This window comes from Phoenix dactylifera, chromosome 2 (assembly GCF_009389715.1).
Source record: "Phoenix dactylifera cultivar Barhee BC4 chromosome 2, palm_55x_up_171113_PBpolish2nd_filt_p, whole genome shotgun sequence".
Taxonomy (NCBI): Eukaryota; Viridiplantae; Streptophyta; class Magnoliopsida; order Arecales; family Arecaceae; genus Phoenix; species Phoenix dactylifera.
In genome coordinates, this window is record NC_052393.1 from 15,473,111 (window position 1) to 15,526,237 (window position 53,127).

The following is a 53,127-nucleotide window of genomic DNA, read 5'->3' on the forward strand; positions in this document are numbered from 1 at the left end:
TAATTGTATAGCATAATTAATACAATTCGTCATAAAATAATAATTTTTAGATTACTTCCGCTTGGGACTCATTTGGTTCGCAGAAAAGAAGAAAAATTGTGGTCAACAGAAAAACAAAAAAAATATTTTATTTGGTTAGAGTTTTCAAAAAAAAATAGATGAAAAAGTAGTATTTCTATATGAATAAGATTTTCATATTTTATAAAAAAAATTATGAGAGACATGAGATCTTTTTTTTTCAAAACTACTTTTAAGCCATCAAAATTCATGAATGAAGTCTTTTCTTTTATTAATGGTATAATAGATATTTTACACAACTTTTTTAGAAAAATAAATTTTCGGCCAAACATAAGCTACTCCAAAATGTACCACTTTTTCATGGTTAACCAAACATATCAAAACCATTTTTTCAGGAACCATATTTCTAGAAATTAGCTTCTTAGAAAAAAAAATTCGATGAGTGAAAATTCTTCCCGCGAACCAACAAATCTTTAGTAATCTAACGTAGAAAAATAAATACCATCTCTACTAGTATTTGCTTTACCTTCACTCTCAGAAAAATAGATATAGGATCTATCATTTATATTATCATCTCTCTCGTCCACCTTTTGTACTACGTATGGTAATCTTATAGCGTAATTTTTTTTCTATACCAATACCCCCAATCAAAAGGGCCTTAAGAGTAAATTACAATAACATTCTAAAATTAAAAGTAAATTATATTTACACCTAATAATTTGAAAAACCTATATTTACTATTTTGAGATTTATTTTTATTCAATACTTTAACCCAGAACTTGACAGAATGTTAGTCAAACCATTAATCTTAAATAGGACCTAAGTAGTATGTCAAAAAAAAAATTTAAAAATAACCAAAATAACCATAAATGACATAACAACCATCCAAGAATATAAAAAGATATGTGCATAAGTGTAATAAACGTAAACCTCAAAGAATTTTTGTAATTTACTTTGATCGAAACGAGATTTGTGTAATTTTGAGCATAACTTGGGGCTGAATTTTTTTTCTATTACATAACTTTTTAATTATGATAGATGCGCACGCGTACAAGCACTCTTTCGACCTAATGAAACATCAATTAACTTTACCTTCCATAGTATATACTATCAATGTTATCTTCTAAAATATTAAAAAAGAACTAGATAGTTAAATTAATTCAAAATTATTGATTGCTAATGAATATCAATCTTTTGCGGCACATTTAGAAAGTAGAAATAAATGGCACTATATATTGCAAGAGTTAACACTTTCAATCAAAACAACATTATTGTAACTTAGAGGCTTGATACCATATCGCAGTTAATAATACCAAAAAGCATCTCAAACTACATATTAGGAATTTGAATAATACTAATGAGAATTTGAATTTCATATTTGTAAATATTAGGATACTAGGTGTTAAATAATTTAAAGAAGACTTGATGGGCAGGTATTAAGAAGATGGGTTCATTAGTAAAACAAAGAAGAAAAGATTACATAATTGACAACCACGCAATATTTGGGATTTAGGAGTTGGGGGCGCAGAGGAAGGTGCCAATTCGGAGATTGAATGTGTAAGCTAATAAAATTTAAGATCGGCATGATATGAAGGTTGAGAAAAATATTTTCACATTACGAATAAGGGTGGCAATCGGGTCGGGTCGGATCATAAATGGGTCGGGTCACATGCAGGTCGGGTCAGAAAATCATAAACCTGAACCTGACCTGTTTATTAAACAGGTCAGAAATTACAACCTGAACCTGACCTGTTTATTAAACAGGTAATCCGACCCGACCCGTTTAACCTGTTTAATAAACAGGTAACTTGTTTACCCAACCCGATCCGATCTGTTTAACCTATTTAACCTGCCCAACCCAACCTGTTTAAACTTGTTTAGACCCGTTTAACCTGTCCAACAGTTAAACGAGTTAAACGGTTTAAACGGGTCCGACATCTAAAACTCGTATCCGACCCAATTAATAAACAGGTTAAACGGGTCGACCTGTTTAGGCTAAACCCAAACCTGTTTATGGCGGGTCGAACACGGGTCGGGTTGGCGGGTCGAATCATATTTTGCCATCCCTAATTACGATATGTACTTTGGCATCTGCCCATAAGATGGTATTCGTGTATGCCTTGTTTAGGAAAGGATGTTGCTTAATAGAGGAATAAAATAGGCTCCTAAGCATGGATGGAGAATGAATGGTTAAAGAATAGTAAGTGTCCATTGATGTAAAGATAGCATCTTATTCTTTCCTAGATTTATAAGAGAAAAGATAGAAATCTAAGTAATCAAGGATCTGAAAAAATGAAACTTCAAAGGAAACTTATTGTCATAAACTAAAAGCCTTTTATTTCATGGGCGGCCAATTTCCTCCATTAGTGACCTTGGAGTTGGAGCCTTGGCAGTCAAACTGAATATCTCGGGTTCCTTATAAATATTCCACCAAATGGATGCAGCAAGGATGTCTGAAAACCATGCCAAACTCTCCAAAAAGAGATGAATATCTTGAAGAATTTCTAGATCTGCAAAGAATATGGACAAGATAAGAACAATTTAAAGCAATTTACTTCCTACCTGGCATGGCAAAGAGCATAATTAAGTTGGTAGACATGGCCAATATCTCATCTTCCAATAATTGACGGTTAAGAATCTTCCTTGGATGCCCACAAATATGAGTGAAGTCCAATAAACCACCAAAATTGATGAATTTATATTTAATAAGAGTTTATAGTGAAGATATTACTAGAAGTGTTCGATCCATATGAGATGAGTAGCCGCTTTAATCAAAAAAAATATATATGCCATTAGAAGCCGATGTCCATAATAACTTGTCCTTGTTGATGGAGGTCTCATCAGATTCAAGACATCCAATAGTTTTATAAATTCATCGAGGGAAATACCAACAATGGAAATGTTAATGCACCTTTTTATATCTTTTTCAACAAAAGAAGCAAAGAAGGACCTATACGTTGGTAGTGCATCATCTACCGATCATTGGATGAAAGGATGAGGATGTAGATCGGTCTTATCAAATTATTTTAAAATTATTTCATATAATTATTTTATTTTATTTTATCTAGTGTTGACAATAATCAATGGTTTGGGAAGAGAGTAAGGCTCACCTTGGTTATCAATAAAAGATGTATCTAAGGGCTCGTTTGGTTCGCGGGAAACATTGCCCTTCCTGGGAATATAATTCTTGAGAAACATATTCTTAGGAAGAGGATGCCTAGGAAAGTATTTTTGGCATGTTTGGTTGACCATGAAAAAGTGACAAATTTTCAAAATGCTTATATTTGGTTGGCCATCCACTTTGTTGGGAAAGTTATGTATAATTTCTATTATGCCCTTAATAAAAATTAGGTCTTTAATGTCTTTTTAATGCTTCTTTAATGCTGAAGGGCCTTTTTGGAAAAAAATAAAAATGGAGTGATTTCCGCCTCACTTTTCCATGTGAAACATGAGAAAGTAATTTTTCATGAAATGTGGGAATCATATTTTCATGGGAATACAACTTTTCTGTCTCTCTCCTTTGAAAACTCCAACCAAACAAGAGGTATCTCATTACTTTTCCGTTGACCATACTTTCCCCCCTTCTTTTTCCGCGAACCAAACGAGCCTTAAGTGGATGATGACGGTTGTGGAGTCCATAAAAACTAATAAAATTGAAGGGCGGGCCTTCCTTTCTTTGTTACTATTTAAAAAAAGTCTTTAAATATTTTGCTTATGACTAGCTCATGGGCTACAATATTTTTTTTACGTATTTTTATTTATCTACATAATTCTACTAGATTGAGCGTTTAAAGTGGATGTAGGGTCGGGAGATCGTGGAAGAGCCACACAGCTGCTCGTATTATCGCCGGTGCTATTGAAGATGGCAAAATTATTTCTAGCATTCGAAAAAAATCTGAAATCTTGTTTTTATAAAAAATAAAATTAAAATTTGATAAATTGATGATAATTTGCCTAGTGTTCTCCAAGATGTATTATTTTTTAATTTTTTTTTGGCTGTATCCGTGTATGCTTGATATGATATTTCCGTTTCAGCAAAAAAATAATAAATAATAATAATAATAATAATAAAATGCATTAATGTGCATTTTTTTAATGATAACTTTAGGTGTCGATTATTTTATTCGTTACAAAAGATCCAAAACATATAGACCACGACATCAAGCAAGCTTCATACATAAGGAATTACGCAAGGACTATCACGGCGGCACACATTGACGTAACTCAAAATCACTGGAAGGTAAAAAACCGATCGACCCCAACGGCTAGACCTTGGACTTCGGAGAAAAGATCACAGTGCAGTCTCACTTAGGAGAAACGAAGTCCTCCTGAGTCTTCTTGAAGAGCTTGTACTGGAGGTGCTGAGCGAAGGTGCGAGGGGGGAACTTGGGGGGCGTCTTGTCGGTGACGAGCTCCGGAAGTGGCTTGAGAACGATCTTCTCCTTGGGAGGCTCGCAGAAGACCGCCCAAGAGATCCGGACCTTCTCCTTGTTGACGAGGCCCCGGTGGAGGATGCTCTTGTAGGTGCCATTGCTGAGGATCTCGAGGGTGTCGCCGATGTGGACGATCATGGAGTCGGGGACGCACTTGGCGGTGACCCACTTGCTGTCTTTGTAGACCTGCAGACCGGGCACCATGTTGTGGAGGATGAAGGAGAGGGAGCTCACATCGGTGTGGGCCTCCACACCCAGGGCGAGGTCAGGCTGAGGGCACTTGGGGTAGTAGTTGATCTTCATCTGGAGCAGGAGGTCCTCCATGCCTCCCAGTTCCTTCTCTAGCTTCCCCTCTTCCAGTCCCAGACCCAGGGAGAGCATTACCAGCATCTTGGACACAACCCCCCTAAGCCGTTCGGCGAACTCCTTCATTACCTCACTGCACCAGCAGTGATATTCCTCAAAGATATGTTTGACAAACAGTGAGAACAACCACGTACGCAAACAAAAAAAGAAAAGAAAAAAGAAGGAAGCATGAATATAATGCACGCAAATTAGTACAACTGAAGGTGGCAGGCAGCTTAGCCTGCTGGTGAAGTCATTTGATGCTTAATTATATCAGAGTCAGAGAGCTAGATAGATTTGAATCTTAATGTTTCACCCATGGCAGTTAAGGCTAGCTAGGGTTCATGCGACCCACTAAGGTGTGTGCTTTAGAAAATGATCCGAATCTCATTTAAAACCTTCCACCTGATTGAGACTTCGAATCCTCCGATTTAGCTGAGGCGTGGTAATCTTTAAAGACGAACAAGAGAGAAAAAATACTTCCTAGAATTCATAGGAAACTCCTCAGAATTTTAAAGAGAGGCTTACACGTAGTCGGCAGGGTGCTTGGGCCAAACGGACTTATCGGCCTTGTCATGCGGAAAGATAAGGTGAAAGAAGTAGTCCTCCCACTCCAGCCTCCCGCTCTCATTATTCGCCAGCTTGCTCCCGTAGCCGGCGATCTTCCCCGTCGACTGGTCATTCGCATACTTCTCCTTCTCCTCGATGGGCAGATCAAAGAACTCCTTCCCCACCCTCCTCACCTTCTCGATGAGCTCCAGAGGGATGCCATGGTTGACGATGTGCATCACCCCCCAGTCCGACGCCACCCTCTGCACCTCCTCCACGCAAGCCCGCCGCACCGCCTCGTCCTCTGAGTCGAACCCCTTGAGGTCCACCACGGGGATCTGGGCCCCCTCCTCGGCCTTCTTCTCCTCCTCGAACGCGTCCCCGAGGTCGAGCCGCTCAGACTCCGGGCGGACATACTCGGTCGGGATGGCCTCCAGCCCGCTCTTTGCCAGGCTCTCCACTCTCGGCGCCGCCGACGCCACCTTGGTTGCCATCACTCTCTCTCCCTCCCTCTCTGTGTTTTTCACACGCACAAACGCACCCTCTTCTTGATCTCTGTTTGGAAGTGTTTGAAGGCTGGAATGCTGTGGCCCAAAGGGGTCGCACTAAGGTGTATATATAGAGAGATCGGAACAAGGAAAACAGATGGGGAGAGGGGAATGGCTGTAGCATTAGCGCATGGTTCTGCCAACTACTCCACCAAACAGGTTTCATGAGTACGTTGTTTGATTTTGGATTTTTTTTTAGAGAAGTGGTTCCAATAGAGAAAAGGGAGAAGGATCAAAGAACAGTGTTGGGCCAGCGGATGCCGGGAGGCACGTAGGGTCTAGATCCCGGCGAAAGAGTGGTGGGTTTGACTGGGCGATAGGTTTCGGGCGCCCTTTTGGGACGCCACCTACCCAAGAGAGTGGGAGCACGTGACCACCAACCGCGCGCTTTCCCCAACGTACAGTCTGCGGCCGTGCTTCATGCATTCGTTACATTTTGCGAAAAGGATTCCTCTCTCCTTCGTGCATTGCTTTTTGATTTTTTTATATTATATTCGTATATATTATGTATGATACTTTTATTTTTAGAAAAAAAAATCTCTCTCTTTTGATATTCAGAATTATATATATATATATATATATATATATGCTTTTTTTTTCAGAGATAATTTTGTCCTTGCTGCTGTCAACTTGGACAGAACCAGGAATAACAGGGGAGAGGGGCAAATGTCCCCTTTGCCCTGGTGAAAGCATACATTGGCCACTGGATTTTTGAGCTTATACAGGACTAGAATCCATTGGTAAACCCACTACAGGACTTCAGAACATAAACATTGCCTCTTCTTCGATCCTTCCATGTTTAACATTCCAACTGCTACCAAAATCCAACCTCCTTTCCTAATCATCTACAGTCATGCCTCTAATTAACCACTTGCAAGGAGCAGCCATCTTCTGTGCGTATGCAGGCAAACTCATCTAGCAAGTGTCCACCATCCTCTATCGCTTCTCACATTGCGAGATACGAGTGTGTTAAGAAACAAAGTCTGACTTTCAGCTAGCATTTTATCATAGAAATTCAATGCACATTTAAAGGACGCATGGGACTATCTTGAAATAGTTAACCGCATTATTGGGGTTATTGGATCATCCCCATTATTTCAAAGGATATTAGTGCATCGAAAAATGTAACTTATTAGTTGGCGTTTCTCTTGGATAAATGTTGGTTGATTTCCTTTCAATTTTGTCCATAGTAATTTCTAGTTCATAGAGTAAATTCTAATGACTAGTAATCATCAATCATGAGATAGGCTTTTAACCAAGTTTATCTCGTTTTAACTGGTGATGTATTGCAATATCTTAGCAAGTATCAACATGTATTTAATCAGTACGTAGATATTCTGACACCATCTTATCCCCTTTTTCTGCAAGACTCTTGACAGGGATATATTGAGACTTTCTAGAAATCATATTATACATATACATATTGAAAAGAGTAATACACAATACTATAAATGTTATCTTACTAGTTAATGTTGGAATATTTCAAAATTCCAATTCTGCCCTTCTTGTCTTTTGCCTTTTGTCTAGTGTACTTCTTTAGTCCCACATTGGAAAGAGAAAACTCTAAAGGTATTTATATAGTATTCAACATTTTAACTTGGTGAAGCAAAGAAAGCAAGTTGTCTGCGCGCGCACGAGCCCAATGGAGGTCCAAGCCAAAATTGACGAATCCGATTCGCAAACGTTTAACCGGGTGCGTCACGCTCAATCATCGAATTTAAATTTTAAAACTGTTTTGTTTTGTCTTTTGGTAAAACGCCGTGTCTTTTAAAAAACGCCTCTTCCTTTCTTTTTTAAACTCTATCAGATCTGAGGATTAAGATAAGAAAAATCTTATCCTCTCTATGATTTCTCGAGGCCTCTGTTCTGTCTTCCCGAGAGCGCGGTTCTAGGCTGTTCGACAGAATCACTGCATCTGCGAGTGTACGCTTGGAGTGATCCAGTTGTTGTATCCTGAAGGATAGGCCGCCATTACCTGCTATATTGAGATTCATTCTCCGAGGGGCGCGATCTATTCTTAAGGACAGTGAAATCACGCCTCAACTGATAAGTTCTTCCTTCTTTCTATCTATTATTTTTACAACAATCTTAAGAATAGATCAACATGGATTCTGCTATGATTACTGCTAGATCAATTCCTAATACTTCTAAGATTGAGAGTTTCAATGGTATGTATTTTAAGAGATGGCAAGAACGTGTTTATTCTGCATTGGATATGCTTAATTTTGCTCGGTATTTAAATCAGTCAAAACCGATAGAAGGGTCTGAAGATTTTGACACTAAATTCAAAGAGTGGGAACATGGAAATAAGATCTGTTGTGGAGTGATTGGTTATACCCCTATTTGATTTTGATGAGCTCAAAGCATTTGAGTATATTTCATGTCATACTAATGAATTCAATCTAGTGTCTCAGGCAAATATATGTGATTTATATTTAAGAGCATCGAGCTTTTGTTCAAGGTCATTTGGCTAAGTACTGAGCTCAATTAAGCCAAAGTCTGAAGCTCGAGTCGACTCCGGAAGATTACGAGTCGACTTCAAGTGTTTCAGAGGTTCTGGCACAAGCCCGAGTCGACTCCGGTACACTACGAGTCGACTCCGACCGAGAACAGACAGAAAGACAGAAAGATGAATTTTAGACCCTGTCGCCGAGTCGACTTCGACGATTACGAGTCGACTCCGATGCTTACCGAGTCGACTTCCGACGGTTCCGAGTCGACTCCAAGGAGTAACAGACAGAAAGACAGAAAAGTGTTTTATGGATCTTGTTACCGAGTCGACTCCAGAAGAATTCAAGTCGACTCCAACGTTTGGCGAGTCGACTCTTAAACAAGCAAGAGTCGACTCTCAGAGGAAAGCAGACTGAAAGGCAGAAAATCAAACAAAGTGACTCTGTGAACGAGTTGACTCTGAGAATACGAGAGTCGACCCCAAGTCAGCCGAGTCGACTCCAAGATGATCCGAGTCGACTCCAAGGCAGTTCAACTCCAAAGGCTCTGAGAGCCGAGTCGACTCCAAGATGATCCGAGTCGACTCCAAGGTAGTTCAACTCCAAAGACAGAGGATCAGTTTTCGGGCTCTGAGAGCCGAGTCGACTCCAAAATGATCCGAGTCGACACGAGAAAGAAATGCAGAAATATAGATCTCTGGAATCCTGAGAACGAGCCGTCTCCAAAAGTGCCGAGTCATCTCCAGATATTGGCGAGTCGACTCCAGGTTTGGCCGAGTCGACTTCAGAACGGGACAGCACTTTAATTCAAATCCTGTACAGTGGGCAAGTCGTCTTCAGTAAAGCAAGAGTCGACTCCAGCAACAGCCGAGTCGACTCCAGATCGAGCGAGTCGACTCCGACCCCAACGGATACATTGTCAGGAGGTGCAGACTGTGCAGAACGGCCACAAATCAGTGTCTAACGGCTAGTTTTCAAATGTGACTGCTTAAATAGCCTGAGAAAACAGTAGTAGACACTAAGAGAGTTACTCCATTTGTGCATTAAGTGTTTTCCATCTACCAAGAGTCTATTGAGAGAAAAGACAAGCAAAAGAAGGAAGAAACGCATTCAATACATTCCTAGAAGTCTTTCTTTCGCATTCAAGGCTCTTTCTCTGACATCAGATTTTCAGTGCACTCAAAGAAGAGACTCAGAGTTCGAGAAGCCCCTTCTTCCTCTTCCAAAATCTGTTTGAGGGCTTCTAACTCTACTCTATTCATATTGGTTAATATTTGCTTATTAAGAAGCTTTCCTTGTAACTTTTTCCAAACTATTATTTACTTGATTCAATCAGGGGATTGAATCAAGGGTTGTAAGGTTTGTTGGTGAGCCAAGGTTAAAACTTTCGATTTTGATCCCGGAAAAATAATCGGATGGTTCTAGTCGGTGAGCCTGTGAAAACCGACCGAGTTCGTTGTGATCTCGCGAAAACAACAAGTTGGGTTGTGAACTTGTAAAACAACCGGCTGTAATCCAAGGGATTATAGTGAATCCCAAGTGAAGCTTGGGAAGTGGACGTAGGAGCAAGGGTTGGCTCCGAACTACTATAAATTGATTTGTATTTGTATTGGCTGCTGTCCTCTCTCTCTCTCTTCATTCACTTCATCTAGTAACTTAACTAGTTTGCTTGCAATAGATTTAGTTAATTACTAATCATAGTTTTTAATTGGTCGAGATTTAATCCAAACCCAATTCACCCCCCCTCTTGGGTTGTCTTCTTGGGCAACAAGTGGTATCAGAGCTGGAGCTCTTATATTAAAAGAGTAAAAGATCAAAATGACAACCCCTTTTGGATCTTCTCTTAGTGAGGGGCAATCCACCAATAGGCCTCCATTCTTCAATGAAACTAACTACACCTATTGGAAGGCTAAAATGAGGATATTTATCCAAGCCCAAGACTATGATGTTTGGAGTATCATAGTTAATGGACCATATATTCTTTCTAACTGTGTAGATAACATTTATATACCCAAGCTTGAAAAAAATTGGGATGATAGTGATAAAAGGAAGGCACAACTAAATGCCAAAGCAATGAATGTGTTATTTTGTGCCTTAGACCCTAATGAATTCAATAGAATCTCTACTTGCAATTCTGCAAAAGAGATATGGGATAGACTTGAAGTAACCCACGAGGGCACGAATCAAGTCAAGGAATCCAAAATAAACATGCTAGTTCATAAGTATGAACTATTCAAAATGGAATCTAATGAAACTATCACTTACATGTTTACTAGATTTACTGATATTGGCAATGGCCTAAAAAACCTTGGCAAAAGTTATACTAACAGTGACCTTGTCAGAAAAGTTCTTCGATCTTTACCAAGGTCATGGAAAGCCAAGGTAACGGCGATCCAAGAAGCTAAAGACTTGAACAAGCTGGCACTCGAAGAGCTCCTTGGATCTTTGATGACACATGAGCTCACAATGAAGCAACACAGTGAAGAAGAGTCCTCCCACAAGAAAAAGGTAATTGTCCTTAAGTCTACTTCTTCTAACAAGAATCCCTCTTGCAGTAGCAGCAGTGAAGAAGAAGACAATGAGGGAGATGAAGATGAGGCTCTTCTTGTACGAAAGTTCAGAAGATTCATCAATCAAAAGAAGTCCTTTCATCAGAAGAGAGGTTCCTCAAGTTCCTACAACAATGACAAAGGTAAGAAAAAGAAAAGTGAGGGAATCGGTTGCTATGAATGCAAGAAGCCGGGACATTTCAGAATCGACTGTCCCTTGCTGAAGAAGGGCAGCAAATACAAGAAGAAGAAAGCTCTTGTCTCTACCTTGACAGACTCCGATCAATCTTCATCATCATCAGATGAGGAACAAGAGGAAAAACAAATTTTTGCTTCATGGCAAATGATAATGAGGTAATATCTGAAACACATTTAGATTTTACCTTTGATGAATTGTATGATACTTTTAATGAACTAATGGATGAATATAAGACAATAAACCTTAAAAATAAAGAATTAAAACTAACTAATCAATCTCACACTCATAAGTACGATAAATTAATTAAGAACAAGAATTCTATCATCAAAGAAAATTTAGAACTTAAAATAAGCAACCCAATGCTAACTCAAAAAACTAATACCTTAATTAAAGATAACGAAAGACTAACTAAGGAAGTTTCAGAACTTAAAAACAGTAACCGAACTCTAAAAGATAACTTTACAAAAGATCTAAATTTACTAAAAACATAAAAACTAAACTTAACAAAAGAACTTGAAAAGTATAAACCTATAGTTGAGAAGTTTACCTTTAGTTCTGAAAAACTAGACATGATACTTAATAGTCAAAGAGCTGTATTTAGTAAAGCTGGCTTAGGGTATAAGCCTAACAACAAACAAAAATTTCTTAAAAACTTCTTTGTAAAAGCTGGAGAAAGTAAAACCAGAAATGCAACTTATTTCCGTTGTGGTAAAGTAGGACATATAGCCAATATGTGTAACCACAAAAATCCTGAAATTAAAAGAAAGATTAAAAAGATTTGGGTTCCAAAAGGAACCAACATTACTAACCTTAAAGGACCCAAGAAAGCTTAGGTACCTAAAATTGTATGATTTCCTTGTGTAGGAGTGTCTTGCAGCCAAGGTCGATAAAAACTGTTGGTACTTGAATAGTGGCTGCTCAAGATACATGACGACAAGGAGCAATTCTTCACCCTAGAGCCTAAAAAGAAAGGTGCTGTGACTTTTGGAGACAATAACCAAGGTCACATCATTGGTATAGATAAAGTACAAATCATCGCTTCAACCTTCGTTGATAATGTACGATTTGTAGATGGTCTTAAGCATAGTTTACTTAGCGTTAGTCAATTATGTGATAGAGATTTTGATGTTTTGTTTAAGCCATCTTTATGCATCATAACCAACTCAATTGACAATGGCTTAGTATTTAAAGGAATTAGACGTGGTAACGTCTATGTAGTAGATCTTAAAGATCTTGCTAAAAATAGTCCTTGCTTAGTAGCTAATGACACTAAGGTTAGTGATGCAAGTTGGTTATGGCACCGTAAATTAGGTTATGCAAGTATGGATACAATATCTAAATTAGTTAAAAGAGATTCCGTGATTGGTTTGTCAAAGCTAAAATTTGAGAAAAATAAAATTTGTGAAGCATGTCAATATGACAAACAATCTAAAAGTTCCTTTAAATCCATAATTTGTGTCTCTACTGCTAGACCCCTTGAACTACTTCACATGGATCTTTTTGAACCAACTAGAACCACAAGCCTTGGTGGAAACAAGTATGGTCTTGTCATTATAGATGATTTTTCTAGATACACATGGGTCATGTTTTTAGCTCATAAAGATGAAGCATTTTCTGTATTTAAGAAATTTCATAAGGAAGTAACCAACTCAAGAAATACTTCAGTTATAGCTATTAGGAGTGATCATGGAACAGAATTTGAAAATCATCTATTTGATGAATTCTGTAGTAAAAAGGGAATAACTCATAATTTCTCTGCACCTAGGACACCACAACAAAATGGAATTGTGGAAAGAAAGAATAAAACCCTAGAGGAAATGGCTAGAACCATGTTGTGTGAAAGTAACCTTCCTAAATATTTTTGGGGAGAAGCCATTAACACATCATGTCATATATTAAATAGAGTTTTATTGAGACCAATTATAAAGAAAACACCTTATGAACTTTGGAGAGATAGAAAGCCCAAAGTAAACTATTTTCATGTTTTTGGGTGTAGGTGTTTCATTCGTAATAATGGCAAAGATAACTTAGGCAAATTTGATTCCAAATCTGATGAAGGTATCTTTTTGGGATATTCTACATCAAGTAAAGCTTATAGAGTCTTTAACAAAAGAATCCTTGTTATTGAAGAGTCTATACATGTTGTTTTTGATGATACTAATGATGTCTCTTCTAGCAAGAGAGTAGCTTTTGATGATGATGCAGGGATACTTGAGGAAAAGATGAATGACATGACATTACAAGAAAATGAACCGAAACATATTGGAGATACATCAACAAACCAAGAGGCAATTGTTGATCATGGGCTTACTAAGGCTTAGAGGTATGCTCATGGTCACCCTAAAGAATTAATCTTAGATGATCCATCTCAACCTGTTAGAACTATAGCCTCTTTTAGGAACTTAAATAATCATCTTGCATTTGTTTCATATTTAGAACCTAAAAACATAGAAGAAGCTGAGAGTGATGTAAATTGGATAAATGCTATGCAAGAGGAACTTAACTAATTTACAAGAAATAAAGTATGAAACTTAGTTGAAAGACCCACTGAATACTCAATAATAGGAACTAAATGGATATACAAAAATAAACTTGATGAAAATAGAATTATGATTAGGAACAAGGCTAGACTAGTAACAAAGGGCTATAATCAAGAAGAATGTATAGATTTTGATGAGACTTTTGCTTCTGTAGCTAGATTTGAGGCAATTAGATTGTTACTAGCATTTGCATGCAATAAAGATTTCAAATTATTCCAAATGAATGTAAAAAGTGCCTTCTTGAATAGGTATATTAATGAGAAAGTTTATGTAGAACAATCTTCTGGTTTTGAGAATCATCAATACCCCAATCATGTTTATAAACTAAACAAAGCACTTTATGGTCTAAAACAAGCCCCTAGAGCATGGTATGAAAGACTTAGCAAATTTCTATTAGACCATGAATTTTCTAGAGAAAATGTTGATACAACTCTATTTTTGAAAAAGGAAAACAAAAATATGTTGGTAGTGCAGATTTATGTAGATGATATTATTTTCGGTGCTACTAACAATCGTCTTTGCGAAGAGTTTGCTGAGTTAATGCAGAGTGAATTTGAGATGAGCATGATGGAAGAATTGAACTACTTTCTCGGACTTCAAATCAAACAATCCAAGGAAGAGATTTTCATCAATCAAGCTAAATACATCAAGAAAATGCTAAAGAAGTTTGATATGGATGGAAATAAGTCAATTGGCACCCCCATGAGCTCATCATGCAAACTAGACAAAGATGTATCAGGTAAATCAGTTGATCAAAAGCTGTACAGAGGTATGATAGGATCTTTACTGTATCTTACAGCAAGTAGACCTGATATTATATTTAGTGTATGCATGTATGCCAGGTATCAATCTAATGCTAAAGAATCACACCTAATTGCAGTTAAGAAAATTTTTAAATATCTCATAGGAACAAAAAACATAGGTCTATGGTACTCTAAAGAATCAAGCATAAATTTAATAGGGTACACTGATTCATACTTCGCTGGTTGTAAACTTGATAGAAAAAGCACCAGCGGGTCTTGTCAATTTTTAGGAGAAAACTTAATTTTATGGTTTAGCAAGAAACAAAACTCGGTTGCACTATCTACGGTTGAAGCCGAATATGTTGCTGCCGGGAGTTGTTGTGCTCAAATTTTATGGATCAAGCAACAACTTGAAGATTATGGCATTAAACAAGATAAGATTCCCATAAATTGTGATAATACAAGTACCATAAATCTAACTAAAAATCCAATTCAACACTCAAGAAAACATATTGAGATAAGACATTACTTCATAAGAGATCATGTGTTAAATGGTGATGTAATGCTTGAATTTGTTTGCACTGATGATCAACTTGCTGATATCTTCACAAAATCCTTGAGTGGAGATCAATTTTGTATTCTTAGAAGAGGGTTAGGAGTGATTGATCCATTCTTGTGATACTCTCCTCTAATTGATTGATTTTGATGATTAGCTTATGTTAGATATAGGATTTCTTATCTATGGTCATCAAATCAGATCTTAAATCTTAGATATTTCTATAACTATCTCCTTTGGCATGGTAATAACAAGTTTTTTGGTTATGTGCCAGAGTTCGAGTTGACTCAAATAGATTTTAGAGTCGGCTCGTGGAGGAGTCGACTCGCACATATTTAGGAGTCGACTCGAGGTCGAGTCGACTCGCGACATACCATAGTCGACTCGAGGTCGGAAATCCGATTTTTAACCCTAATCGAAATGTTTATTCCTCACTTCTATTTTCGGCCGCCACTGTTCCAAAACCCTAGAGTCGTCTCCGACCCGTTCTAGGTCATCTCCCTCGAGTTTTCTTCCATTTCTCTTGTCCATCCCTCGATTTTTAGGTCAAAATGCCTAGGAAAACCGTTGTCCCGAGCCGGAAGAGACCTCTCTCCGTGAGCGGCGCCGAGGTGACGGTCCAAGGCACGGAACGAACCCGTGAGGCCACCACCTCCGGTTTCTTCCCCGCCTAGGCCGATTCCCTCACGTCCGTGCGCCGGAAGGGCAGTCTCTACCGGAAGAAAAGTCAACTTTGACTTCCTCTCCCGGAAAGGGTTCACCCTAGGGCATCATCTTAGGGCTCAAGGGTTAGAGTTGTTTTATTCGTTAGACCTCCCTACTTACCCAGGATTAGTTAGGAAATCTTATGGGACTGTAGCCCGAGGTAGTGGTGGTATCCTGAGAACCGTAGCGGGTGTCCCTGTTTTTATCTCGGAGGACTTCATTGCTCGAATCCTCCATCTCTTCCGAGAAAGGATCTTTCCCACTCATCCCCATGATAGGACTGAAGTCCTTACGGCCGTCTTAGGGAGCCCACCTCAATCCCCAATAGAGAAGGTGTTTGCAAATCAGCTTTCAGCTGAAATGCGGCTTCTCCTAAGTATCATTTCTAGGACTCTCTTTTCCAAAACAGGTAGGTTTGACTTCATCTCCGAGAGAGACCTAGCATTGATGTTCCACATTCTCCAAGACACTCCCATCAACTTCCCCAAACTTATCTACAAATATATCTGTGAACCCCTAGATAAACCTAGATTGATCTCCCTTATGGCATGCTATTCACACTCTTCTTTAGGGAGTTAGAGGTCCCTATTCCTGAGGGGGAACCCTCTCGTTCACTTCGTAACACTGATCACATGGGTGAGGGGACTCTCCACAGAATGGGGTTCCATAAAGTCGACAATATCTAGGTTAGAAAAACTTCTTCATCCACACCATCCGACCCTACCACTCATCACTCACCTAGTCCTGATCATGACCAGGACCACTACATAGCTCCTCCCACTTTTTCTTCTACATCTGGTCCATCATTCCCATCCACTTCAGCTGGACCCTCTACTGCACCACCACCTCAGCAGCCCCTGGAAGTTCGGATCAGCTCTGAGCAACTCCGGGAGATGAGACAGGAGATTGTGAGGGAGCTGAGAGATGACTTGTTGAGAGAGCTCTGAGGTCCACTCAGTACTCCCTCCTCTGAAGTTGTTCCCTCCTTAGCAACCGTGTCCAAGATGGTTGCAGACCTGAAGGAGGAAATCTACAACATCAGGAGCCTTGTCCAAGCTCAATATTGGAATATGAGTGACGTAAAGGATGACGCGAGGAAGATGCGAGATAGCATCAGAAATGAACTTGGTAGCCAAAGTCAGGGTGCAGAAAGGCTAGCACATGCCTTGATCTCCAAACTTGACACCCTCCAGGAAAGTCTGATCCAGTTCACTTCGATACAGTCTAGGGCCACCTCGAAAATTATCGAACAACTAGGGAACGTCTCTGAGGGGCTAAGCATGGTCATGAAACACACTAGACTGAGTACGGGAGCCACATCCTCCACTACAAAGAAAACCTAGTGTATTTTTATCTGATTTTATGATGTACAGTCCCTTGAGAACTTTTTCTGTTATGTAATCACACTTGTACTCTAATCTAACTTTAATACAATGAGTAGAAATTTTCTTTCAAAACTGTGCAATTTGAGTTCTTATACTTTTCTGTGTTTTGTGCCTTTTTGCTATGATGACAAAAAGGGGGAGAAAATATGATGAATTGAAATGTAAAGGGAATCACTAAAAAGAAAATCCTTAAAGCAAAAAGTAATTTGTTCTTAGTGGATTCGATACCTCGAGGCTCATTATCTCTCTGTTGGGGCTCCTCAAGGAGTAATCTGCAGAATCCATTCAAGGAATATTCGGAGATTAGTTGAATCATACTCAAGAACAAATTGTCAGATTTTTTCTCTGAAAGTAAGAATTTAAGCTCAAAAGCTTCAAGACATTAAAAAAAAATTCAGAGAACCTAAACAAAATTGAATGCATATGTTGAGGGGGAGAATCTGAAATCTTAAGAAAGCAAATTCATTAAACATATATAAGCCAAACAATTGATTGCATGATATGAAGGCTTATATAATTTCAAATGAAATGGAAAGCTTTAATTTCAGGATTTACTGATTCATACCTTTCAATTTTGGATAAATTAAATGACTAGACATATGAATTCATTTCAAAACTTTACTATAAATCGCCTTTTGGTCGAGTAATTCACTTTACAAATACTCAATGTTTTGTCATCATCAAAAAGGGGAAGATTGTGGAGTGATTGGTTATACCCCTATTTGATTTTGATGAGCTCAAAGCATTTGAGTATATTTCATGTCATACTAATGAATTCAATCTAGTGTCTCAGGCAAATATATATGAATTTATATTTAAGAGCATCGAACTTTTGTTCAAGGTCATTTGGCTAAGTACTGAACTCAATTAAGCCAAAGTCTGAAGCTCGAGTCGACTCCAAGTGTTTCAGAGGTTCTAGCACAAGTCCGAGTCGACTCCGGTACACTACAAGTCGACTCCAACTGAGAACAGACAGAAAGATAGAAAGATGAATTTCAGACCCTGTCACCGAGTCGACTCCGATGCTTACCGAGTCGACTCCCGACGGTTCCGAGTCGACTCCAAGGAGTAACAGACAGAAAGACAGAAAAGTGTTTTATGGATCCTGTTACCGAGTCGACTCCAGAAGAATTCAAGTCGACTCCAACGTTTGGCAAGTCGACTCTTAAACAAGCAAGAGTCGACTCTCAGAGGAAAGCAGACTGAAAGGCAGAAAATCAAACAAAGTGACTCTGTGAACGAGTTGACTCTGAGAATACGAGAGTCGACCCCAAGTCAGCCGAGTCGACTCCAAGATGATCCGAGTCGACTCCAAGGCAGTTCAACTCCAAAGACAGAGGATCAGTTTTCAGGCTCTGAGAGCCGAGTCGACTCCAAGATGATCCGAGTCGACTTCAAGGCAGTTCAACTCCAAAGACAGAGGATCAGTTTTCGGGCTCTGAGAGCCGAGTCGACTCCAAAATGATCCGAGTCGACACGAGAAAGAAATGCAGAAATATAGATCTCTGGAATCCTGAGAACGAGCCGTCTCCAAAAGTGCCGAGTCATCTCCGGATATTGGCGAGTCGACTCCAGGTTTGGCCGAGTCGACTCCAGAATGGGACAGCACTTTAATTCAAATCCTGTACAGTGGGCGAGTCGTCTCCAGTAAAGCAAGAGTCGACTCCAGCAACAGCCGAGTCGATTCCAGATCGAGCGAGTCGACTCCGACCCCAACGGATACATTGTCAGGAGGTGCAGACTGTGCAGAACGGCCACAAATCAGTGTCTAACGGCTAGTTTTCAAATGTGACTGCTTAAATAGCCTGAGAAAATAGTAGTAGACACTAAGAGAGTTACTCCATTTGTGCATTAAGTGTTTTCCATCTACCAAGAGTCTATTGAGAGAAAAGATAAGCAAAAGAAGGAAGAAACACATTCAATACATTCCTAGAAGTCTTCCCTTCGCATTCAAGGCTCTTCCTCTAACATCAGATCTTCAGTCACTCAAAGAGGAGACTCAGAGTTCGAGAAGCCCCTTCTTCCTCTTCCAAAATCTGTTTGAGGGCTTCTAACTCTACTCTATTCATATTGATTAATATTTGCTTATTAAGAAGCTTTTCTTGTAACTTTTTCCAAACTATTTTCTTACTTGATTCAATCCTCTGATTGAATCAAGGGTTGTAAGGTTTGTTGGTGAGCCAAGGTTAAAACCAACGATGTAAGGGTTCGATTGTGATTCCGGAAAAACAATCGGGTGGTTCTAGTCGGTGAGCCTGTGAAAACCGACCGAGTTCATTGTGGTCTCGCGAAAACAACAAGTTGGGTTGTGAACTTGTAAAACAACCGGCTGTCATCCAAGGGATTATAGTGAACTCCCATGTGAAGCTTGGGGAGTGGACATAGGAGCACGGGTTAGCTCCGAACCACTATAAATTGGTTTGTGTTTGTATTGGCTGCTGTCCTCTCTCTCTCTCTTCATTCACTTCATCTAGTAACTTAACTAGTTTGCTTGCAATAGATTTAGTTAATTACTAATCATAGTTTTTAATTGGTCGAGATTTAATCCAAACCCAATTCACCCCCCCTCTTGGGTTGTCTTCTTGGGCAACATCTGTAGGCACACAATTCTGAGTACACTGTCCAATGAACTTTTTGATGTCTACTGTTCATACAAAGAAGCTGCAAAAATTTGGAAAAATCTGAATAAAAAATATGTGTTAGAAGATGCTGGAGTACAGAAATATGCTATAGGAAATTTTCTGCACTTTTAAATGTCTGAGAATAGGGATGTGTCATTCCAAATCCATGATTTTCATAGGCTGGTCACTGATCTTAAAAATGAAGACTTAATACTTTAAGAAGTTTTCCTAGCCGGCTGTCTGATTGAAAAATTACCGGTGTCTTGGAAAAATTATAAAAACAGCATGAAACACAAAAGAAAACATATGAGTCTTGAAGATGTTATTGTTCATATTAGAATTGAAGAACAAAATCGAGTCAGAGACCGAGAACAATTGGCCAAGGAGATGACTTCCAAAGCCAATGTAATAGTCAGCAAACCAGGTGGGTCTCGTTCAAAGTCCAAGAAGCCTTATCTCAAAAATGATAAGAAACCTAAGTTCCAAGGTCCTGGTTTTAAAAGAAAAGGAACTTGTTTTGTTTGTGGAAAATCTGGATATTATGCTAATCAATGCAGGTTTAGAAAAAGGAATGATATATCTGCTAAACCAAATGCTAACTTGGTGGAGACAGATATTATTGCTGCAGTTGTGTCTGAAACCAACATGGTTATGGGAGCAAAGGACTGGGTGGTAGACTCTGGGGCTACCAGACATATTGGTGGCAACAGGAGTGCGTTTACTTCCTACACTCCATTGAATGAAGGCGAAGAACAAGTGTTCATGGGTGATTCGAGACCCTCGCCAGTGGTTGGCAAAGAAAAAGTACTTCTCAAGCTAACAACAAAAAAAGTCCTTTCCCTGAATGATGTGCTGCATGTTCCTAATATCCGTTGGAACTTAGTACCTGTTTCTTTATTAGAAAAGGCTAGAGTTAAAGTATATTTTGAGTCTGATAAAATTGCAATGACTAAGAACAATGTTTTCATTGGGAAGGGTTATTGTAACCAGGGTTTATTTGTCTTGAATGTAACCGAAACTATGAATGAAAATGCATCATCTTTTGCTTATTTGATTGATTCTGTTGATGTATGGCATGGTAGATTTGGACATGTTAATTTTTCTTATATCAAGAAAATGAAAGACCTAGGCTTGTTAAATAACATTACCTTTGGAAATGTGAATGATAAATATGAAGTGTGTGTAGAGTCTAAATCTACTAAAAAGAGTCATAAGTCAATAGAAAGAGAAACTGAATTGCTTGGATTAATACATTCTGATTTAGGAGATTTGAAACACACTCCAACTAGAGGAGGAAAAAGATTTTACATAACCTTTATTGATGATTATTCTAAATATACTAAGGTATATCTACTTAGGACAAAATATGAAACTTTTGAAAAATTTCAGCAATATGTTACTGAAGTAGAAAATAAATTTAATAAGAAAATTAAAAGGACTGATAGAGGAGGAGAATATGAGTATAATCTCTTCAATAAATTTTGTAAAGATAAAGGTATAATTCATGAGATTACCCCACCATATTCTCCTGAATCTAATGGAGTTGTTGAACATAAAAATAGAACGCTAAAAGAAATGATGAATGCTATGTTAATAAGCTCAGGAGTATCTCTTTATTTGTGAGGAGAAGCTATTCTCTCTGCTTGTCATATTCAAATAGAATACCTTATACGAAATCTGGTAAGACACCCTATGAGTTATGGGAAGGTCATGTACCTAACCTTATATATCTTAAAGTGTGGGGGTGTTTGGCTAAAGTTCTATTACCTGAACCAAAGAAAAGAAAGTTGGGACCTAAAACTTTTGATTGCTTATTTATTAGTTATGCATTAAATAGTGCTGCTTATAGATTCTTGGTATTAAAATGTGAATCCAATATTATGGAACCCAACACTATAGTAGAATCTAAAAATGCTGATTTCTTTGAACATATCTTTCCTATGAAACTAGGTAAAGAAAAAGTTGACTCTCTGCCTCATAATAAACAAGAAAAGGAGGCACATGAAAATTATGAAGTTGATTTAAGAAGAAGTAAAAAAACTAGAAAAGAGAAAAATTTTGGAAATGACTTTTATACTTTTCTTGTTGATAATGAACCTCAAACTTATAAAGAAGCAATAACTTCAGCTGATGCACCTTTTTGGAAGGAGGCTATTAATAATGAAATAGAGTCTATTATGTCTAATCATACATGGACCTTAGTTGATTTACCTCCAGGTGCTAAATCAATTGGTTGTAAGTGGATTTTTAAAAGAAAATTAAAACCTGATAATTCAATTAATAAGTTTAAAGCAAGATTAGTGGCGAAAGGATACTCACAAAGAAAAGATATTGATTATTTTGACACCTTTGCACCAGTTTCTAGAATTTCATCTATTAGAGTACTTATTGCATTAATTAGCATCCATTCATAATTTAGTAATTCACCAAATGGATGTAAAAACTACATTCTTGAATAGAGAATTAGATGAAGAAATTTACATGGAACAACCAGAAGGTTATGTTGTTCCTGGTAATGAGCACAAAGTTTGTAAATTAATAAAATCCTTATATGGATTAAAACAAGCACCTAAACAATGGCATGAAAAATTTGATAAAGTACTGATATCTAATGGCTTTCTAATTAATGAGGCTGATAAGTACGTTTATAGTAAGGTTGTTAATAATGTTGTTGTGATCATATGTTTGTATGTTGATGATATGCTTATAATGGAAACTGATCTGAATATAGTTATAGATACTAAGAAATTTTTGGCTTCTAATTTTGATATGAAAGATATGGGTGAAGCTAATGTAATTCTTGAAATTAAGATAACAAGAAGTTCTAATGGACTTATGTTATCACAAGAACACTATATTGAGAAAATTTTAAGAAAATTTGAACATTATGATAGTAAAGCCGTATCTACTCCATATGATGCTAGTATACATTTAAAGAAAAATAAAGAAAATGGTATCTTACAAATAGAATATGCTCGCATCATTGGTAGTTTAATGTTTTTAGTTAACTGCACTCGTCCTGATATTGCTTATGCAGCAGGAAGATTGAGTAGGTATACTCATAATTCTAGTAAGGATCATTGGAGTGCAGTTCATAGAGTACTAAGGTACTTAAAAGGAACTATTAATTATGATTTGTTATATCGTTGATTTCTAGCTGTACTAGAAGGGTATAGTGATGCAAATTGGATCTCTGATTCAGATGAGATGAAATCCACGAGTGGATATATCTTTACTCTTGGTGGGGGTACAGTATCTTAAAAATCATCCAAGCAAACATGCATTGTTCGGTCTACGATGGAGTCCGAGTTTATTGCGCAAGTTCTGAAGCTGAATGGCTTAGAAATCTTGTGGGGGATATTCCATTATGGAATAAACCAACACCTTCTGTGTCTATTCTTTGTGATAACCAAGCTGCTATATATCGAGCTAAGAATAAAGTTTATAATGGAAAGAGTAGACACATAAGGTTGAGACATAATATTGTAAGGCAGCTTCTTGATGATGGGATTATATCCCTTGATTTTGTAAAGTCGGAGTTGAATTTGGCCGATCCTCTGACAAAACCACTAGGTAGAAAACTAGTGAGTGAAACATCGAGGGGGATGAGACTAATGCCTATATCGAAGTCAATAACGACTGTCACGCCCCGAACCCAGCACCCGGGTCCGGTACGCGACCGGCCGCATGAGCCCTAGAGCAGTGCCCTAAAGATCATGCAAGGCCTATGATTAACAAAAATTCTAATAAATCCACAATTAATCTAGTAATTCAAATAGAGCAGTCCGACATGTCCAAAATAAACAAATTAGTTCATTTACAAGCTCTTCAAATGTTCATCGACATCAAAGAAGGATAAACAACTAACTAACTAATGACTCTGGTGCTCGCACTCTGCGCCCATCCCATCCAAAACTATGCATCCTGCAACTCTGGTAAAGAAAAAGAAGAAAAGGGGGTGAGCTTTACAGCCCAGTAAGAATCCCTACACATCCATACCAACACAATAATAATATGAATTTGAAAGCCACGACAAATCGATGCACATTTCATGAAATCATAAACCGGCTATCAAAAGGCTCGAATAATCAATATAAGTATGTACGTCAAATATCAATGAAAGTCCAACTACGCAAGAATGATATAGCATACGATAGCTCATAAATCTTCATTAATGTTTTCAATGCTTTTTCTTTCCATTCTATATTAACTTGATCCGGATCAATTATCTTTCCGACTTTGGGCCAAATCCCGGTCACGTTTCCAGCCCGTGACAGGGCAAACCAATAGTATCACACTTAGAGCCTGTGACGGGCAAACCAACATTGTCACACTTAGAGCCTGTGACGGGCAAACCAACATTGTCACACTTAGAGCCTGTGACGGGCAAACCAATAGTGTCACACTTAGAGCCTGTGACGGGCAAACCCATAATAACGAGACGGCCCAAAGTCAATGTTCATTTAATCAATTTCACATCCACACATCAATCCCTTTTATTTACTTTATTTCCGGCCTAGACTAACCATGGTCACGTTTCCGGCCCGTGACAGGGCAATCACTATAACATGGTTAGTCCATACCACCACATCCATAAATTCAATTATGTAAGTATAAGTTATACACATACAAGCATCCATCACACTACCAACCACAAGCCAACACGATCAAAATATAATTAAATATAAAACTATTTTGCTTTGTCTGGATCATAGCATATCAAACATATATAGTGCAAAAATATGTATATCATGTAGGATTGGCGTACAAGGATTCTTACAGAGATTGTAGATTGACACAAACACAGATCCGGATCACAACCTACAAGCTGGGGTGCTGAGTCCCCTGGTCAAAATCTCCTGGCACCGCTGACTCCTCCCCTACAACATCAATTACAATTTACAAACTAAATCATTTAATATTTAAATATTCTAAACCATAATTGACATTTACTATGGGGTCCATCTCCAGATCCCCAAACATCTCAATTCCTCCAATTCTAGGGCAGTCGGGGTGGCCCGACTCCCACTCTTGTACCACCAGCCTATGTCGTCGTCCGCCATAGCCGCAACCACGCCGCGACGATAATCGGTCCCGGTGAAGAGACCAAAAGAAAGGATGGACGAGAGAGAAGGGTTCTTCCTCCGCCTCTTTGGTCCAAGGGCAACAGCCAGGGTGGCTATGCCCTCACCTTCCCCACCCTCGGCCACCATTGGCCGAACCAGCGCCGGCCACCCCTGCTGCAGTCGCCGGCGATGGTGGCCGGCCAAGACAAAGAGAGGAGAAGGGGTCTCCTCTTCCTCTTCTTCTTCTTTTTCTTCTTCTTCTTCTTCTTCTTCTTCTTCTTCTTCTTTCCAACCGACACTGACCCCTCCCCCTTCCTCCATTTCTTCCACGGAAAGGCCACCGTGATGGTGGCTCGGCCTTTCCCACCCCACCCGACGGCAACCCAACAGTCCCCCGACCGCCATTGCCGCCGGCGATGGTCATCCGACGCGAGGAAGAGGAGGAAGGGGCGGGATCACGAGGAAGAAAGCCTCGGATCCGCCATCCCCCATCTCCATCCAAGCCTTCAGTCCCTCACCAAACTCCATACAAACTTGATCAACGCCCAAGTACCATGGATCCCGGCCAATCCCGACGGCCGGCGGTGGCAAAATCCGGAGGAGAGAGGCCGAAACAGGGTACCCCTGTTTCGGGCTCTTCTCCGACGATTCTCCGACCAAAACCCCCACAACACCACCCGAAAAAACCTAGCAAATGAAACGCAAGGGAAAGATCCACGCTTACCTCAGTCCGATGGGTGTTCCGGCGGCCTTTCCGGCGAGGAATCGGAGGAATCGAGCTCGGCTTCTTTCTTCTCCCGGTTTGTGGATGGTCTTCACCGAAGGAAAGGAAGCTGTGGAGCTTCCCCCACGGCCGGCCGGATCCTCTCCGGCGCTCGTCTCCTCCGGCGATCAGCTCACGCCGCCGCCGCCGCTCTCCCCTCCCCTTTCTCCTCTCTTCATCCACGATCGTGCCTAGGGCACGATCGTATAAAGAGGGATGGGCCCGGTCTTTTCGGGCCGGCCCATCTCTCTTTCCTTTTTTTTTTTTTCTCTTTTTTTTTTCATGGGGTATTACATACTCTCCCCCTTAAAAAAAATTTCGTCCTCGAAATTGACTTACTTGAAGCCTCAAACTTTAAAAAATTGCATCCGTTATATCATCCCTGAGATCTCAAGTAGTCTCCCTCTTGGAGTACCACTCTTAAGATTTTGACATACAAAAATCACAGCATCTCAAAACTTGATCCTTTTTTTTTCTTTTCTTTCTCCCACATCATTCCAACAAATAAGAGATCCATAGAATCAACAACATTCTCCTGAAACTAACTCAAGTATTTCATCATAATGCCTTTTAGATCAAATATTAATGATCTTAACCAGTTTTAAAATAAGTCAAACCACCATACTTCCGCTGCACACTCTGATTTAATTCATTAAATACTCTAAAGCCTTTAAATGATTTATGACCGATATACCGCTTTGCACTAGGAGTAAGAAAATCCAAATTTCAAAACTTTAGTTGAGTAGAACCTCCAGATCTCTCTGTCCTCAATTTATGTAGAGTATACTAACCATAACTAGCACTCAAGCCATTAATCATGTTTAAGGTCACTACATGATCTTCACAACCATTTTAGAATCCAAAATATCTAGGTTTAATTTAAAATAAATTAACCTTGGATTTCCTCCGCAATTCGATTAGACAATCTACGTTGATCCTTTTTTTTTCCAAAAAGATTTTCTTCAAATTCAATGGATTAGAGGCCATTGAGCCAATACACTATGATTAGAAATTAACTCTATCGATCTCCTGATCTTCCTTCACCAAGATTCTTAACATCCATCAACAATGCCATATATGATAATTCATGTAAGCATCTTATGACCGAAGTCTCTACTCAATATGACATTTATTAGTGGCTTCATCAACAACGACAAAAGATCCCTGCTCAAATCTTAAACCTAGGCTTGAGTTTTTTTTTAAATTAACACATCAAATAGTCTTCCACAATTATAAGTAAAATCCAGTAGCCCAATCCAAACATGAGAATTCAATAATTAGAATTCTCCCATCAATATGCATACTCTATGGCCTCAAAATAATCAAATACATCCATAGGAAATAGACCTATTTGCAATATCCAACATGCCAACACCAGATATAATCCACGTACATTTTCAACTTCGAAGAACGTTCCTTTCAATATTATGAAATCTCCTTAGCTTACTCCAATACTAAATCAACGTACAAATCCCACTCTAATAATTAGCAGCAAAACCAAATGTATGATCACATCAAAACCCACATCAAATTTGAACTTTCAAATCATTTAAATAATATCTGAATATGGTATACTTGATATGCCATTGTTGATCTACACTTATCTTAGGTCAAACCTCTCTTATCATAATCAAAGACAATTTATACTTCCTTCCGTATGCATCGAAAACCAAACCGATGCATACATTTTATCACAATGCCAAGTGATCTTACAGCTTAAGCACTGAATTTAATTGTCATGTCCAAAGTGATCATAACATTAAGCTATGATATATTTCTGTCACGATCCCTAGTGATCTTAAACATATGCTCAAATTCCAATTTTGTCACTATCCCCAATGGTCTTAAACGTCAAACTCTAATGCCATTAAGGCCACAGTCCCTAGTGGTCTTAAATCTTAGATTACAATATCATTTCTGTTACAATCTCATATGATTATAAACCAAGACTCTGATAGTTTTTCTATCATAATTCTCCACTGATACTCACCTAAACTTAAATCCTAGGATACCTCAACCTTAAGCTCTGATACCACTCTGTCACGCCCCGAACCCAGCACCCGGGTCCGGTACGCGACCGGCCGCATGAGCCCTAGAGCAGTGCCCTAAAGATCATGCAAGGCCTATGATTAACAAAAATTCTAATAAATCCACAATTAATCTAGTAATTCAAATAGAGCAGTCCGACATATCCAAAATAAACAAATTAGTTCATTTACAAGCTCTTCAAATGTTCATCGACATCAAAGAAGGATAAACAACTAACTAACTAATGACTCTGGTGCTCGCACTCTGCGCCCATCCCATCCAAAACTATGCATCCTGCAACTCTGGTAAAGAAAAAGAAGAAAAGGGGGTGAGCTTTACAGCCCAGTAAGAATCCCTACACATCCATACCAACACAATAATAATATGAATTTGAAAGCCACGACAAATCGATGCACATTTCATGAAATCATAAACCGGCTATCAAAAGGCTCGAATAATCAATATAAGTATGTACGTCAAATATCAATGAAAGTCCAACTACGCAAGAATGATATAGCATACGATAGCTCATAAATCTTCATTAATGTTTTCAATGCTTTTTCTTTCCATTCTATATTAACTTGATCCGGATCAATTATCTTTCCGACTTTGGGCCAAATCCCGGTCACGTTTCCAGCCCGTGACAGGGCAAACCAATAGTGTCACACTTAGAGCCTGTGACGGGCAAACCAACATTGTCACACTTAGAGCCTGTGACGGGCAAACCAACATTGTCACACTTAGAGCCTGTGACGGGCAAACCAATAGTGTCACACTTAGAGCCTGTGACGGGCAAACCCATAATAACGAGACGGCCCAAAGTCAATGTTCATTTAATCAATTTCACATCCACACATCAATCCCTTTTATTTACTTTATTTCCGGCCTAGACTAACCATGGTCACGTTTCCGGCCCGTGACAGGGCAATCACTATAACATGGTTAGTCCATACCACCACATCCATAAATTCAATTATGCAGGTATAAGTTATACACATACAAGCATCCATCACACTACCAACCACAAGCCAACACGATCAAAATATAATTAAATATAAAACTATTTTGCTTTGTCTGGATCATAGCATATCAAACATATATAGTGCAAAAATATGTATATCATGTAGGATTGGCGTACAAGGATTCTTACAGAGATTGTAGATTGACACAAACACAGATCCGGATCACAACCTACAAGCTAGGGTGCTGAGTCCCCTGGTCAAAATCTCCTGGCACCGCTGACTCCTCCCCTACAACATCAATTACAATTTACAAACTAAATCATTTAATATTTAAATATTCTAAACCATAATTGACATTTACTATGGGGTCCATCTCCAGATCCCCAAACATCTCAATTCCTCCAATTCTAGGGCAGTCGGGGTGGCCCGACTCCCACTCTTGTACCACCAGCCTATGTCGTCGTCCGCCACAGCCGCAACCACGCCGCGACGATAATCGGTCCCGGTGAAGAGACCAAAAGAAAGGATGGACGAGAGAGAAGGGTTCTTCCTCCGCCTCTTTGGTCCAAGGGCAACAGCCAGGGTGGCTATGCCCTCACCTTCCCCACCCTCGGCCACCATTGGCCGAACCAGCGCCGGCCACCCCTGCTGCAGTCGCCGGCGATGGTGGCCGGCCAAGACAAAGAGAGGAGAAGGGGTCTCCTCTTCCTCTTCTTCTTCTTCTTCTTCTTCTTCTTCTTCTTCTTCTTCTTCTTTCCAACCGACACTGACCCCTCCCCCTTCCTCCATTTCTTCCACGGAAAGGCCACCGTGATGGTGGCTCGGCCTTTCCCACCCCACCCGACGGCAACCCAACAGTCCCCCGACCGCCATTGCCGCCGGCGATGGTCATCCGACGCGAGGAAGAGGAGGAAGGGGCGGGATCACGAGGAAGAAAGCCTCGGATCCGCCATCCCCCATCTCCATCCAAGCCTTCAGTCCCTCACCAAACTCCATACAAACTTGATCAACGCCCAAGTACCATGGATCCCGGCCAATCCCGACGGCCGGCGGTGGCAAAATCCGGAGGAGAGAGGCCGAAACAGGGTACCCCTGTTTCGGGCTCTTCTCCGACGATTCTCCGACCAAAACCCCCACAACACCACCCGAAAAAACCTAGCAAATGAAACGCAAGGGAAAGATCCACGCTTACCTCAGTCCGATGGGTGTTCCGGCGGCCTTTCCGGCGAGGAATCGGAGGAATCGAGCTCGGCTTCTTTCTTCTCCCGGTTTGTGGATTGTCTTCACCGAAGGAAAGGAAGCTGTGGAGCTTCCCCCACGGCCGGCCGGATCCTCTCCGGCGCTCGTCTCCTCCGGCGATCAGCTCACGCCGCCGCCGCCGCTCTCCCCTCCCCTTTCTCCTCTCTTCATCCACGATCGTGCCTAGGGCACGATCGTATAAAGAGGGATGGGCCCGGTCTTTTCGGGCCGGCCCATCTCTCTTTCCTTTTTTTTTTTTTTCTCTTTTTTTTTTTTTCATGGGGTATTACAACGACAGAAACCCAACATGTGTGATTGGAGATCCCATGAAGCATGTTCATATGGGTAATAACAAGTTACTAGTTGATTGTGAGTACACTATCATATTTAATTTTGAGAATCCCTCCCTATGGTGTAGATAGTGCAAACTGCAGTATATGAAGATGAGGTAAAACTCTTAATGGATACCATAGTCCTTTAGGATGGTGTGTCTATCTGCAGTACACACTTGATGGATCCACCTATATGGGTGTGGGAGTGGGGCCTCTTCCTATGAGAATTAGGCAGTTCTCTAAAGCACTCATGAATATCCAGGTAAGGTGTATGGCCTATTTGCACCAACCCGTTTAGAACAAGCCCAGAACTTGAGAGGTCAATGTGGTCTATGGGTCGCTGATTTACATGAAGGACTTTTGGTTTATAGAAATTTCATATTTCACCAAAGTTTTGTAAGTTATACTTACTAGTCATAAAAATGGTTCATAGTCTCAAAGACACTATTTTGATGCATTGAACTCTCGCACTCGTTAACTTATTATTGAATTTTAAAATATGTGGGGGATTATTGGAATATTTAAAAATTCCAATTCTGCCCTTCTTGTCTTTTGCCTTTTGTCTAGTGTACTTTCTTTAGTCCCACATTGGAAAGAGATAAAACTCTAAAGATCTTTATGTAGTATTAAACCTTTTAACTTGGGGAATCAAAGAAAGTAAGTAGCCTATGCGCGCACGAGCCCAATGGAGGTCCAAGCCAAAATTGGCGAATCCGATCTGAAAACATTTAACCAGGCGCGTCGCGCTCGATCATCGCTCGCAGGGGGGACCCCTCCTTCTGGTTTCTTTTTGCTGTTTAATTTTTTGAATTTAAATTTTAAAACTGTTTTGTTTTGTCTTTTGGTAAAACGCCGTATCCTTTAAAAAACGCCTCTTCCTTTCTTTTTTAAGCTCTATCAGTTCCGAAGATTAAGATGAGAAAAATCTTATCCTCTCTCTGATTTCCCGAGGCCTCTATTCTGTCTTCCCGAGAGCGCGGTTCTGGGCTGTTCGACAGAATCACTGCATCTGTGAAATTATTCTTTTTAAAGAAATTTCAGACATTACAAACTCTTGAATGTATTAGATCTGACTGTGATATATCTTAGCTAAAATTTAACGATCTCGATGTTAATCTCTCTAAGTTATATTATAATGGACATACTTCAGTAAGCAAAAGGTGTATATATAGAGTTGATCGGCACCGAATCATGAAGGTTTGCATGATGCCATGCACGTAACCTCCTACCTTTTTGAAGGAGGGTTGCATGATGGAGTGCAACTGCCAACCTCAAAATTATTAGTAAAGCTGTGAATCTCCATATTTTTCAAAGATCAGCTGCTAATAATCATTTTATAATCTAATTTTACCGGACAGGGCTTGAGGCCTTGAGCAGGTGCCTGCATCTTCTAAGCAAAAGTAACCAAGTATAGGGAATTCTGCCCTCAGTTAGGGCATCAAAGTTGCTGATTTAATGATTTCTAAATTCTGAGGTGCCACAGACGCTGTTACGTCTTGTTTTATAAGAAAAGCCATATGCTGTCGCTAAGATGCTGCAAATAACAATCCAACTAGCAAAGAAAATGACCACCGCAAAGGGCATTAAGATACGGTAGTCTATAGTCATGGACTCAAGGCAATTTAATTACAGAATATCTCACTAGATTGTACAGTGTAGAGTCATGTTAATATTCTATCGCAATGTGATGTTAACGTCCTGTGGTCGCATAGTTGCAATGCTTCTACTTTAGCAAACTTCAACATTAGAATTGATACTTCTATAGTCACATATGAATTTTTTATGCCATAATTTTCTCCCGTATCTTGTGATGAGTTAGAACCAAACTTTGCCAAGCTTATAAGTTTATTCAACATAGGCTTTTTAATGTCATTCATATGATAGAGCCTCTCTCTCTCTCTCTCTCTCTCTCTCTCTCTCTCTCTCTCTCTCTCTCTTTTGGATAAGGTAGAGACTCTCTTTCTAAATATAGCAACTGGCCAATTGCATGATGCTAACGTCACAGAGAGGAGATGGCAGATGCTACCTAATGAGTGTTTCAACCAGTTTTCGTCATCTCTTTTCTGCAGGGAAAAAAAAACTGGTCGTTAAATGAAATGAATCAGGAGGAGGAAAAGGAAAATAAGATATTTGAGGAGAAAACATATCTGACTGTAAAATCTTCATGAGCATGAGCTACCCTACTCTCCTTCATTGCCTCAGCTGAGTTCATAGTTATTCATGCATTTATTAGAAGGGTTTCCAGCTCTATGGTCTCTATTAAGTCAGAATTCCTGCAACCATACCAATAAAAAGCAGAAGCCTAAATAATTCAAAACAATAAGCGACAACATTGATTGAATGAGTTAAAATAAACTACCATATGAGCCTTCGGTCACGAATTTTGACATCATGAAAACTCTCCCATGCCTTGTCAATCAACTGACAACCTAAAACCAAATTCAAGGAACAGTAAGCAGCCCACCAAACTCACCACAAGAAAATGCCAGTCATTCCCTCTACTAACTGTTGTCATTTAAGTGATTATAAACACATTCTTTCTATAGTGACAGAGTGCATAAACAATTAGGTGGATGTTACACCAAAAACCAAAAGGAAAAGAAGAATTTTATTCCCCAACCTAACAAAGTAACCTTTTTCTAGTGTTCCTTGAGTTCAAAACACAGCAGCATTATTTTGCATCACCCGTTGCATGTCGAGACAAATTTTTGAAGTTGGCAGCGAACCATTTGAGTTTCTTGCTTTATCGAGCCAGGCAATGGTCCTCTCTCCGGCATCCTTTTCAAGAGGCTTCTGCTTCTCTCCTATAGTGTTCCATAAATGATATTGGCATTTACGATAGTCATTCCACATTGTCTTGCATATTATATAAAAAATAAGGCTTCTTTGAAAGAGAGAGAAAAAAAAAAAAAAAAAAGCCTGGCTTGCAAATTTCTGCAACCCTGTTTGCACAAGCTCGCCAAAAACTACTATGTCAAGAACAGATGCACAAGCCGCCTCCCCCAGGAGCCATCAGACCAGGAACTACTGCATCTGGATCATCACCCTGGAAATGAACTACCTGAAAATCAAAATATTTGGTGGAAAAGAGTAAATGCCATTATGTACTAAAAACATTTACAAGAAATTCTTCAGGTCAGTTCCATGAGAACTACCTGAAAAACAAAATATTTGGTGGAAAAGAGTAAATGCCCTTATGTACTAAAAGCATTTAGAAGAAATGCCCTTATGTACATAAAAGCATGTTCAATGCAATCACCCCCTGGCAAGCCCCTGAAACATAGCTCATGAAGGACAATCATTTTTATTAACAAAACAAGTATGCAAGATTTTTCTTGATAGTTCTGTCAAGCAGAAAGAAGAAGGTTGAGGCCATAAAACATCGGAAGCAGCCACACTAGTTGCAAGAATAGCAATCATGTATTGTGTGTGTGGATAATTTTACGGAAAGTAATAAACCATTTCACTGCAATCAAACAGCTCTGTGGTCGAACAGCCATATTAACCCTAACAGCAGTTTGTTCATCCCATAAGGGTTCAAGGTACCAAACCATCAGAAATGCAAATTAACAAGTCATATAGCAAGCTAAGATGCAGAGAATCAAGAGGCTACAGAGTGGTTGTAAGACCCCATTTCAGTGGGCTTGGGCCGGCCGTTTGGGCCATACGCCCAACACTTGAGTCAGGGGAGGAAGACTCCCGATGGGAGTCGTCTTCCTCCCTGAGTCCGGTGCGGAGGAGTCCTAGGGCTCACCGGACTCTGGTGAAAGCCCTAGGACTCGGTCTATAAAGGCATCTCCCCTCTTCCCTTGAAACGTTGCTCACAAATTTTGAACAAACCTCGTCGGATTTCCTTCCTTTTCGAGTTCCAATCCCGAACCACTTTTCTTGATTTCTCACCGAAAACCTCGCCAGATCATCGTCGAACTGAGGTAAGACCCAAGCTACTCTTCTCTTTTCTTCTTATCATCCACCCGCATTTTTCTTTGAATTAAGCCGGCAAGTCGCCGAGATCCACCCAAAACAGAGGTGCCCTGTTTCGGCGCCCTTTTCTTTCTTGTTCATTGCCGCCGGCCGCCAGAAAAAGGCTGAGTTACGCTGACCCTGGGATCCTGAGATCATGTTGTGGTGGGTTAGGGAGATAGCCATGTTTCAAACAAATTTTGCTTGGGTCTCTAATGATCTCCTTCTTTCTTTATTCGTGTCGGCCGACCATCGTCGCTGGTGGTGCCGCGGCCGAAGGACTGCCTAAGGCCGTCGTCGCCGGGGGTTGGGCCACCTTGGCTAGCCCCCCTTTTGATCTGAGAAGAGGAAGGGAGAGAACGACTCTCCCCTGTCTTGAGAAGAGCGCCCTCTCTTCTTTCTCTCCTCTCTCCTCTCCTTTTCTCTCCCTCTCTCTTGAGTTTCTCTCTTGTTTCTCAATTTCTCTCTAATGGAACTTTCTCTCTCTAAGCTTTCTCTCTACTTGGATTGTTTCTCTCTCTAGTTTCTCTCTCTAGTTGGAGTTTTCTCTCTCTAGCTTGATCTAGGGAGATCATGGTTTGAGGACTGTTGGATAGTTTTGGGGTGCTAGATGCTGGTGGACCCTTTAGATGATCAATAGAGGGTTCTGGGTTGTTAGAAACCTCGGATATATTTTTGATGTTGATTTGATTCTATAGGAGAATAATCTATTGGACAAAGAGAGGTTGAGCAGGGTTCTGCGCACCCCAATTCGTAGATCACGGTAGTCTGTCTGGGTTGTCAGTAGAGAGGTAAGAATCCTTATACACCGATTTGCATGATATAAATATTTTTCTACCTATAAATGTATGATATGCTAAGATAAGTAAGAAGCAAAAATAGTTTTATGATAGTTTTGGTATTAAATCATATTTTGATCATGTTTGCTTGCGTATGATGGGTACATATATGAGCATAACTTACACTTGCAAAATCGGACTAATGGATGTAGTGCTCTGGACTAACCATGTTATTATTGGTTGCCCCGTCATGGGCTGGAAACTTGATTGTGGTTAGTCTAAAGTCGGAAATGAATAAAAAGGAATTGATGTGTGGATATGAACTGGATTGAATAAACAATAACTTTTGGCTCATCTCGTTATTATGGCAGGCCCCGTCATAGGCTGGAAATGTGGTATTTTGGTAGGCCCCATCACAGGCTAGATATATGAAACTATAATTGGTAGGCCTTACCACAGGCTGAAAATATGATACTTTGGCAGGCCCCATCATAGGCTAGAAATGTGGAATTGTAATTGGCAGGCCCCACCACAGGCTGAAAATATGATACTTTGGCAGGCCTCATCATAGGCTAGAAATGTGAAACTATAATTGGTAGGCCCCGTCACAGACTGGAAATGTGATACTTTGGCAGCCCCACCACAGGCTGAGAAATGTGACTGAGATTTGGCCCAATATCGATAAGATAATTGATTCGGATCAAATTTAAAAAAATGAAAAGAAAAGCATTAAAAATACTAATGAAGATTTATGAGATATCATATGATATCACAACAAGAACAAAAATACAAACTTCTTTGCGAAGCACTTAATTCATCAAAAAACGAGGGAAAGGGTAAGATGACAGATCATAGAAGTAAAATACATGGACTCTCAAGATGGAGAAATCTTGACTAAATGACTTACTGACACGATATCCAAATTCCCTTATGAACCCAAAACTCTATTTTTGATGCGTTTTCAATCTTAAACTACATAACAAGAAAACTACCATACTCCAACTTATTCAGATTTCTCCTAAATGTTGGAGTTCAAACAACTTTGACTATAAACCAGTGAAAACTTCATTCATGAAACAAGCACAATTCCTAGGGATTAACAAACTAAGTAGATCATCAGTGCACAAAAGACGTATCTAGATAGTCAGACAAGATTTAAAAGATACTATTATCAACTTATGATTTTTGAATTTTATTTTGACTTCTCATTCTGAGTTTTGATAAGTTATATATATGAAAATAAGTATGGAGTCCTTCAAGTAGGATCATTCATAAGTCTTAACTTCATTTTATATGGACGGGTGAGCTCTAATTCAAATAGGATTATGCTAAAATGTTCCCATATCATATACACATAGTGGGCATGATGAATTTAACCAAGATTTGCAGAACAATTTTGAGGTTTTCCTCTCTTCCTTATGTGATTTCATGATGAAGCTACCGGCTCCTTCAACCCTCAGTCCTCTAGTTGTTGAAGACTCCATCATAGTCATACTTGTGCATTCCTAAACTATCAGTTTATTAATTTAAAACAACAATTACTAACATTATTTGAATAATTTCTCCTATTTCTCCCTAAAGCCCCATGTGGAACTAATATTTTGTTAGAATTCTAACACATACTATCATAAATCAAAATCTCTCAAGCAAACTAAAGACCTAGTGATTCAGCTTTAGCTCCCTGAAGAAATCTAAAGTGTGTTACCCCTCCATCGTAGTTCAAAAAAATTGTTAAGCCTAAACAAAAAACAAATCCCTTTTTACAATACCACAAATACCTAGTTTTTGGTCCTTGCATCCAATTAATTTATATTTGTAGGACATCATCATACTATATCAATCTCCAGCCTGATTGGTACTAAGATTGATGCACTACCAAAAAAAACATCAAATCCAATGGACAAATTGTAGCCAAATTGAGACAGACAATCAAGTTACCAAATGAACCACTTCTAGGACAAGTCAACACTCAACTTACCATTGCTATCCATGAGAAGATCCAATGCAAAATATTCCACAAAAAACTGGGTATCATGCTTCATTGCTTGACCATAAAGTGTGTGCAACAATGCATGTGCAGTTCGATCAGCAGCACATGCGCAGCGATATAGGCCTGGCCACATGTAGATGCCAAGCATGTTGAAAAAAAAAAAAAAAAAAAAACTGAAGTGAAAAATGGAGTCTTTCCAATAACATGTGAATGAGAAAAAAAGCAAAGAGCAATGCATGAACCTCAACCTTTTCCAAAGTTCAAACTTTGACCTCCAAAAGCGTGTTGATAAATGTTCCCATCTTCGGTTCATGAGAAATGGTGATGCAAAATTTTCTAGCTCAATAACTACTTTTGGTGCTCCTCTGCTCATATATTGAATGGCATCCTGATCACTTGAAGAATTTAGCAACACATAAGAGACACGAGATGTGTAATGAAACAAATGTTGTGAAAAAGATCAGATCAAGGTTCGCCGTCTCAGTACCGGACCCTGTATCGGTGGCATACTAGTATAGTGTCGGTTCAGTATCGTACGAAATTTTTTTTGCGCACCTAGTGTCGATACACCACCCATTCCGGTATCAAAACGGTATGGTACGGGACGCTTTGTATCATCCAGTTCGGGCTAGTACAACATACCCTGGATCAAATTATTAAAAGTTCAGAATATTTGCTAGAACGAAAAACAGATCATAAAGATAGTAAGTTAGAGTCCCAGCTATATTATGAAAGAGCAGTAGTGCTAATGCTTCAGGTTCCTACTTAAACCAAATATACCAGAAAGAGTCCTCCATTGTGTGCTAAAACATACAATAATCAGATCACAAAGAAAATTAGATTTCCAGCCATATTATGAAAGAGTAACTGTGCTAATGCTTCAGGTTCCTAAATAAATTAAACATACCAGGAAGAACTCCTTCACTCTGTGCCAAAACATTGAACTATGAAATGTAACATGCCCTGAGCAAGTTACCTAACCAATCACTTCCTTTGACCGTATCATACATATGCCACCTCCAGTCATCTTCAGTCATATTTCCAAGTGCTGCACTTATACCATCCTGTATGGTCTCTACAAGCATGGTTAATAGCATATACAAGTACATATAAAATAGTGATCAGACAGTCAATTGAATCATTGATACTGTTTTATGAACAATCTTAAAAAACATTCATAATGAATCTGCATGCCATGGAAAATAATAGTTAGCTATTACAACACATCTTTCGTTTGGACTTTCTTCTCAAAGCATGATATGGCAATTTTTAAACAAGACACAAGTTCAAGCAGAACTTAATTTCTGCTGGTTAAGATTAACAATCCTATGGATTTTTGTCTGAAACATAATACTGTAATTTGTGAGCATATGATGCATTAATGCATCACCCTACGCGACAGAAAAACTCCTTTGAAAACAGATCATCCCACTCATCAATCTTTGTCCTTTGCCAAGATTAAAAAGGACCACTCAAGATATCAGCAAATGCAAATATTAGCCAACATGTGAGACATGACACAGCAGATCCACTGCAGGTAAACATGCCCTCTAAGACAGCAGGGAGAGCATGAAGTTCGACTCATCAGTCTGGCATAGTATAATCACGTGCTTACCATAATCATGGACAGTTATTAATGCACAAGTGTATAGCTCTCAGCAGTCAAAAATGGAGATATATAATATCAAGAAGTGTTACGGGCATTTCAAATAATCCTGCTAGATCCCAAGGAATGGAAACAGGATTTCCAATATTACAGAATATAGGGTCTGGCTCGGCCCACGTCAATTGGACCTCTCCCAGCCCATTCAAGCAGGGAGAAAAAAGACCTGCTGAGGTCTTTTTCCTCCCTGCGATATCCAAGCCTCTCCCCCTGGCAACCCCTCACCCTCTCCCTCTCCATCTCTCCCTTCTCCTCCACCCTCTCGTTCTCTTTTGTCTAAATTTAGGTTGCCAATCTCATGAATCCTGCTGGATTGCACAGGATTACCCAAACAGACCCTAAAAGCGACATGAAATTGGTCATATCTTTGATTCCATTATATATCCTTTGCAATATTTATTTGGTACAAATTGTTACTTTCGCCATAGCTATGACACAATCAACAAGGTATGCATGGTGACAAAGAGCAAGTATCGGAAAAAGCAAAAAATTCCAACTTTAGGTCATGGGCACATATGGCCTTCATATCAACACTCAAAAGTTAAGAGACTTACTATTCTTAGATCACCCTATTTCAAGACAAAAGGCCATAAAAAGTTGTTCAGTCACACTTAGTATGGCATTTCTCATAGAGAAACAAGTACAATTATTGGTTGGTTAATTGAATTCAGCTTGTGATGTATTTTATCTATTCTACTCTAAATTTCTTAAACAAGTAGGTGTCAACCGGATATTCTCAAGTCATGCAAGTGAAGCCATATTTTATAAAATATGGTATTTAGTTATCTATCTTTTTCCTATATTTGTCTTTTGGCTGTTTGATAAAGGTCCCACATGTTCTTTTGCTTGTAAAAAGTCAAGAAACCACAATTGCAGAAAGAAAGGGCATCCCATACTCTGAACTTCATGGAACAACAGATATCTCATAAATTTCACTTATCACTTGTTGACACTAATACTTATCATTGCATTTAAGAATGTAAAATGCAAACAATTTCATACCATATTAAAAATAAGAGCAGTAATTGTCAAAATTGGAAGGTTCTTTTCACATGCAACAAAAGCCTAGAAGAGAACATGTTATAAAAATTCTTGGTCCTAGCATTACTGCATCAGATCATTCCATGATAGGCCAATTTTAAAGCATTATAAGCTTTCCTTTGTCCAAGAGTTCTGCCTTTCCCAGCTACCCAAATCAAAACTCTATTGTTTGACATTTGTGAATTGCATGCCTTCCTTTACTTTGTCTGAATAGCACCTTGCTCCCATAATCCATAGGTAAATGTAAGTATAACCTTAACTCCAACAAAATACAGGCCCCACAGACAAATCCATTACACCATCACAGCTACTTGATAAAAACCTTTATTAACAAGAGAAAGATAGTACAGATGTAATGAACATTTAGTTATCTAAGGTTGAACCACATCTTTAAAAACTAGTCAAATTTTTTAAAAAAAATCAGTACCTGTACAGCAACTGTATGGGAGCGAGTAGGAAAGAGCTTGGTAATGCACGCTGTGTTAAAGCCATGCTCTGCAAGTCTGATGGCCGCTCTGAGCCCAGCACCTATTGCATTGTAGGTGTGATCCACAACAGTGTACTGCCCAACCTTCATCACAAACCCAAAAGGCAAAAACTCAATTTCTTTCTTTCCATAGAGAAAATCAATGAAATTACCATAATTTACGGACTCAAGAAAGGTAAATTAAACAAGAGTTACCGAAAATAAATATTCAAGATAATCTTTGATCTTATCTAAAATATTATAACAAAAGATAAAGGACAGAGAAAACAAGCAGAGTGACCAAAAGCATGCATGCTAAAATGAAAAACCCTAGCTATAAAATCCTATGTCATCAGTCTTCAACTCTTCATTCGCAGATATGCAATATTCTACAAACATAAAACCTGATTAGGGATAAAGAGCAGGAAACGAAAAGACAAAAACAATCCTTATATCATGAACAAATTTGAAATATCTAAAGTAAAATATGCTAAAAAGGAAAATTCTAGCTTTTCCGACGGCATTAACAACCACATCCTCGGAAGAACTGAAAAGCATGAATAAATAAGAAATAAAATAGACCAGCATTATCAGGAATTAAACAGATGTTTATCGCGCCCATAGCATGCTGAACCGTTAAAATATTCCCAGAACTGCATCCAAGACTAGAGCTTCAGTTCAGCACACGGACAAAGGGAACCAGAATGAAAGAAAGAAACGCTAGCTATCAGGAAAACTTTAATCATTAAAATTCTAATCAACATTAAAACCACTCGACAACAAAGAAACGTCAACTCCTCACAGAAAACAGTTCAAGAATCATGCAAACAAAGAATCCGGAACATCCTAAAAAAGGAAAAAGAGGAGACTGGACTAATGTGGTGGATTTGTGTTCTCTGATCCATCGGAAGTGAAACAAGAACGGAAAGATCGGTTTCAAGAAGATCGAAGAAAATCAAGTAGATTGAAGGGTTGAACTAATACCGAGTTGGTGGATGGAGGTAGAAGGCGAGGAGCGGATTCATTGGCTTCCGACCGACGCCGACGCCGCCTTCTTGGAGCAGAGGCGAAGGCCTCGGGATGCGCAGCTCCGCCACATCTCTCTCGCTCTCAGTATCGCCGCGTCCGGGGAGAGAGCGTCGGGGGAGTTGTTGGGGCTGGGGGGTAGGCGGTGAGAGGGGCAGAGGGCGGCGAGTGGGGCCGGAGATGGGGAGGTCGTTGTCGACGATGACAGCAGCCCCTAAAGTCGGCATCAAAAAGGCCGACTTAGCTTTCCTTTACGTCTAGGGAAACTTAGCTCGAACTTCTATCTTGAATCTTACCAAAGTCGGCACGCTTCACCGACTTTATTTTATACAAAATATGTGGAAAAAAAATTATAAACAGACTACTGATTTAAGAATAAATTACATATAATTTCCTAATTTACCAACGAAATGTGTTTAGTCATATAAAATGTAGAATATAATCCTGTTCTGATCATGATAAATATACCCATCTATGTCAGCTCTGTTTATTAATCAACAACAAAATGTTGCTTAATCCAAAGAATGAAACCCATGAAGAGGAAATCCAATGAACATTTGTGACCTTCTTAAGTAATTATATAGAAAGAGATGCATGTGTTGACTGAGAGAATGATAGGACTGTGCTATTTGATCCGATTACACGTCATTGATGAGTTGTGTGGATAAAAGTTTTAGGGGAAAAGATCTGAAAGACCATGCACTGGATAAGGTTGCAGCTCTTACTGCTAAGCTGAAGTTACCATACTATCGCTACAGTGAAAGATCTCCTAAGCTTATATAAATATTGATAGAATTTTAGTATATCCATCAAGTTAGACAAGTTGAACATGGATGAACGAGAATAGTAGCAAGATGTCCAGAGTTGTTTCGATGCAAGTGATTACGCAAGCAGCTGAGGTGTGGAAACAGATAACTATCGGAGGGCGGAAAAATTTGGGGCTCCTATAATGCAGATTGTGCGACTTCTCAGAAAGTATTTTATCACCGGAGAACCACCGCCCTCTAGTTACCTTAAGATTAATTTTGATGATAATGTAAATGGAGGAGCAAGAGGAGGAGCTACCTGTGTCATCAGAGGCTCGAACTCTGACTTTGTTGTTGCATGAGACTGTCATGATTCTAGATGCAAAGTTGAGAAGATCCCTGCTCCGAGCAAATTGCATCATTCTTGAAGGAGATTTGGTTATAGTCATTGGGTGGGTGCCAAGGCTAGCAGTCCCCCGAGTCCATCCACTTCTTAAGGACATTTGGAGTATGATTAGAAGACTTGATGACTTCCAAGCGGTCCATGTCTACTATGAGGTGAATAGTATGGCCGACTAAGTTGCTTTCTATGTAGCTGAGCATATTAGAGATATTAGATGGGAGAATCATGGTGCCCTCCGTCTCAGTTTTGAATTATTTTAGTTTCTAATTGTATTGGATGTATTCGTACTAGAATTGTATGATCCATCCAATAAAAAAAAAGGAAGAAGAAGAAGGATAAGAAGAAGAAGAGGAGGAGGATGAACATCAGGTTCAACACATCATTACTATAGTACGACAACACGAAAGAACTGGTTAATCATTTAAGGCCTGGGACAGGCCTTTGACCCACCCCCAAGTGATACTAACATCATAACAGAATTAATGGTTGATACCTTATTATAAAAATCTGATGGTTCAAATTTCATCAAAAAAAAAAAACTAATGGCTCAAACAATCAAACATGCTAGAATGAAGTGCCAAGTCACACAACCATTGCATATGAATCTGGCCAGATCACTGAAGAACCAGTGCTGTCTTGACACCGATCCCATTGTTTAGTGAACACTACTAGATAATACCTTCAAAAAGAAGATTATTCTTTACAAATATTGCAGTCGTAGTTCCTTCACCTGAGCATGGCCACGAATACTCTTATGGATTCACCACCAGCCTGCAAACTAGGTACTCGAACTCATGCGTTGGTTGGAAGAAAATAAAAAGGAAAATAACTATGACTTTGAATTTTTAATGTGGTACTTGATGCATTACACAAGTGCTTGTGCCTCAGAAGCCTATGACAATTTGCAGCTGATTTCTGGAACATATATATATTTGCCCACATGCTTCCCATGACGTGTAAACTATATTCACCTGGCCGAGGAGTCCAAAGCTGAACCCTGTTTAGGGATCAAGAGAGACTGTAACTACTTGACTTCCTAACAGAGCTGCAAGTATAGCTATTACCAGAGTAGTCCACCTGATTTGCACTAACAAGAGAAAGTTCTTTGATTCAAAATATACCGTACTGGTCCGAACCGGATAGTACGAAGTGTACCATAACAGTTTGTTATCAGTATTCAATACAGATCAAAAAATTTTTATACCATACCGTACTAATATTGTGCTAGTATGACATTGGTATGGGGTTCGGTATCGAGACGATGAATCTTGGATCAATATTCTGGAAAGTAGTATCATTATGCTTATATATTGTCCAATGCACAACAAGAGTCGAAATACGCATTAGTTACCTAGTATCTGCCACAATCCAATCTGCTAGTCGCTTTTAGTGATTTGATGCTAGAGAGATAAGCCATTTTCTCTGGGCCCAATTTTTGATCCACCAGTCACGAGCTGACACATGGGATTTAGAGGAAAAAGTATATTTTCTTTAGTTGAACAAGTCTTCTATGGATGGGAAATTAAGAATCTGATTTTCACTTGGATTAGGAGTCCAAAGTCTACCAAAACTTTCGCATCTATAACGCAAAACATACAATACCATATACAATACTTTATACTCTCTTTCTAGGTCATCTTCTCCTATGCTATATTCTTTTCTTTTTTTTTCTTGACTTAAGCATCGGAAGGCTCCCGACCGAATCACCTCTAGTAACCTCTTTTCTATCTTCTTCATGCAGGTAGATTGACGCTTCTTTCTCCCACATGCATAGATAGGTGCTCTTTAGATCATTGGATCAGGTTTTAGTGGCAACATCTCCATGTATATATATATATATCAATGTCCTGAGCTATTAAAGTAAAATTGATTAGCAAGAAGTTTGTGAGCTTCGTAAGCCCTGATGAACCCTCAGCAACTGGCCCATGATAAAAACGATTCAATGCTAAATCATTATGCATATATATATATATATATATATATATATATATATATATATATATATATATATATATATATATATATATATATATATATATATATAAGTTTTTATTTTAGTACAGTTAGAAGTTTTAGGAAATAGTTCTGCTTCTAAAATTTCATTAACCAATAAGTTGACAGGCGCAGTGTCCATGATCGATCCAGACAATCTTTAGCAAATTGTGTGCCTATCTCGATTTTTTTTTTTTAAAAAAAATCATGTTTTCAAGTGAGAAAAAGAACGAGGAAAATAACATGAAACTCAAAAAAGCACAGGTGAGTCAACTATTGCCCCATGCTGCCGCTTGCTGGACTTCCAAGAAGTCCAGTAATTTAAAATATTTAAATACCAACGATTTAGAATCTTCGAAGACAATACCTCTTCTAAGTCCAGGGCTGGACTTCCAAGGAGTCCAGAAATTTAAAATATTTAAATATCAACGATTTAGAATCTTCGAAGGCAATACCTCTTCTAAGTCCAGGGAATACATCTTCCCCCATCGACTAATGTCCAGTGATGTGAAGGAGCTCTGATCATGAATGTGGCACTGGAAGCTGTATCAATGCTCTAACATAGATGTAGGTAAATAATAACAACAAATAGTATGAGAGTTGGAAGCATATCAGAAGTGCTACAAATTTCATAACTTTATAAAGATTTCAAAATTTTCGGCTATTGTGTGTGGACCGGATTGAGTCAAGTTTGGACTTATCCGGGTTTTGGGTTATGGGTGGCCTTATTGTATCATTAACAGGAACAGCTTTGCTTTCAGGTGGGGCTTGCAACGCTTGCATGATTGAACAGTAGCACAATGATCCATCCATTGGAGGAGTACAAGCTGCACGGAGAAGTCTTATTGGAAATCGTTCTTGGAAAACATTAATCCTGCTACCTCGTTTGACGATTCCCATACAACTAATTTTTTTCTTTTAATTTTTAAATTAGTGGTCTGCAGAATCATAAGAAACACTATTTACTGACCAAAGGCTTGGCTCCTTGAATCCATGGAGAGCTCAATATATTTAATATAGAAGTACCAGAACGACTAAGATTGTGTCCGGTTCTCAAATCATGGTTCCCTACGGCATCACATGGATCACGATTTCTGACCCCATCCGGTTTCCCATGCACCCAGCCTGCCAACCAACACCCGAAACTCTTTAAAAATTGAAACAGAAGAGCTCGAAAGGATAACCATCGAACACTCAGCTAAAACGACTAGATCAGAAGTGGCTGTACTCGGTCAGATCTATATTCTCTTATCTGTAATGTATATCACTTTCTAGAAAATTTTAACTTATTTAGAGTCACACATATATTTTGAAAGTCGAACAGTATGGCGGACTGAATTGTCTCCTTTGCTGATCATCATATTCGAGCTTTTTTATGGAAGGGCACTGTTCCCATATCACAGATCTTAACTCATGCTTTGTACTGTGACTGTTCGAGGTATACTCATACTATATATATATATATATATATATATATATATATATATATATATATATATATATATATATATATATATATATATATATATATATATATATATATATATATATATATATATATATATAGCTCTTCTAGGAACCCCACTGTCTGAGAACTTCCCCCCCAAGCAACCCAACACCTCTCTCACCCACCACACAGAGAGATTCCTGACAAAAGCTAATTACATGCTCACAACACCAGCTTCTCAGCAGAAACCACATACAAAGTAGGAAAGAGAGAAAAGATAGAAGCCCAAGATTGAAAAGAGGGAGAGAATAAAGGGGATGCATACTTTTTATACAAAGAAGATAAGTGGAGAATAACGTGCAAATATATATTCATACAGGGTGACGCATCATGACCATTTGAGTAGCCATTCAGGCACCCCTTTGTTTTGGAAGTACGCAAGCATCTTTTTTCATGTATCGTGATGATGGGAAGAGGAGAAAAAGGAGTTAAGGTTGATGAGGGTGAGCATGCAGAGACGTCGTAGAACCCAATGATTTGAGCTCCCGGCGTTTCCGTTAGGAATAAGGTGACGTCAGGTCCTTCGGGAGGCGAGGGCGAGAGATGCCGCGACCTCCACGAGGACGCCGTCAAAGATCTCCTGCTCGACCTCCAACGCGATGTCCTCAGCCTCTTCCACCACCGAGGGGTGCACCAGCAGCCGCCGTATCTTGGCCTCCGGCAGGTCCCCCGCCACGAGTGCGTCGATGTCGCCGACCACCTGACAGTCGGCCGCCGGGAAGCTCTGGATCTGCCTCCAGAGCTCCCGTAGCAACAATTCGCTGCCGTCGGCTTTGTCCCCGCGGTCCATATCATGATGCTTGATTAGATGACTCTGATGGGTGGTGGGGGTGGTGAGGTGTGGCCGCCGGAGGAGATCTCCCAAGATTTCCTCCACCAGATGGAACAGGAGCTTCCTGTTCCATCGGTGACGCAGAGGGCCGAGGAGGATCATTTCCCCCTCGACTTTGCTCTGTGGCTGGCCTTCTTCTGCCGGGAAGAAGGGGAGCTCGAGCTCGAGCTGGTGGAAGATGGTGGGGTCTATGGGGAGGGAAGAGGAGTACCATCTTAATGAAGGGATGGCTACTCCCGTGATCCCTGCTACTTCTAGTATGGACCTCATATATCTGTACTCGGGATCCTGCTCCATTGGTACTCGGCGTTGGGGACTACTTTGGCTCTTCAATGGCATTAAAGCACCTTCAACTCCAATATTCACCTGTGGCAAGATAGAAAACAGCATTAATGGAAAACATATGCACACATTGACCAGGAGAAATGGCATCTTGTGAAAATTGAACTATACATACATGCAATATGATAGTAAATGCAAGTTCTTGTAACTATTGGCTCCAGAAAGGAGGATGTCAGTATAGTCATATACCAATTTTTGCTCTTGGACCGAGCAGGAAGGATATTGCTGGATTCGATCGGGTACCGGCCTTGACAGTGGACGAGATGCTTCCTTCCTTTTGATTCTAACAAATGGAGGGATAGAGCTGCACTTCTTTTCTGAGAGGTGCTTCTGGAGCATGGAAGCCGGCTGCGAAGGGGATGATAAGGCATCCGGTCCGGCTGTTTCGGAAGCTGGATGTTGCTTCTTGATCCTCTCGGTGAAGCGCTCGCAGCTTGCTTTCTTGGACTTGCTTGGACCTATCTTAACTGCCTTTCCATCCACATTATCTTTACTTCCAAAGGAATTAGATGATGGCAAAGTAGGCGATGGTGATCTCTGGCGAGTAAATTTTGGCTGTTGCTGGGATTTGGGAATGCGATCGTCCCCCAGTCTGCTCTTCGAGGGCCCCAAGAACCTGATCCGAGGAGGTGAACATGATGCTGGCGGATTCATTGTCGGGGACTTGCGCTGGCTCCATGCATCAACATAGCATGTTCCTTTCTTCTCGGCTGGTTTAGTTCTACTTGATCTGACTGCAAAATCATCAATGCTGTCTCCTCTCCTGCTACTGATGCTTTCCTTGACTTGCTTCACAATCTCCCGACCATAGTAGTGGCTTCTCGGGCTCTTGTTCTCATATTGGTAATCTCTCTTCCTAGACTTTGCCATAGAAGGTGATGATGGCGAAGGTGGGAGCGAGTAGTCCCCAGACACCTCGCACAAGTAGCTGAACTCCTGCATGGCCTTGTTTGTGCTCTCCTTCTGAAGTTGCAAAGATAGCCTTGGGTATGAATCCCATGACCTGGCTGATGACGCTCTCGGAGTGTCCGGCAACGAACGGGACCCCATTTCATATCTTCCTGCAACATTGCAGTTTATACTTTGGAGGGGTTGCCGAGGGGATACCAATTCTCTTCTGCATTCACGTTTGAGTTTCTTCTTCTTGCTCTTCTTTCCATATTGCTTCCGAGATTCCACCAGCGGAGGAGATTTCCGGCATGGTGTAGTTGGACAAGAGAGCTGGTCGGGCAGCACCTCTAAGCCCATGAGACGGGCGACGACGCCGGGTGTCCTTGGCGTCTCAGCCTGCGAGCTCCTTCTCTCCTCCTCAAACAACGTTATCAATGCAGCTGGTTTCAGGACTACTTGTACCCCAACCTGAATAAGTTGCAAAGAATAAAAAGGATAAAAGTTGAGAAATCATGAATAGAAAGCAAACTTGTGAAGATATATACCCTCATAATTACTTACAGGGACATCATCATATTCCTCTGGAATGGCCGAAGCAGATGGTGGTTTCTCCTCGTCCAGCTCCAGGCTATTCCTTGGCGCCTCGACACCTAAAGTACATCATCAAAAAATCATAGCGAGTGAGTCATGAGCGTGTGTGCGAGAGAGAGAGAGAGAGAGAGAGAGAGAGAGAGAGAGGGTTGGTTTTCTTTTCTTTATTTTCTTACCTTTGAGCTGAGAAGTGGGGTTGTGGACTTCGGGCGACGAGCCAGGCGGCACGGATCGGCTGCTGCCGGTGAAGAGAAGGTGGTGGAAGTCGAAGTACTGGAACATGCCGCTCATGCATCCAGGGCTCTCCTTATCCCCTTTACCCAAAGAGCGGCTCCAATGCCATTCCCTCCCCATCTCTCTCTCCTCCCTCTCCCCACTCCACTCCTCTGCAGCCACCTGCCTTTCTTCCCAAAGTGAAAGAACCGGAGGAGACGAGGGTGGACGGAGTGCAGGCTAACTAAGAGCAGAGCGAGAAAAACGGATCGGCTGATGGAAGCCGCTGGGGGAACGGATTCGTTTGAAACAAAATATTTTGTTCGTATTTGAAAAGGAATTCCTCATTACAGAAGAAAGTTGTTATCATCCCTCATCCTTTTACTACACCCCAAACAAAAACCGACAACCCCGCCCCACTCAGCGGGTTCTGCCTGGGGAATCGAGAATACTACGGAAGGTGACGATATAACCACGAGGCCCCCAGTTCCTCTTAAAAATGTTACAAGTTGTTGAAACGTCAAGCTACGTTAGTGGAGACCACTGAATCAAGTATCCAGCGGTGAGAGTAATTAATTTTAAATTGCTGTCATTACTAAACTTTTTTAAGAAGTTGCACTTGCACCATAAGCTTTGTTTAATACCAGTGACTCAAACGAAACGTGGAAAGGAACGGGGGGTGATGGGCTCGGCGCAGTGCGCCAGCTCTCTAGTTACTACTGTTTGAAATTTCAAAGAGTGGCCCCCTCTTTTATTCTCTCACTCTCTCTCTTCGCTCCAAAAATTGATGAGACTAGTACTGAGGCCAACGTCACCATAACGCCCGTGACGGGTTGGAGTTTAGGAGTGGACAGTTCGTAAGGCCGACATTGGCCCCAACGCGATGACGAGATAGAAGAGAGGAGTATTAGGTTTGGAGAGAGAGAGAGAGAGAGAGAGAGAGAGAGAGAGAGAGAGAGATAGCGATAGCGCTTCCACTCAAACTTGAGTTCAGATCGGACCACTGGTTGTATAACTGATCCGGCAACTAGGTAGAAGTTTTTGTTTTGCTCTGAGCTTTTCTAATACATTTTGAGTCAAGATTATAAGCTTTTTCACTACCCCGGAGAGAGAGAGAGAGAGAGAGAGAGAGAGTGGAGCGGTCTGATGGCATTGGGATTTGGTCCGTGCGAACCCTAGTGGTAGGGGCTTCGAGGAGGGCGAGGAGAAGGGGGAGGGAGCTTTCTGTCTTCACGTGGCCTGGAGGAAAGATGGTAAGGAGGGAGGGGCCGCGCGCGTGTTTATGTGATGTACAAATTAAATTAGGGATCTCAAACTCGCCGGCTACCGGCCGTCCGCTTATTTTCTCTTATTTTTGTGAAAGAATTTCATCTCTATTTATATCACAAATTAGTACCTCCTCCAAAAAAATTAGTCATAAAATATTATTTAGATTTTTAGTTTTATATAAATATCTAAAATCTTTTCAGAAAATAATAATACAGGACTAAATAATAATGCAGAGGCTCTTGCATATTTTCTTAATTTAAGTCTTGGCATTTTCGCCAAGTTAAGAATTCAAATCTATTCAAATTCAATTATGAATACTATAGTTAGCAAGTAATTGACCTAAATGGGCCCGCACTGTAGTGTTCTCCGGTCCACATAAATCATAGGACGGATTCGTTTTGACATTTTTTATCACAATCCAAAACCTTACCTAAAAAGGCTAGACCAAAAATATTGTTTGAGTTTTTTAGTCCTATAAAAGTATCCAAATCTCTCCGAAAAATAAACATGCGCTCGCGCAAGTTCCTATAATTTAATTTTTATCCAACGTTGAGTTTTGCTTTACTTAGCTTTGCATTGGGAACTTCTGTTATCCTGCAGATTTTGTGATAAACAAGGGACTTTGTAATTAACATGGGTGTGTGATCATTTTTAACAAACAGGAGGTATGATAGAAAGAAAGGAAAATGCTGAAATATGCAAAGATCTCGTGCAAGAGAGTCAAACAGCTGCTATAGTGTTACGCTCCTATTGGCCCAATGATTAGTTGCCTCATAATGTCTTAGCCTTTTTTTTTTGCTTTTTTTTTTTTGCTATAATGGATGATTCATATAGTTCTAGTATGGATACATACAAGAAGATCAGAAAACAAGTCTCGGAGCGCTATAGCCAACTTCTTCTTCCTAACCCACAGGGCACCTTCGAAGTGACTAGCCACGTACGAAACCACCCAGTTTGCAACCCCGTTAGCCTCTCTGAACACGTGCTTGGCCTGGAAGGCCATGCAGCTACTGATCATAACCCACATATCTCAAAGCCAGGGGTGGCACCCTCCCACGCTGCCGGTGGCACCCTGGATCCAGCCAATCACCGTAGTTAAATTGCCCTCAAACATAACTGCTCTAGATTGCAATACGTGCCGGGCATGGCCCAGGCCAGTCTGTGCCGCGCTTAGCTCGGCCTCCGAAACTGAGGTGTCGAAGATCTCGCAACCTCCAGCCACCACCATCCTAGAATTTGGGCCTTTGATGACGAAGCCAGCACCTCCCCTCCTACCACCATCTAGCATGCATCTATCAAAATTTACCTTGAGAAAACTTGGGTGGAGGCTCCCAAGTGAAAAACATCGTCCGAGGTGCTACACGAGCAAAGAAATAGCTCTATGTGCCTCAAGCTGTCAAAGATCCATACAACGGGTATGCATGCGTAATCTCTGCCGCCTGTACCCGGGCACGCTCCACAACGAACCTCGGTGAAGGGTTGCTCCCATCAAAAGTCCATGCATTCTTAGCCAGCCAGATCTGATAAGTGGTGTAAGTCGTCCCAATGGCCACCTGCCGCATCTCGGAGGCATCGGCCCACCGACAAATCGCCTATAAGAAGGAACCCAAGTGGCTCCATGTATTCGGCAGGATCTCGGCAAGCCTCCAGACCCTCCTAGCTCGCTCACACTGAAGCAAAGCATGGTCCACGATCTCATCTACCTGGCAGTCAGGGCACTCGAGTTGGATGCCTAGTCTCCTCCCACACAGCACCAATCCTGTCAGCAGTCGACCCCAGACCACCTTCCAAAGAAATAATGCCATCCTCGGGTGAAGACCAAACCTCCAGATCCATACACAGTCCAACCTCGACCAGTGCTTACTCTGGAGGATGCGATAGATGTCTCCCACTCTAACACTGGGTCTGCAAAACATACTTCATACCCTCACGTCTGGACCAGCATACCTCGAAACCAAAAGCGACCGAACTCACTCTGCGAGATGCTCTTCAAATAACTGACCGATGCTGATGGTATCCCACTCTGCTCCCTCCGACCGGAGTAGATCACAACCCTGAAGCCCGTCTACAGCTTTGACGTTGATCATGGTCCGCTAGAGTCTCATTAGGAGAGAGTGCACCCAGGGGTCCTCCACCACATCCACACTCCGCCCATTACCGATCAGCCATCTAGAGTTTGCCAAGGTAGTGGTCACATACCTGTAAATCTCCCAGCACAGATAGGAACACCTCTAGCTACTCAAAGCCGCTCCACCAGTCTGCACTCGGCCGTCATCACTTGACTCTAGAAGCACTATAGCTCAAGGACAAGTCTCACCGCATGCCGAGCAATCAGTACAAGGGACTGCACCCTTCATCCTCACTCATGGATCGACTTTTAAATCATCTCTCAGGCCAATAGATTCACACCATAGCCGCCACCATGCAAGCCCCAGAGGAAATTCCGAAGGAGTCGAAGATGCCGTCCAACTCTCTAGCCGGTCCTGGACATGCTGCACCAAACTTGAGCACTCCGACAACCACAACCTCCTCCTCGTAATAGGAATGTCCAGGTAGCTCCACGGCCCATCCTGCTCTCTCATCCCAAGGAGCCCCCTAATCTCCTGCCTCACCTGTAACTCCATCTTTGGGCTAAAATAAATGGTAGACTCCCTCATCACAAGTAAGATTTCTGTACAGTTTGGTGCTCCATTTTCGAAAACAATTTTGACTCGGAAAATGCCGTAGAGTCCAACTATCAGACCCGAAAATAACTCCATTCTTCTGCATGCCTGTCGAGACTCACGTGCAAGTCCTGATTGACTCCATGTTACCCCTTCAAAGTTCAGACACGTACCATTTTGCTCCCATAGCCTCCCGTCATTGTGCGTGCATGTCACGAGCATCATAGATAGAAAGCAATTAATATGGGCCACAAATACTTTCTCCAGATGTATAGCCATTACTGTGTCAAATCAAATTTGTGCCACCAGATGGGCAGATGGACAGTCCTGATCCTTTAAACAATTCTCAAATTTTTTGATATGGCCATTGTTTCCTAGTAACAGAGCAGCATTCATTGAACCTTTTATATATCATTAAAACAGAGACAATGGCCATTTATCTAGCCAGTCGAAACTTTGACTACTCTTTGGACAATGATATGTCTCGGCTGTGATAACAGCCACTGTTATTAGCCTTTATAATTAGAAGCTTAGTAAGATAACAACATTATTCAACTCAGTCACAATTCATTTAATAAGAAACTGTTTCTTCCAAGCAGACTTACATATCTTTAATAGAATCTTTATCTTTGTCATATAAAACTCGTTATGACAAAACAACAGCTAAACAATGGCCATTATCTCTATACGCTTGCTACAATCTACAAAATTACAACAAG

General features: G+C 40.2%; 2 protein-coding genes and 1 long non-coding RNA gene across 13 annotated transcripts; all 3 read right to left on the bottom strand.

Annotated features, from left to right (window-relative positions):
• Positions 1-4,101: 4,101 nt before the first annotated feature.
• Positions 4,102-25,657, bottom strand: LOC103696959 (anthocyanin synthase-like). 3 transcript variants are annotated; one of them, XM_039123408.1, is made up of 3 exons: positions 25,432-25,657; positions 24,422-24,521; positions 4,102-4,890 (listed from the first exon to the last, which is right to left on the bottom strand). In XM_039123408.1, exon 3 carries the CDS (start codon positions 4,881-4,883, stop codon positions 4,323-4,325), a length of 561 nt encoding a protein of 186 aa, XP_038979336.1. In that variant the 5' UTR covers positions 4,884-4,890; positions 24,422-24,521; positions 25,432-25,657; the 3' UTR covers positions 4,102-4,322. The 3 variants fall into 3 exon arrangements, with proteins under 3 accessions (XP_038979336.1, XP_038979335.1, XP_008776918.1); XM_039123407.1 differs by lacking the exons at positions 24,422-24,521; positions 25,432-25,657 and adding an exon at positions 17,249-17,275 and having other exon boundaries at positions 4,102-4,910; XM_008778696.4 differs by lacking the exons at positions 24,422-24,521; positions 25,432-25,657 and adding an exon at positions 5,325-5,947 and having other exon boundaries at positions 4,104-4,890.
• A 6,131-nt stretch (positions 25,658-31,788) lies between these two features.
• Positions 31,789-41,135, bottom strand: LOC103695961. 9 transcript variants are annotated; one of them, XR_005510487.1, is made up of 9 exons: positions 40,918-41,135; positions 39,895-40,038; positions 37,251-37,827; positions 37,012-37,158; positions 36,752-36,886; positions 33,187-33,304; positions 32,652-33,092; positions 32,391-32,460; positions 31,789-32,304 (listed from the first exon to the last, which is right to left on the bottom strand). It is a non-coding gene; the product is annotated as an uncharacterized LOC103695961 (long non-coding RNA). The 9 variants fall into 9 exon arrangements; XR_005510469.1 differs by having other exon boundaries at positions 37,012-37,151; positions 40,918-41,134; XR_005510503.1 differs by lacking the exon at positions 33,187-33,304 and having other exon boundaries at positions 37,012-37,151; positions 37,251-37,406; positions 37,740-37,827; positions 40,918-41,131.
• Positions 41,136-45,838: 4,703 nt separating this feature from the next.
• Positions 45,839-48,808, bottom strand: LOC103695962. The gene is made up of 4 exons (XM_039123411.1): positions 48,440-48,808; positions 48,234-48,322; positions 46,971-48,140; positions 45,839-46,805 (listed from the first exon to the last, which is right to left on the bottom strand). Exons 1-4 carry the CDS (start codon positions 48,615-48,617, stop codon positions 46,122-46,124), a joined length of 2,121 nt encoding a protein of 706 aa, XP_038979339.1. The 5' UTR covers positions 48,618-48,808; the 3' UTR covers positions 45,839-46,121.
• Between the last annotated feature and the right edge of the window lie 4,319 nt (positions 48,809-53,127).

Bases quoted from the DNA above. Each gene is read 5' to 3' on its own strand.
- LOC103696959 (XM_008778696.4), bottom strand. From the start codon at position 5,839: ATGGCAACCAAGGTGGCGTCGGCGGCGCCGAGAGTGGAGAGCCTGGCA. The intron at 4,891-5,324 runs GTAAGCCTCTCT...CTGCTGGTGCAG, and splicing joins AAGCACCCTGCCGACTACGT to TGAGGTAATGAAGGAGTTCG.
- LOC103695962 (XM_039123411.1), bottom strand. From the start codon at position 48,617: ATGGGGAGGGAATGGCATTGGAGCCGCTCTTTGGGTAAAGGGGATAAG. The intron at 48,323-48,439 runs GTAAGAAAATAA...GATGTACTTTAG, and splicing joins CCCCACTTCTCAGCTCAAAG to GTGTCGAGGCGCCAAGGAAT. The intron at 46,806-46,970 runs GTATATGACTAT...ATCTTGCCACAG, and splicing joins CGGTCCAAGAGCAAAAATTG to GTGAATATTGGAGTTGAAGG.